Raw genomic sequence first — 53526 nt, 5'->3', positions numbered from 1 at the left:
ATCTGGGCTCATTTGGGGAGGTTCACAAGATTTATTGTCAAATGAGAGGGAAAAAAGCAAACGCAGAACAGGTGTTGCTCAGTTTGCTGGGCAGAGGAAAGTGAAAATGTGTGTTGAAATCCAAGAATAGACAGGTGAGGAAGAAGAATTAGGAGGAGGAGGAGAAAAGAAAGAAGGAAGAAAACAGCTGAGGGAAAGACAGAAGGCAGGAGGACATCCTGGGAGCCCCAGCCTTACCACAGAGCAGAACCTGGAGACGTTCCCGGGGGTGCAGCTGTACCTCACATGATTCAGATGTGTTTCCTCCGCAAAGGGGGCCAAGTTACTCAGCGCCATTGTGATTTTGTCTGTTCCCTTAGGAAGGGGGCAAATATTTGTACTAATTTACTAGTGAGGATGCCATGAGCCGAGAGGTGACATTTAGGGCTTCACTGGGGTTGGGGTCAAGAGGGCCAGAATTATTCTTAGAACACCTGTCTTATGCTTCCAGGCCCTGAGGTCCTCCTGCCAGTTTTCCTTTGCCGGTTTAAGATTATAAAACACTCACCCTCTCTTTCACTTTTCTTCCCTTCTAGGAACTTCAAGATAACTCGCGCCTCTGTGTATGGGGAGGTTTCCCCTTCATCTCTTCTTGGCAAGCTCGTCACCCTCATCCATCACCCTCACTGAGGTCTGTGGTCACCGAGGTTAGAAGTTAATTTAAAACCAGGCAGGGGCGCCTGGGTGGCTCAGTGGGTTAAGCCTCTGCCTTTGGCTCAAGTCATGATCTCAGGGTTCTGGGATCGAGCCCCACATCGGGCTCTCTCCTCAGCAGGGAGCCTGCTTCCCCCTCTCTGTCTCTGCCTGCCTCTCTGCCAACTTGTGGTCTCTCTCTCTCTGTTAAATAAATAAAATCTTTAAAAACAAAACAAAACAAAAACAGGCAGCATTTCTTCCCTTCTCCGAGTTCAAGCCCCTTTGCAACCATAGGGCACTTACTACAACTGTTGTTCCCAAATGAGAGCGGCTGGTGTGAATCAAACATTCCCTCCCTCCCGTTCTTCCTTTCCCTTTGTGATAAAGTGGAAAAGGCTGAACTTGAAAAGGGAAACAAGGGGCACCTGGGTGGCTCAGTCTGTTAAGCGTGCGACTCTGATTATGGCTTCAGATCATGATCTCACTCAGGGTCATGGGATGGAGAGTGGATCCATGCTGGGCGTGAAGCTGGCTTAAGATTCTCTCTCTTCCTCTCCCTCTGCCTGCCCCCCCAACTCCTCCCCTACCCCTCCACACCCACTTACTCTCTTTCTCTTAGGGATAAAAAAAAATAAAGGGAAACAAAACTCAGGCTGGTTTATTCCTAGTTTTAATCAAATTGTAGCATGGACCCCAGGGAGGAAGGAAGAGTTGGTGTCAGGCAACAACGGTTCGAACAAGTTGTCCTAAATATGGGAATGCTCATCTGGAATTACTTAAAGAAGTCCAGCTTAACTAGTGGCGTTGGCCGTGGTCAACAGCAGCGCCAGCTAAAGGACTTCGTTAGCGCGAGGGCCCCGGAGCTGCCCGCAGCCCATTAGAATCAAGCTTTTCTTTAAGGACAAGCTGGAGACAGCACATGGGTCCGTAACCACATCCTGAAGGCACGTCTCATTATCAGGTCCTGGCTTCTTGGATGTGTGGGGTCAGCATGACTCTACATGTCCCCAGAGTCTTCTGGCCGCCAAGGACTTTCCACCCGTCAGAGCAGCGGTTAGAGGAGTGCCCAGCCACGCCTTCCTATTTCTGCGCTCAGCAGTCCCCGAATATCAGCAAGGTCCTCCAATTCAGGTCTCTGACTAAGCTTTGACCCATTTCCCCATAGGCACTGCTGTTTGCTTCTCCCTGCTTGATCCTAATTTTGAGAAATATTTTTTATTAAATATTTGGTTATAAAGATAACTTTTTTACATATTGTGGATTTGGTTTATAATTTGTTTTGGGACTTCTGCATCTGTGTTTATGGGTGTGATTTACATGTAATTTTTCCTCTTACTATCCTTGTCGGAGTTATGCCGGTCTCACAAGACAATGCTTTCCACCATAATAGTTCCTTACGTCTATCCTTTTGGGCTAATCGAGATTCCCCAGAGATTTCCAATCCCCTGGGCACTACATTTGTTTGTTTGTTGTTTTGTTTTTGTTTTTAAGTTTTATTTATTTATTTATGAGAGAGAGAGGGAGAGCAGGGAGCAGGGGATGGGGGAGGAGCGGACCGAGAGGGACAAGCAGACTCTACACTGAGCACGGGCCTGATGTGGGGCTCCATCTCAGGACCCCGAGATCATGACCTGAGTTGAAACCATCTCTTGATGGACGACACTTAACTGACTGAGCCCCCTGGGCACCCCTGCCCGGCACTGGAGTTCTAGGAGCACAAGATGGCAGAGAACATTCAGAATGCAAAGACTCAACCCTCTTATGGTACTTTCATCCCCAGCTGTGTTGCTGACGTCCAGACCATAAACTGTTTTTCTCTCGAGAATAAATCTTGAATTGGCTGAAAGAGCAGGGGAGGGACAGTTACCCAGCTGCCCAAGGTAAGGAGGGGATCTAACAGACAGTCAACCCTCCAGTCACCCTCCTTTTGCTCCCAGTTCCCTTAGTGGCTATCTGGAGATGCCATATTTGGGGATGGGGTGGGTGGATATTATGCAGTGTAGATTGGTTTGCGGAAAACTGGCTGTCTCCGCCATGGGCTGAGGAGTCAATGGTTTCAGCTCTGCTAGATTTCTCAATGTCTTTGTCTGCTTTCCAGCTTATTGTTTCTCTTCTGTTGCTCTGGAGGTTGTGGAATTAGGTCTTCTAAATGAATCATTTAACAAAGTTTATCTTCCAGTTTTCTAATATCTGCAGTATCTATAATAGGGCTCTCCTTTTAATTTCTTGTGTATGTGTTTTCATTAGTCTTGTCAAGATCTGCTAATTTACTTTTTTTTTTTTAAAGAACCAACTTAATGGCTTTGTTGAACTTTAGTTTCTGCACATATTTTATTTCCTTCTACCTTTTTTAAAGTTTATTTTACAGTTCTAATTTCTTGACATGGATGCTAAGCTCAATTCTCAGGCTTTCTTCCCTTCTAATAAAATTTTAAGGCTATAAAATTTATGTACTGTTTTAGCTCTACCTGCCATTTTGAATATGCAGTATTTTTTTTAAATCATTGTTTGGGTTAAATTTCCTTTATGATTTCTTCTTGGACCTATGACTTAATTTCTAAACAAATAGGAGCCTTTTAGTTAGCTCTTAATTTTAGTTTCTAACTATTAAGAACTATTGGAAATTTGTTGAGGTTTACTCCCCAGTACATGGCCAGTTTTTGAAAAAGTTCCATGTGTGCGCAAGACTGTGCAGTTATTAGAGCAATGTCTTATAGATGTCCACTATACCAAACTTACTAAATGCTTAAATCTTTTATATATTCACTTGAGGTTTTGGTTACTTGATCTATCAACAATCAAGAAGTGTGTTAAAATCTTCCATTATGATATTGGATTATTTTTCCATATAGTTATGTTTTTGTTTTATATAATTTGAGGTTATTAGGTACATACTAATTTAGAATTTAGAATCTTTATATTTTTTCGGGGAACCAAGTAAACATATAATTAATGCAGTGATTCTATCTCTAGTAATGATTTTTTTTTAAAGATTTTATTTTATTTATTTCATAGAGACACAGCAAGAGAGGGAACACAAGCAGGGGGAGTGGGAGAGGGAGAAGTAGACTTCCCATTGAGCAGGGAGCCCGATGTGGGACTCAATCCCAGGACCCCGGGATCATGACCTGAGCTGAAGGCAGCAGCTCAACCGACTGAGCCACCCAGGTGTCCCATGCTTTTTGTTTTAAAGCCTATTTCCAGGGTTGACATGTTATACAACTCCAGGGAGACTGTGAACAACAGATCCTGGCATGAGTCTGTTTGTTATTCAGAGTAGTCCTAATTTTGCTAATTATCAGTATAGCCACACCAGATTTATTTTTCTTAGTATCTGCCTGATGTATCTTTCCTAACCTTTTCATATCCCAGGTTGCCAATGTCTCTTGTAATTAGCTTATGGCTGAGTTTCTTTTCAAACTCCAGTTTGAGGGGCTCCTGGGTGATTCAGTCTGTGAGGTGTCTGCCTTCGTTCGGCTCAGGTCATGATCCTGAGGTCCTGGGATCGAGCCCCGCCCGGGTCGGACTCCCTACTCAACAGAGTCTGCTTCTCCCTCTCTCTCTCTGCCGCTCCCCCTGTTCATGCTCTCTCTCAAGTAAAAAAGTCTTTAAACACCCCCCAAAACCCTCCAGTTTGACAATTTGCCTTTTTTTCAGGAACATTTATATATTGTACTTACTGACACATTTAGATTTATCTCTTATTTTGGATACTCTATTTGTTTTGCATTTTTTTTTTCTCTCACCATCTTGTCTTTTCATGGACAAAAATACCCTGCTTATTTTTTAGTAGTTCATCTAGAAAATTTTGGATGTATCATTAACATACCAAAGTCTAAAGTCAATCGATATACTTCTCTTCTTCCTGAATGACAAAGGATATGTTTAGTCCAACCACCTCCCTAATTATCATCTCTTTTCAGGTATTTTAGTCTCATCTTTCTTTGAACCCTGTTAGACTTACCTACAGGCACTTTCTGTTTAGATGATGCACGTACTTATCACATTTCCTATCTTCCATACTGGATCACCTCCCTTCTGTTTGACTGAAAGTGTACTTTATTTCACCCCTGAAAGACAATTTCATTGAGTATAAAATTCTAGGCTCACGGTTAACTTCTCCTAGCACCTTGAAGATATGTTTCACTGTCTTCTTGCTTACAGAGTTGCCAATGAGAAGACAGTCGTCAATCTAATGGTCTTTTCTTTGGAGGGAATGATCTGTGTTCCTGGATGCTTTAAAGATCTATTCTAGCGTTTTGCCATGATGTGCCTAGAAATGGGTTTATTTAACTTGCTTGAAACAGAAAGGGTTTACGACAATAGTGACACTTCAATTAAAGCTTGATCTTTTATCTAATGTTATCTTGGAAAGTGCTATAACAGACAGTATCCCCTGCTAGGACTGAGAAGATTCTAGGAAAGCCAGAAAGGTAGGGGGCTCAGGCGCTGATGGAAATGTTGATTAGGAGGCTATATTTATTTGCTTTCAGTGAAAGGGAGACCCAGTTTCAGTAAAACACATACTCTCCAGCCAATTCCAAGGCTGAACCCAGCAAAGCTTCCTTTCTTACTCTTCTAAGATCTGGATGGAAAAAACAGTAAGGTGGCAGGGACACAAGCTCTCCTAGATGCGGTGCCTGGACATCCTCTGCGGGGAAGCCAGTGAGGGTCAGAACTGGCAGGGAAGGACCATGGAGACCACACAGAAAGTGAAGCAGGGAAGCCCTGAGCGATCTTACGGTATATCTCCATTTTGAGGAATAGGAGTCACCTGGTTGCTTTCCTTTGTTGCTAAATAAACTCCTAGCTAGATCAAATAAGCCATTTACTCTCATTTAGCAAAGTGTTTTATTCAAAAGCTTCTCAGCACCATCTAGTTGTCAGAAAGAATGGCATCGCCTTTTCCTGCCCACCCGACTCCAGATTCCAGAGGCTGCCGTTAAACCGTTGGGCTAGAGCGCCCCCTAAGGGTTATAATTCAGATCATGATAAGGTTTTGGTTGTTCTCACACTCCTCTTTCTCTAAGCCTCCACTCAAGGAGAGCTGTGCTTCCCCACAGTTCCGAACAGGAAGGAATCATGTCAGACTCGATCAACCTCCCATTCCTGGGCTATCAGAGGCACATAAAACTACCTTGACAAAAACGGGATTCAGTGACTGCCATCTAGGAAGGGCAGTGATGCTGTCAGGCAGCATGCAGTTTGAAAGCTCGAATCTCAAGATAACCCTCCCCCGACTCTACCCTAGAAACAAGGAGCATCAGGTCCATTTTCTCTCCACATTCAATTGCTCATCGTCTCCTGTCTTCTGAAAAGACACTAAGCCAGACCTTTTGACAGAGTTAGGACAAACAATGACAGCTAATTTAAAATGCTGAGAGATCCTGAGCTGTTGGGGATGAGGAGAGTACAGAGTGTGACCTGATCCTTCCTTTTAAGAATATTTTGTCTCATCATAAAGCACACTTCTCCGAAGAGGTTCCTGGAGGAGAAATCCAAGAGTCTGACTGTGTCCTGTGGGAACCCATGTAACTTTGGCTTCAGTCCTTGGATCTGTCCTTTGCAGCTACTTCAGGTCCCGGAGGAGGAGGAAAGAGCTAGAGGCAGCGTCAGTAGGCCAAAGCCCCCATGGGGTCCCAGGCCGGCAGGACGATGGGTTCCTGCTCTAGCACGGCTAGCACCTCTTCAGGAACATGCTTCTTGTCCACCACTACTTCATAGACATACTCAGAGAACCACTCATCTGTCATGCACAGGTAACCTGGAGGAAAAAACAGAAGGCTCATGAACCAGAGGGCAAGGGGCAAAGGGCAGAAGCCCCACTAGCACTCTAAAGAAGCTTTTTACAAAACTTATACCTGCACACGTCTTTCAGCTTTCCCGTCTAGAACCTCACTTACTCTAAGTCTTACTAACCATTCTGTGATGCAGACGGGACAGGCATGGCTATAATTTCATCTATCAGAAAACTGGGGCTCAGAGTAACTAGGTGACAGGCCTGGTCGCACAGGGGAGGCTCCGACCTGGGCCTCGGACCTAAGACTGTTCGCAGATCCTGTGCTGTTTCATTGCCCGGGCTGTCTGGGCTGAGGAGGAGCATGTGACCCTAGAAGACAGGAGGAAAGTCTTCTTGTTCATAGAGCCAACACCAAGGGGACTGATCTCTAGGATCAGAAAGGCAAGCACCCTAGTTTCATCCTTACCCTGCCCACCTCCTCAGCATCACAGGCTCTTCTCCTACCTTCCTCTCCCCTGTAAATTCCTGCAAGCAGCTAAGCTGCTAGGGGAAACCTGATGGGGCCCGTGTCTTCATTCCCAGGTAGCTGCTTATTTGCTGGTGATCCTGTGTAAGTCAAATGATAACACAGTCTTTGCTTTCCTAGTGGAAAATCTGTGGTGAAGATCAGGCAGAAATGGAAGACTGAGACAGCTTCTTGATCTCTTTTCCTCAGCGAGGCCCTACAGTTTACAGACCTCTCCACTGGGTAGGACTGTATGAATGCCCTAGGCTGAGAGCTCAGCCGAGAGAAAACATGCTGTCAGCCATCATCCACCCATCTTAGAAGCCTGCCTCTTCCCATTAGGAAGATTAACCTGTATTTCAGGCTCCACTAGGACAAAAAAAATTCCCCTTCAGGAACATACTTCCAACAACCTAAAGAGGGGAAAAAATGCTTCACTTGGCCACTGATAATATAAAGAGTAAAATTAAAGTGAGCAACTAAAGTGCGTATTTAAAATAAGAATTGGTCAAGGAGAGAGCCCAGAGCACAGAAATGTGAACTTACACAGGGCTCCTGTGCACACCTACACATCCAAGGACTCAGAGGAATTAGCAGTCTTCATCACCATCATCATCCTCACTCCCATCTTAACCATAACCGGCACCTGTTCTATACTAGACACTTGAGCCATTTTTCCCTCAAAGTGTTTGTGCAAATCGGTTTCTGTGCTGTATCATTTCTCACTATATGGGACCAAGAAAAAGGAAGAAGTTGTAGGTGTTTCTCCCATGGCAGTCCTCTAGGGGAGCAGTTCTCCAATGTCCAGGCCCCACTATATTCTTAAAATGAATGAGGATGCCAGAAAGTTGTTCATGTGGGAACACCTACTGGTCTTCACCATATTAGAAATGAAAACAAAGTTAAAAATACTAATTCAGGGGCGCCTGGGTGGCTCAGTGGGTTAAAGCCTCTGCCTTCGGCTCAGGTCATGATCCCAGGGTCCTGGGATCGAGCCCCGCATGGGGCTCTCTGCTCAGCAGGGAGCCTGCTTCCCCCTCTCTCTCTGCCTGCCTCTCTGCCTACTTGTGATCTCTCTCTGTCAAATAAATAAATAAAATCTTTAAAAAAAATACTAATTCATAAGAATTAAAAAAAAACATGAATAGAAATAATACATTTTTAGGAAAAAAAACATTAAATTCTCCAAGACACAATAAACCTTAGTTAGAAAAATGGCTTTGTTTTACACTTTAATGTCTGGCTTCACAGAAGACAAATGAATTCTTGTATCTGCTCTGTCTGCAATCTGTTGCAATCTGTTGTTCTGGCTGAAGGAGAGGAAGGAAAACCTGGCCTCCTACAGATATGTTGTTGAAGGGAAGACCTTGCAAACCCCCTAAGAGGGTCCCAGGGAGCTGCGGGGGTCCTGAGAGCACACTTTGACAACCGCTGCCCTAAAGGCCATACTGATTTAAGTCATTAAAATGCAACATGATGGCAAGTCTAATTGCGTAAGCTACATGGTGTCACAGAAGACATTATTTAACATGAAAACACAACTGTTTTGGTGAGGTCTCCTGTGCCCGGTTCTCCTCTTCACCTCTGACAGAAGCCAAGGACAGCTCCCCCTGATGTGGCACAGGATGTCTATCGTCACAAGGGAACACAGTGCAGAAGTGCTCAAGGGCTCCCTCCAAGTCGGCTGAGGGAATGCATCTCTGTCCACTGGTGCCCGCCTCCTGATCCAGCACTCCTCTTCTCAACCAGAGGTACAAGCAAGGGGACCATAGACCCAGTGGATGCTGTAGCCAGGGCTGCTTCCCGTTCCTGCCTGGATTCAGTACCCCCAAGCCCCTGGCTTTGCTTGTGTCCTTTGAGGACTTGGCCCGCACTATCACCTACACGAGTGCCACTGAATTCTCTCAACGGACAGAAAGTCCTATCAACAGACACCAACTATCCACTCGGGCAGCGGAAGGGCCAACCAGTACCATCTCTTGCTGCATCCCAAGTCACTGCTTCCTGAGAAATTCATTATCTGCCTTCCCCAAGAGGGGCTTTCAGTGGGCAGGAAACCAGACTACTAAACACCACACAATTTGAGACATTAGTCATCCTTCCCCTTCCCAGGCTAAATAAATCCCTAGAGTGGCTCTGGACAGTGAGGCAGGTGAAGGACAGAGGCAGATTCGTGTAATAAAGTTCTGTGTCCTTACGACAATACTATCATCACACAATCAAATGAGTCTTCAAAGAATGCACAGAGAAAATGGACAATAAGTACATGTACACTATCTTGTTCCAAAAGCAGATCAGATTAAGTCCTCACAAATTAAAACTCCTATCAACTGCGATCCGCCCTCTCAGTGTCCCTACCCGGAGGACCTGCCTTGATTCGCCTCTCTCTTCAGGATATGAGTTCTTTGGAGGCCCACAAAAACCTCACAGTCTAGGTGGTGGCCAGGTAATTGCACCCTGAGCAGATAATGAACTTGGGGCTGCTGTAACTGTTGTATCTTTCGTGTCTCGGGAGCTGGAGATTAGGATCAGTATGTCTGAGACTCGAGTGAGTGCCATGTGCGGGAGCAGCAAGTACCCATTCAGGCAGGTTTATGTTTTATTTTTTCAGGCAGGTTAAAAATGGCCATTGTGATTTGAAGAAAGTTGCAGCTTCCAGTACTTAAGCACTCTGGCCACCAGAAACAGGGGTTCCCCAGGAGAAGAAAAATCTACAACAAGGAGCCCAAGGTTATATTTAAGGAAACAGAAAGTCAGTTTTAGGAACTATGGAGAAATCACATTTTGCTTAAGCTGTAAATTGTTTATAGGCAATGAGAAAGAAACAAAATACGTGAACAGTCCTCAAAAAAAACTGCCAGTGTTTCTGTATTTGTTAAGGGAAAGGGCAGTGTTGGTCTGTAAAGGGAAAAACAGTGTCTGTTGATACAACTCTAGACTGATTAGGCCAAATTTACTCAGAAACAGAATAGTATTGAACAGGTTAGTTTAAGGGGAAAAAGATCTTTACCTGAATATAACAGTTTTCTGAAATTCTACCAGAGATCTAACATTTCCCAACCTTTCAGACTTGATTAAGTTGGTAAATATATTATCGTTTATGAGTTAGATGTTTTCTGTTTTTTGTTCTCTGCCTTCTATGAGGTATTTTACCTAACAAATGATCTGTGGTTAATGTGGGGAGTTTGGTGGGGGGCTATCTTTTGAAAAAGGTGCGACAAAATCAAGTTTCTGTTGGGCTCTGATGGGTGTGCCTGGCAGCATGGATCTAAGGAGGCTGGATTCTCAGGGCCTCATGACGTCACTGCCGATCTCTCACCTGATGGTGATAACTCAAGGCTGAAGAAAGCCTCCAAGAAAGGAAAGCAAACACCTCACGGGCATTTGTCTCATATTTCCAACCTCCTAATAAACACTTAGAAACTACTTCACAGGACATTAGCCAGTCATTCAAAATGAAGTTGCAAAGACCATGCAGCAACATGGAAAACATTTAAGCGATAAAAGTGAAGAGCATACAGACAATATATCTTAAATAATCACAACTATGTTACGAATCCAGATATGTAAGTGAAAAAAACCTTACAAGAAATAACAAAACGATAACTTTATTCAATGGGGTAGGTGATTTTCTCCTCAAAACTTCAGAATTATTTTTTTTTAAAGATTTTATTTATTTATTTGACCGAGAGAGAGAGAGAGAGCGCGCGCATAAGCAGAGAGAGCAGCAGAGGCAGAGAGAGAGCAGGGAGCCCGATGTGGGACTCCATCCCAGCACCCTGGGTTCATGACCTGAGCCAAAGACAGACTGAGCCACCCAGGCGCCCAAAACTTCAGAATTCTTATACTGGTTTCTGGCTCCTAATTCTAAAGACTACTCAAATAATAAACACTTATTAAAACAGATTTTGGAAACATGGGAAGAGGAAGATGAAAAGGTAGAAAATGAGGAGGAGGAGGAAGAGGTGGATGAGGAACAGGAAAGAAATATAAATTTTTTAAAAAAGATTTTATTTATTTATCAGATAGAGATCACAAGCAGGCAGAGAGGCAGGCAGAGAGAGGGCAGGGGGTGGGGGGAAGCAGGCTCCCTGCTGAGCAGAGAGCCCGATGCGATGCGGGGCTCGATCCCAGGACCCTGGAATCCTGACCTGAGCCGAAGGCAGAGGCTTTAACCCACTGAGCCATCCAGGCGCCCCAAGAAATACAAATTTAAGACCTGCCGGCAATCCCACCATCTAGAGATACTCTCTATTCAGATTTTACATCCAGCCTTTAATAAAGTTCCTGTGTACAGACTATACATTTAATAAAAACGAGACATCACACATGCTCTTTTATTACAAAGTACCACACAGGCTGCGTTTTCCACTTCGTCTCTTTCCATATTAATTTAAACAATACAATATTCTATATCATAATTTTTAAGTGCGGAATTTGGAAAAGCAAGCCAAAATGAATTTAATCAGTCCCCTACTGATGAAGTCTGGCTTGTTTTTTCATTCTTACAAACACTGCTATGAATATCTTTGCAACTAAATCTTTGTATGTATCCTTAATTATCTATTTAATTTTTTTAAGATTTCATTTTTATTTATTTGACAGAGAAAGAGTGCATACGCACAAGCAGGGGGAGCAGCAGGCAGAGGGAGAGGAAAAAGCAGACTCCCCACTGAGCAGGGAGCCCACCAACTCAGGGCTCGATCCCAAGACCCTGGAATCATGACCTGAGCCACAGGCAGATGCTTCACTGACTGAACCACCCAGGTACTGCAATACCTTACATTTCTAGAGAATATATAGCAAATGTGGAAAATGACACAATCGCTATGAAATGAAAATTGGCAGTGTCTATAAAAATTTCAAATGCCTTTACCCCTTTCCCTAATGCCACTTCTGAGACTTTGTCCCACAGACTTACAATACTTGCAGGAACATAGTAAGTATTTATGCACAATAACTAATACTCATTTGGCACTTACCATGTTAGGCACTGCTCGAGACATCACGCATATATTAACTCACTGCAACATTGTTTGTAATAGCAGAAGACTGGAAATACCCCAAGTTCCATTAGTAAGGAAACTGGTTGAATAAACTATGGTACATCCAGACAATGGAACATAATGACGCTGTCCCGATACGGAAACATACTGATTTGAAATGCCTCCAAGACATGCTGTTCAGTGAAGTGAGAGTAAGAGGCAGAGCAGGCTAACACGGTGTGTCACCTTTGACGCACTACACCACACCGATAACCGGAAAGAGAAACTAACAGGAACGGCAACCTGAAAGAGGGCAGTGGAGAGTGACGGAGAGGGAAACAAGATGCTTTTTAGATGCTTTTTTGTAATTTGATTCTGGAACACTGTGATTTTACGATTTATTACAAGAATTATACTGCAGAAAGCAAAGCAAAAGCACACACATAAATCTATAGGGTGCTTCATTTCACAATGCAGTCTCATATCCACTGTCCTCATTATGATTTTAATCCTGCAACACTGCAAGGCAGGAAGGGTTGGTGTGAATTGTCTAAAGTCATGTAGCCTGTATTCAAACCCAGGTCTTCAAATTCAGCCTTTTCCATGGGGCCCAGCCCCCTCCTCTAGGGCGCTCGGAGACTTGGCACTTACGGCCGAGGCAGCAGGTCACAGCACGTCATCTAGTTCGGACACCTGTTTGGTGCCAACTCCACCTGCTCACACATCCCATGTCACGTGTCCGGGTGCTGCTTATAAGATATTGTGTATCTTTAAATCAAAGAGATGTCATGTGTGCCAGGTGCACATATTTAGAAGTCAGAGAACAGGATGGGCTGGGAGTTTAAAAAAAAAAAAAAAGAGAGAGAGAGAGAGAAAGGGAACCAAATGCACCATTTATGAGACAGACATGGGACAATGATCTGAGAAGAGGCTTTCTTTTTCCTCCAGAGTAAACACAAAAGTCTGGCTGTATGGTGGGGCACATTCATGTTCCCGAACCTTTTGCTAGTAAGAGAAGAGATACTCTTATAGCTTAATACCACCAGAGGCTTTTTTTCAGAAACAAAAGCTAGAGAACTTAGAGTGAAAAATATGGTAGGGAAACAAAGTTGTTTTGGTTATGGGTTGGTTGTATTTTTTTAAACCATCAAGTCACGACCAAGTTCAATGAGCAGAAGCATATACTTCTGAGGAAGCATCCTCTGCTGGAGTCCAGAAGAAGCCTGTTTGCCTCTGGGCTGAGGAGAGAAGGCAATGAACCAACCAGTCAGATTTCTCCTTTCCCTGGACCAGTAAGCACGATCCAGAGGAGCCTGAGAACACACACAATCCTGCCTGATCTCTAACAATGGACAGGGGAGGAAAGACTTAGATGTCACCCAAGGGTCTATTTTCCCACTGAAACTCAGTGACTTCTCTCTGACCCCAGAATGGTCACAACTCCTCTTTCAGGCAAAACTTGCTCTTTGATCTCCTCAAAAGCTCACACTATGTCTTGGCCTCCTTCCTCAGACCCACCTGAAGCATGCTCCACATGCACAGGCACTACGCTCTTTTCAGCTACTCTTTTTCTGGCTGGCCTCCCACTTCCTTTCCAAAACAGTCAGGACCTTTCCTAAACACTCCATTCCCTCTTGAAGACTCATGAAGGAGCCTTCACAGTTCCAATCGCTCATCTACCTTGCAATTTATCCCCTACATTATTTTGCACTTATTCTGGTGTTTATGTTTTACTTATTTGTCCTTATAATTAATTACAAACACTATATATGGAGCAAGATTTACAATCTCAAGTGTCCCAGCTTCAATCTTCCTGTCTCCTCACCGCACCTAGCACTGGAAGGGGTTGGTACTGGTGCTGATGTGGTAGAACAGGACAGCTGGGCTTCCATTCCCTTTCTAAAACCTGCCCCAAAGCCTTTTCCCTTGACTCATTTTCTGACTGCTCCACTCACACTATGTACCACCAAGTTCTCCCTGACAAAAGCTTCAGTGCCTTCCTACTGTCTCCCCACTGTGGGGGCCCTCTCCAGGTCTTCCTCTTTCTCTGTCATCTGCCTTCTTGGAGAAATCATCTCTTCTTTTCCCTTTCTGGGTCTACTTACCCTATATCTTACAGTCTGAGGAGCACACCACGAATGCCACTTCTGTCCTATCACAGCCCTCTTCAAGTCCCCTTCCTGTGTCCCTGGTGAATACATATGAATCCCTTGGAGGGTCCGACACTCATTCTACCATGGTCTGTGCACGGTTCCCTGCATCCCATCAATAAATGCGAGGTGATGCTATTGCTAATGGTTTTTCCTCAGCACTAGGTTTAGTCGCTTCTGCTGCTCTCTCTCATGAAACTAAGGCCGCATGACGAGCCATCCATCCGGTAAACGGGTCATGTAGCGCAATGGTCACACTATGGACCTGAATTCTTCGAGATCTGAAACTGGAGCTGTGGGCAGGTTAAACAGCCCTACTCTAGAAGACAACATTGGAGGGGGACTTCTTGTTCTGCCTTCGTTTGTCCACAGGTAACATTAACAACGGTCATGACGACAGCTCATGTTTTTGAGCACTCCTTGCATGCCTGGCACGGTTCTCACAACAACCATACGAGGGAGGTACAATTATTACCCGTTTTATAGATCGGAAACGTATGGCTTTTGCAGGTTAAATACCATGACCAAGGTCGTAGAACGAATAGATGGGACTGCCAGGGTCCAGGCAGTCAGGCTCCAGAGCCTGTGCTTCCCCCTTATCCCTCTCAAACCAATGCAAGAACATGTTGGAGACAATCAGGTGAAAACAGCAGGTCCTCTCCACAGGAGAAAGCAAACACACGCACAAAACTCTATGGGAACGTGAGGAGATTTGTCCCTGAGACTGAGGTCTGGTTACGGTCAAAAGAAGCTACTGTGCCATAGTCTGTCCCCCCTCACACATGGTAGCCCTTTCCTAGCCACACGCTTTGATAAGGGAGCAGCAGTCAACCTGAGAGCGCATGCTTGCTCTGTCCCGCTCCCATGCACTGCTGTTTAGCCCCAGTCATGCAGGATCTTTGGTTAATAAAGATGGAGGACGAGAAGTCCCTCTGAAGGACCTCGGATACTCGGGAGTTGATAACAGCAGCACTTTTCCCAAGCTGGTAGAGACATGAAAACTCCGAGGTGACATCATATATTTGTATCTTGCCCCTTTCCAGAAAGTCGGAGACCTCTGCTTTTAGCTCATACAATTTTCTCTTATTTCAGTACATTCAGCTCAATATTGCCTGTAATTTACATTAATTGTGCTTGATATACAAAACAGAATCTCAAACAGATCTGCAAATACTATGTTATCTTTTAGAGGTATAACATACATTTTGAGGGATGCGGTCTCTGTCAGAGAGCCTGGATAGCTCATTTGGTTAAGTATCCCACTCTTGGTCTTGGCTCAGGTCATGATCTCATGCGTCCTGGGATCGAGCCCCGCAATGGGCTTGGGGAGTGTGCCTGAAGTTTCAGTTTTTTCACATTCAACATGGGTATAATCACGCATGCTCATATCCTGAGTTACTCTACTCGATGCCATGAGGAAAAATAAATGCAAATGTATCAGCAAATTTTGAATTCTTATAAAGATGCTATGAATTATATATACTGAGCACCCCTGACAGAAATATGGAATACTCATTGAACTCTTCAGAGTTCTGTAGCAGCATATAGTCTGAAAAATGCTTTCACGCATTATTTCATTTGACGGCTATATACAAACTGTAGGACCTCATAAGGAAACAGAAATTATCCATGTTACAAAGAAATAGAAACTATACAGAGTTAAATTATGGTCCAGGATCTATAATCAAGAAAGTAGTAACTATCTCTCCTGGTTCCACAATATAACATTAGATGAAGGATATGATGACTTTTTTGCCTAGATATCTGAAATCATATGGGATAGTTTGGCTGGTAAGGCTAATTTTCAGGAAGCAGTAGAACTCCAGATATAATCTGAATCAGCCATATAAATTTCTTTCCAGATTAATCTCCAATATGCCAATGTCTCTCTGACGGAAATCAAGATACTCTCTCTTTTTTTTTTTTTTTAAGATTTTATTTATTTATTTGAGAGAGAAAGATCAAAAGTAGGCAGAGAGGCAGGCAGAGAGAGAGAGAGAGGAGGAAGCAGACTCCCCGCTGAGCGGAGAGCCGGATGCAGGGCTCGATCCCAGGACCCTGGGATCATGACCTGAGCCGAAGGCAGAGGCTTTAACCCACTGAGGCACCCAGGTGCCCCTCAAGATACTTTCTTTTAAGGAGGAAGTCTGGAAATTTCACTAAAATTAAATCAGGAACAGAGAGGCCATTTGTAAGAAAAGATGAAGAATGTGGGTTAAAAACAATTTTAAATGTTCATGTATCTGAAAGGCACAAAAGCAATATAAAAAATGAAAAACTAATCTTCGTTCAAAATAAAAACTAGGAGACAAAATTTTTCAAAGAAATGTTTTCTGGGGCGCCTGGCTGGCTCAGTTGGTACAGCAAACAACTCTTGATCTTAGGGTATAAGTTCAAGCCCCATGTTGGGTGTAGAGATCATTAAAAAAAAAAATCTTAAAATTTTTTTTTCTTTCAGTGACCACTGCAGATTTTGAAAATACTATTCTCCCTCCCCTCATTTTAAGGTTATATTATTTAGGTATATTAAGAAACTAGGCTTAATGAACATGAAGAACTTTGTTACGATAATTCCATGTTCACAGTTCTGCTGTATCAGACTTTAAAATGAGAATACATCTCAGATTAAGTGAACCAATCATGAAGAAGTCAAGTTCCATAATAAGACTGGTTCATTAGGAAGAATATCCAAGAATTCAATTTACTGACTCTCAGAAACACTTTGTTATATGCATGCCAGAATTTGATAGCTACTGAAGTTGCGTTGATGGGTACATGGGAGTTCCTTACTACTATTCTGTTTACTTTATACACGCTTGAAATTATCCATGATAAAAAGTTAAGGGGGAAAAAAAGGCCAACATATTATAAAGCAGCATAGACACAAGAACTCTGGGAAATAATAGGTGCTTAGAGTTTTTTACTTGCCCCACTCACAATGTGCTATATTTGAACATAAACCTTCACCAGGTACCCCATCCCTCCCTCCTCCTTCAGATTCCCAGCCATAAATGGTACTCCACGAACCCCTTCTGCTGGCATGGAACATTTATGATGTCTCCAGATTCTTTATAGTTTTTTATGTTCCCTCCACCACTAGTTTCTGATTACCAAAGATCATGAATCAATCCATTATTTCCATGAGTGGAATGGATGCTACTAGAACAGAGAAGCTGAGAGAAAGCAGAGTTTCATGGCTAAGAAAACAGGCTCTCATGTCAAACTGTCTGAATTATAATTCTGGCTCAATCACCTATTAGATGACTTGCAGGTTATCTTGGTTTAAAGAATATACTCTTTTCAGGTGAATTTCTGACTAAGAGAGAAGCACTAAAGGTTATTTCCTCTACTTTAAATTCTTAGATGTTTTTATAAACAATTTTACTCTAATAAGCCTAGCAACTTTTCAAAATGAAAGACAATGTAACAAGTCCCAAGGTCTGTTCCCCCATCCGATGTGAAATCCACTTTTTTTTTTTTTAAAGATTTTTATTTATTTATTTATTTTTAAGTAATCTGTACATCTCATGTGGGGGCTTGAACTCACAACCCTGAAATCAAGAGTCAGAGCTCTACTGACTCAGCCAGTCAGGCATCCCTCCATTTCTGATATGATCCATACATGTACAAAATGCACAGCCAAGTATTTTAAGAAGCAAGTGAAAAAAGAAAGCCATGTTGCTAATACAGCATGTTAGATATGTATCCAATTTTCAGTCCAGCTGACTAAGAACACTGGAATTCAACAAGAGGAAGTAACCCAATGGGCCCAAGTAAGACAAGAATTGATTTCTCCTTTTATGTCTCTTGGGGTCAGAAGGTACTTTTGTCCATTTGGGTAAACAGGTTATTCGATTTACTTAGTCATCTCTGTGTAAGAAAGGCCATGACCATGACCAATGGGGAAGACCAAAGCCAGGACTGGGCAGAGGGCAAGGGCAGCATGCCTAAGTATCTCTGCTGTGTTCGTATCTAGCTTGCATCATCAACACTGCTTTTTCAGAAACCATCCATCTTAACAGGCAGAAATCTCAAAGAGAATAGTAACAGACTGTTAACAATGTTTTCTATAGAAACAAAATCTCAGCACTGCTGTTTAAGATTGTTTCCTCTCGGGAGAGCAGGTTCTGCCTCACACATGCTGGCCAGTGCCCACCAGGCTGACAGACAAGAGGGACTTGCTGGGGTGAATATATAGCATCAGCATAATTACATACTACACATACTCTCCTAAGGTCAGGCCAGGTGTGCTAATTAAGTTAGATCATATTTTCTTTTCTTTCTTCCTGTTAAGTAAAAAGGAACATTGCTAAGGGGTGCCTACATGGTTCAGTCAGTTAAGTAAGCATCCAACTCTTGATTTTGGCTCGAGGTCATGATCTCAGGGTTGTCAGATCCAGCCCCAAGCCCAATGTCGGGCTCTGTGCTAGAGGCGGAACATGCTTAAGTTTCTCTCTCCCTCTCCCTTTGCCCCTCCCCCATACATTACTAAGAAATACACGAAAATAATTTATTTTGGTTTTGAATGAACTATTCCCTACCCCCACTCAGCTCCTATCTTTTAGTTCTCTACTGAAATGTTTTGCTAAGTTATTCAAGAACAACAAAAAAGTTAGTTTAACCTTAACTAGATAGCTAAAGATTTCACCAAGAAGGATTATAGGGAGATCACAGGAATCAAGACCTCAGCTCTCAGCATAACGGAATTAGTAAATCAGCAAAATCACTAAGTAGTAGTGAAGAGGTACAGCTGAATGGGAAAAAAAATAACAAAGTGGCCCAGAATCCTCTTTAAGAGTAGGTATTTAGGGGTGCGCCTTGGTGGCACAGTTGGTTAAACTTCCGACTCTTGGTTTCAGCTGGGGTAGTGACCTTGGGGATTGAGTCCCAGGTCAGCTCTGCGCTTGGTGCGGAGTTTGCTCAGGATTTTCTCTCCCTCTCCCTCTGGCCTCCCTCCCCACTCTCTTGAGCTCACTCATTCTCTCTCTCAAATAAATAAATCTAAAAAAAAAAAAAAAGAATAAATATTTAGGTTCAAAGTAATAAAGACAATAACTCACATTACTCAAAACAGAGCATTTGCCAGACTCAACTGTGTTTATTCTCTCTTAAATGGATATCACCACATAGTATAAACCCTGAGAGTTGTTTTTCTTTCTTTTTTTAATGCAAGTGCCTGACTTAAGCTTTGATTGCTAAGGCCTCACTACAAAAGATGCCTATCTTAAATAAACACACTGCCTGTACTAGACTAGATAAAGAGCCAGGCCACCTCTCCCACTGAGGCTCCATTGTTTTAAGAGATCTTAGTTGATTCGATAACTGACCATTTAGGCCACTTGCACCTTCTCTTCCCAAGCTTTAAGCTTCTGCTCTTTTGTTTTAAATTCACCAATAAACACTGAGACTGCGAGACCCTAGTCTTCCACCCTCAACCCCCTTTAAAGCAGAACCCGCCCCATGTGCACACTGTCTACCTGCAACCTCGAGGTGTGGCCCCAGGTGAGCTCTGTAATTTCCAGGTTCTGTAAGCAATAAATCTTTATTTTTTTTCAAAATTTCCGGAATAAAAAATAGAAAAAAAAAATCCAGAATAAAAACCACAAGAACTGGTCAAGCCACAATACTGCTTGTGGACAGGCCAACAAAAACAACAAAAAAACATACTACTCACCTACAAACCAAGTGACAGTTACAGATGGAAAAATATCACAGAAGCAAGCCAACAGATCCAGGCTCATCTAAACCGTAACTGTAGTCCTTTTCCTCAATACTAACCTTTACCATAGCAAACCCAGTTACAGGGACCAAATTAGACCAAAAATGAAACAGATGCTACAGAGGTTCATCTGAAACAATCTCTTATGTTTTAAAATGTTACAAATATAAAATCCTTCCAATTCAAGACAAGTTATTCTTTTGCATTCATTTCTTAACTACTACCAATTTGCAGCATTAACTAAATCATGAGTTATCTTAATCTTTCTGCAAGGTTTGTTAAGGTCTCTAATTCACCTAATCCCAGCGTGTATTTGTCTTAAAATAAAATTCATCATATAAGGACTCACCAGTTTAAAAATATACTGCCCTGTTATTCATAATAGTTAATTTAACAAGCAGCCCATAACCACAGAACAATCGCAGAACTCACGGAAGGGGCCCACCCAACTGAGGATGAACAGAAATGCACTAAGAGCGCTTGTATTTGTTTATACAGAGACACTGAGCTGCCAAGTTTCATGGCAGATCCCAGGCATGGTGAGTGAAAATCCATCAAGGATCACATCATGGCGAGATGGAAAAGATTTAGAACAATGAATTAAATGGCTTCCAGGTTTTAGGCTGTGCTGCTGAATCACGGCATACTCAAGTCAAGTTCAAAACTCAGGTTAATAGACTCTTTGAAGACGTAGTCTTCAAATATAAATGACATCATTTATATTTGCTCACCTCCAAACGTGCACACCTGCTCCCTACCTCTTACCCTTGGAAATCCTAGGTCTCTGGCAAACACGGTTGGGAAATCACTAAAGACGGAACAGGCAAAGAGTTGCTAAGATCTCTATTTTCTTTTTCTTATTTAGTAAGGAATTTCTGGCTGATTCTTGGTTGGGGGGATGTGTGCTGAAGTTGGATTCCAAATGTTTGGGTATCTCTCACTGGATTCCCTACCTGCACCTCGTCAGTCTTCTAGCTAGTCTAGCAAGCTGTGGTTACTATATTTTTCCTAGCCAGAATCCATTGGCTAAATGTTCAGAATGCGGACTCTGGTAAAGAGCTGTTACAAAATACCACCCACACACAGGCACATACATGCTCTCTCACCTAATACTTTGTGGTAGTTGCCACTTTGGGTTTGAAACCCTAAAAATTAAGAAATAAAAAAGCCTTAGGGGCACCTGGATGGTTCAATCGGTGAAACATCTGCCTTTGGCTCAGGTCATGATCCCAGAATCCTGGTATCCAGGCCTATATCAGGTTCCCCGTTCAGCCGGGAGCCTGCTTCTCCCTCTGCCCCTCCCCCTGCTCCTTCACTCTCTCTCTCTCAAATAAATAAAATCTTAAATCACAGCTTAAAAAGCTTTTATCTACTATGAAAAGCTGTCTTTAAAAAGTATGGTCTCAAATTTTGCAAGAATATAGGCGCGAGGGTGGCTCAGTGGGTTAAACATCTGCCTTCAGGTCGGGTCACAATCCCAGGGTCCTGAGATGGGAGTTCCATGCTGGGTTCCCTACTCGGGGAAGCCTGGTTCCCCCTCTGTCCCCCACCCCGGTCCTGTGCATGCACGCATGTGCTCCCTCTCTCCATCTCAAATAAAATCTTTAAAAAAAAATTATAAGAATATACCCTAAACTGTTCATCGGTGGTGATCTCTGGGTGATAGGATTACTTTATATTTTTATTTTCTTCATTTTGCTTATATATATATATAACTCGTAGAATGCTATAACTCACAGAATACCTGTTAGCTTTTAGCTCAATTACTATAATTTCCTTATGACTTCTGCCTGGGTTTTGATTTGCCAGAACACAACAGTTCTAAATGGTAACCAGAGCATTCCTCTGCACTTTGGACTTCACAACTTCTAAGGAGACTCCAATAAATGGCTAAAGTTTCTTGCCAATCCCATTCTCCCACTGAGAAGGTTCTGACTTTCTAGAGTTGGTGAGGTAGATGAAAACACACTCGTTGGCCAACACTCGTTGGCCAAGTGCAGAGAGGTCTATGGGGTCAGCACGGTGTAGAATGAAGGCCCACACACACTGGTCTCAGAATCAACTGTGGGTTCAGGCAAAACACGCTGGTCACAGGGATCATGGAGGGAAACTAGATCCTCAGATTTTCTGTAGGACAATCTAGCTAATGAACTAATTACTGAAAAATGCTCCACACTAGGGCAGCTTTTTACTTGTATCTCTTAGGAGGCAGAGAGTAGAACAGACGCCAGTCACCCTGAGTTAGCATTACCAGACTAAGCTCACCTTTGTGGCCATGATCTTCACCCCATGAATTCTCCACTCTCCACTTCACAAATGTGCCATCCTGATCATCCTGCAAAAGAATGGATAACAGTGTATGGTCTGAAACAGATCCCTCCTGCCAACATGTCATGGAATTTTAGCTCTTCTGCAGCCACTCAGAAAAAACAGCCTTCTCTAGACAGCCATGATGGACACGATCAGGACCATATACATACTCTATATAACCAAAGGGATACTCTAGTAGAAGTGAGCTTTAACTTTCTTGGGAATAAAAGTGCAATATACCTAACAAAATGAAAAATACTGTTCTCTCCTTTTACATTATATTCTAAACCAAAAATAAGCATACTAAATTGCTACTTGGCTGACAATATGAAATATTAAGTTACTAAGAGCGGTGAACACCATCTGAAGCCAGGGACCCTTGCTTTTAGCAGTCAGCATTCTCTGTAAAGGCTTCCCACTATATTCACTTTAGAAATGACTCTAAGACCCGGTCAGAGTTTTAAAAAGGAAACAAACACATTCTCATCATACTGCCTAATTTTCTATTTAGTGGAACCAAGTAATGATACGCTCCAACGTGCGCTTTTACTGATTCGGTTACACAAATACTGAATTTAATAAATAGAGATGGAAGGGCAAAGCCAAGGTAAAAAGAGTATTTTCCTGTAACAAAATTCAGACAGTTCTTGTTCTCCCTCCTTTATCTTCATTAATAAAATATACTCAATTATAGTCTCTTTAAAGGGACAATGACACTTAATGATAACCTTCATTTATAACCTTTACTATAGGACCAGAGCAGAACAAGAGGAAGGCTCCATCTGGGAAGACTTTTTTCTTTTACGTTTACCCAGGGCATTCACTGATGTCAAAACAACTCAAATCTTTGAGAAGACAGCTGGCTCCTAATGATTTCATCTGTCAACTCCCTCTTGCATATAAGTGCATGAGTCTCATCTACATGGGATCTGACTCTTCCCTTGGCAGTTTTCTTAGATCTCAGTAATTTTCAGTCTCAGAAATAGCCAACAATCAAGTCAACAAGTTTCAAACACCCTTATCTGTACTACCTCTTAACTTGGCCCCAGGTACCTTCAAAACCCCGTAATTAAACTATACATTTTGGAGCTAGCCTATCAGATGTCTGTTTTGGGTTTCTGCTCCCCTCCATTATAGTATATTTTTACTTTCCTTTTAAATATCGCCGTTAGAATCTATGCCACCTACGGTCAATTTCTATAATGAGTCTGCAAATGTTTCCTCTCCTTGGCCAATGAATTCCTGCATGACCTAGACAGCTCTTCTCTGTGTCATCTACAAATAAGAAATAATACCTGGACCTCCACCATAGGGATTCCAAGAAATCAGCAACTAAGAAAGGATATCCCAGAATAGAGCTACTAGCATTTATCTTTGCATAATCATTCAAATGCAGTGCAAATTAGTATGGTGGTCCAAAACCCAAACTGAGGGAAGAGAGAGATTTCAATACAGAATTCCAGTTATGATAATATAAATTCTGCTTTATACTAGTAGCATATAAAGTAGCTCCATTTCCCTGAGGAAAAAAAGGCATGTTAATAAGCCATACCAAAGAACAGAAGTTCCAGAGAAAATGATTTTTATTTCTGAAAATTAGGAATATAACAGAGATGGAAAAGGATTTAAAAAAAAACTGAACCTCTCTTAGAAATTACAGGTTTTCATTTATTTTTGTTTTTTTAATAATTTACTAAATAATTTAAAAGTTTAACTTTAAGGAGCTTTTGTTACAAATCCAATACAGCAGGTCCAAACATACAATATAAATAAATATAAAAATATAAAATTTAAACCACTTAGTATTTTATTCTAAGTATTTTAGTATTTTATTTACTTTAGTATTTTGGTTTTTTTTAAATAGTATTTTATGAAAAGTTCCTTCTAACACTTAGCTTCTAATGGCAAGGTAGTTATTCTATAACTTTCTTTCCAGCAATTAGGCTAGAAAAAGAACATTTTTTTGTGTGGTGGTAAAGAACTAAAGTAGTTGTAAGTCTTTTCTTCTTATGATCCCTGAGCACAGGAGTGAAATATATACTCTACAGCCTAGAAACGGGGAAGCCTATTTGTGAAAGGTAAAATTTTAGTTATTGTTTCCAACACCAGGTTCTAGAAATAGTGATGCTACTACTCAGAGTATTTCATAGGAAATTCTAAACACTTTACGTCCAATTTCCTGAAAAGCTCTGTATAAATCCAGCCATGGGTAAGAAGTCCACTGATTATTGTTATTGACATTTTACTGCAGAAGAATCTGAATGGTGAATGAAAAAAAGGTAAACCTGAAAACATAAGACATCAAGATACGAATGCTTTCAGGGCATATTCTAATTCCGTACACATAGAAGTTATCTTCTCCCCCACGTTCTCTCGCTGACCTCTCTTCACATCAAGAACTTCCAAAGTCACAGAAAAGCTGTTACTTCCCTACTCCCTTTTGACCCAAATTCTGTTCCTCACCCAAAGTTCCCATTTTTATTATCTCCGAGCATGCAGCCAAACCCCAAGTGATGCGAATGCCAATGTCTTGCTTGGAAGCTAACTTTTAACAGAAATCACACAAATGAAGCTCTTTTAGATAACAGTCTACAGGAGAATGTAGGTTCACCTGTGCAAACAGTGCAGTAAGCATGCTGAGGGTCATACCTTCTCTGAGACAGCAGTGAAGGTCATGGCATGGGTCATAAGTGACTCACCAAAAGTCAATCTCTCAGCTTTATTCATGTTCTTCAAGGAGACACCGAACACTAACTCATGATCATAGCTGTAAAAAGAATGGTAGTACAGAATAAAGACAGTACAATCAAGGGGGAAAACTGGCTTCTGGTTGTAAAAGGGACATAAAAGAAACTTAAGGAGAGCCATAGTTCCAAATAAATATGGGCTGTAGCTCTTCCGAGAATATGGTACACATGCAGAATTTGGTCTCTTGTTGGGATTCCATTTTCTATGTGCTACAAGAGTACTGAGGAAAATAAGAAGTATTAAACAAACTCGCCATCTCAAAGGCGAACAAGATGAGTTCGTATTGGTTATTTTGGCAAGAACACCTTAAAAAATTATTTTGAAGTAACCTCTTTAAAAAATGGTCTCTTTTGGGGCACCTAGGTGCTTCAGCTGGTTAAGCATCGACTCTTGATTTTGGCTCAGGTCATGATATCAGGATTGTGAGATGGAGCCCCGTGAGATGGAGCCCTGCCTCGCGCTGGCGCTCAGTGTGGAGCCTGCACAAGATTCTCAATCTCCCTCTGCCCCTCCCTATCCCTCTCTCTCAAGGAAAAAAAAGTCTCTTCCGAACTGAACCACCCAGTTCAGAACCACCCAGTTTCTGAACTCATTTAGACCACTACTGATGGTGATATTTAAATAAATAATGTCAGAAATATTGGAGAATATTGTCAAAGTTAAAAAAATATCATGAATTTTCTGTTTTAGAAAATTTCTCTGTTCTTAACTACTTACTTACTCAACTTCTTATAGCTAATAATAAGAAACTGTAAAGGGGTTTATTTTAATAGTCAAGGAATTTTGTATGATTTGGTTAGCAAATGAACCTCACTGCCATAAACAATCAGGAGACATGCTTTAAAGCATGCATGCAAATTATTCCTAGTAGTCATAAAGACAAAATACATAAGGCATCAAAGTAAGGGTAGTAGTTAAGAAAGATGAAATAGTAAACCAGAAGTGTAGAAAACCTTTCACTACATCTCAAATGTACTGAGCAGATGTACACAATTATCAATTCTTTTTAAAAAGCACTTTTCTCATATAGGATGGCTTTTTAGGAACACTCAACAATTTCAACTTAAATATGAAGTATGATCTTGACCTCCCAGGTTAGAACATATATGTTATATAGAGTTTATGCAATGAGCCCTCAAACTCTACAAGATGGAAAGAGAGAGACCCACCCTCAGGCCATCCTTAATCTTTGGGCAAACCTCAACTGAGTCATTTCAAATCAGGAGTGCACTCCCACAACAGCCCACAGATATTTTCTATTTTACATTTCTTGTACTCACACATTCATGTCACTGAGGCCTAGCTTGCCACTGAAGTGTTTTCCAACATCACAGCCAAACCACACAGCCTAGAAATAGAGGAAGGAAGAAGAAAGAAAGTCAACATAAATCCCGTCTTCCTATTACACCAAACAAGTGAAGAAGAGGTTTTTAACCCCAATGGGGAAGACACAGAAACGATACCAACCTCTCCATCTTTGATGGAGGCAGCAACCATCTTTTTCAAGAAGTCAATGGGTTGGTTGTTATATAGCGTTTTTCTCCCGCCAACCATATTGCTTAAGTAGTCCACTGTGTAAACTCTGTTGTACTTGTGCTGCGGCCGAGGGTCATTCACTAAACAAATCTATTGAGATTAGTAACATGTTGATTAGAACATAAAACCAGGAAGGTCAAACAAGGTTCACCTCTCCTCTAAATTCATATATGGGCATCAAACTCATCACCTCTGTCTGCAAGAAAAAAACATTACAAGTACCTTGCTAAATAACAAAGAAACAAAAGGTGGCAAAGTCATGTGAAGAGAGATTCTTGCATAATCTAGTTCGTGCAAGGAACACCCTTTGGGAGCTGCATCTACTGGTTTTTTCCCACTGGCAAGAACTGCCCCAAAACCAATTCTCACGAATTGTATGCACTGAGTAAGTCAAGATGGACATCCCATCACTGTAAGACTCCTGTTCTCAAGTTACAAGACAGGCTCAACTCCTGGCAACACAGCAACCACACTGAGACTCCATTCCTAAAACAAAGCCACTTGCTTCTAAGAGGGTCAAAATGCCAAGGAAGTAAGAGGCTCCTGTCATCTTGCTAGATTGGTGGAGAAGACCTAAAGAGAGTAGGAAAAACTAGGAGGGGAGAGTGCTCCTTTCCATGTGAAAGTTCCCAGTGAGGCCCATGGTACAGAGATGCTCTGAACTCACAGTGAGAAACTCATCTCCTTTTATTGTTTTGCACCTGAGATCAATTCTGGGCCCCAATCAGGGGAGTGTGTGGGAATTACACTGACTGCTGGTTAGAAGTCTCTGAAGAGTAGCACTAGGGAAAGGTGAGAGATCCTCAGATGACCAACTCCATCATTAGGTACATAAAATACCTCCGAGGAAAGGAGAAAAAAGTTTGTTTACTGTCCAGGTTGATGACCATCCATGTTAACTCAAGAATGTTAACTCATCAAGTTAACTCTTAGACCCTTCCCTGTAGTCAACACTTTTTTTTTTTTTTTAGATTTTTTATTTATTTATTTGACAGACAGAGATCACAAGTAGGCAGAGAGGCAGGCAGAGAGAGAGAGAGGAGGAAGCAGGCTCCCCGCCGAGCAGAGAGCCCGATGCGGGGCTCGATCCCAGGACCCCGGGGATCATGACCCAAGCCGAAGGCAGAGGCTTTAACCCACTGAGCCACCCAGGCCCCCCAGTCAACACATATTTGAAAGTAAAGAGCCAGTGGCTCCCAGTGCCAGTCTCCAACCTTATTTTCCATATTGAAGAGCGGCTTGACATGTTCCCTGTAAAACTCAAATGGTGTTATGGGGCCAATCTTCTGATAATTTTTATCCTTGTCTCGATACTCCCAGGTGAATGTCTCTGGTGGATTACCCAAACAAATGCACACTACTCGGAATATCTGGAAGAAAGAAGGAGAGCAAATGAGCAATGGCTAGGGAAAAGTGTTGTTTTTTACCTCTTCGTTTTCCTCAAGCTTGGGAAACACTAGAAATCAGCTGCTAATTCAGGCCAGAAGTTTCATAGAACATCTAACATTGCTCCAAAAATTTGAAGGTTGATGTCCAGGATTTTTTTTTTAATTTTATATTATTTTATTTCTTTTCAGTGTTCCAAAGTTCATTGTTTACACACCACACCCAGTGTTCCATGCAATATGTGATGTCCAGGATATGATCAGCTGACTTGTGAGTTCATAAACACTCTGAACAATACAATTATGAAATGTTAATATTTAGTACTTAGTATTTGCCTTGCAAATTAAACTTCTTTAGCCAAGAAACCACTCACCACTGATACTCAACAAGACTGGGGTTGCTGCTCTGCTGATTATATTTCAAGTGACAAAGAAAGGGACATATTATAAATGGATTACCTTCCCTTTAGGCATCTAGGTTTTCCTTTGATTGTGACAGGGATCTCCACTCATAGAAAAGACATTAACTTTTCAGGTGAAGCTTGGGTAACAATGCCTATTAGAAGTATTTTTAGAACAAGAATAATTCCTAGTGGAAGGCATCATTTTTGGGTTGTGGTAGTTTCTAATGATGTCACACCTTCAAGTTAGCATCATTATAATCCAAGGATATATTCTGTATTATTTTCATCTTATAAAAAGACAAAAATAGAAGCATAGAGAAATACCTTCTTTAAGGTCACAGCATGGAAAATCTCCCTCTGCTATATTAAATTTGCTATGTCTTTTATTTTTTAATTTTTAATTTTTTATTAACATATAATGTATTATTAGCCCCAGGGGTACAGATCTGTGAATCACCAGGATTACACACTTCACAGCACTCACCATAGCACATACCCTCCCCATAATCCAACCACCTCCCCCACCACCCCGCAACCCTCACTTTGTTTTGTGAGATTAAGAGTCTCTTATGGTTTGTCTCCCTCCCAATCCCATCTTCTTTCATTTTTTCCCTCCCTACCTCCCAAATCCCCCACGTTGCCTCTCAAATTCCTCATAACAGAGAGATCATATGATAACTGTCTTTCTCTGATTGACTTATTTCGCTCAGCATAATACCCTCTAGTTCTTCCACATCGACCCAAATGACAAGATTTCATTTCTTTTGATGGCTTAAATTTGCTATGTCTTTTAAAATTACAACATGATGAACCTCTTCTGTCTCTACCCTGCAGTACCCACTCTGATCCAATTTCATCACTTATTACCTGCATTATTTGTATTACACATTTGTATAGTCCATTACATTCAAGAGAAATGGACCTTATATTTACTTAGTGTGCCTCTTTCATGCTAGATACTACCTATCTGTTAGGTTCTCTTAATTCCTCATAACACTCACTTGAGGTATAATTTCCCCTCCCTTTTCCCCTCCCTGCCAGAGACTGAGACAGAGAAATTCAGTAAACTACTTAAGGTCCCGTAGCCAGTAAGTGCCGAACCATGATCTGAACTAAGGTCATAGGTTGTTTAAAAAAAAAGTATCGCTCTATGGGTAAAGGGTTTAAGAAAAGGGAATATTTACTGAATATTACTGTGTTGTACTATAATCTTTGAATACCACATCTCTGAATCTTCTCAGCAAAAGGAGATGTTATTCTTATTTTACAGATAAGGAAACCAACATTCAGGGAAATAAGTAACTTGACTGAAGTAAAAAAATTAATACATGACAGAATTATGATTTGAACTCAGATCTGATTTCAGTGCTGTTTCCATACCACCATGAATCAAGCATTTATCACTGTTAACTTTCTAGGTTTCATATAACTTATCTCCTCCAAAAGACCATAAACTTCTGAAGGCTAAGGACCAGGTCTTGGCTATTTTGTCTCTCCTACAGCACGTAGCGCTGTATCTGATCTAGATATGACAGCTGATCTGAATACTGTCCCATTCTCCACATTATTAGAGGATGAATCATTTTAGAAGTACCAGTTTCTTCAAGTCGCCTCCCCAGTTAAGATTCCATAACGTTTCCCTAATACCCCCCACAACAAATTTAAAACTCCAGAATCTGATAATTCTCACTTTTTTACTATGACATAACATATATTGAGTATGTAAAGTGCATTAATCTGAAATACAACGCTCTATTCAACTTTTTACATACATACCCATGTAACTACCAATCAATAACCCACACCTCCCCCAAGGTAACTACTATTTTGCCTTATATAAGCATTGATTAATTTTGCCTTTCTCTAACTTCATATAAATGGACTTATACAGCATATTCTCTTTTGCTGTGTTAGTATTCCACTGTGTAAACAGATTAGTTTATCTACTCTCCTGAGATGAGACGCAGGAGTTGTCTGCAGTTTGGGGTTATTATGAATAAAACTGCTATGGACATTTTTATCCAAACAGTTTTTAAAGGGGTTAAAGGAATTTACATACTCGCCAATATGAGAGGGAAAAAGGGTAAGAGAATTTCAGTTGTACTGCATTCCTCCTAATACCTGACATTCTATTTTTAATTTTAGTCATTTTGGTGGTTATGTAATTATATCTCACTGTGGTTTTAATTGCCTTTCCCAGTTTTTAACCCACTGAGACTCCCAGGCACCCCCCTTTCCCAGTTTTTAAAGGCTCCCTGTAACTTCACCAAACCTTACTTCCCATCATAGATCCCACACTCCAGTCAGGCTTGTCTGTGTCTCTCTTTACTGTCCACTGAAGGCATTCAGCTCACTATCCCTTTCATAATTTTGTTGTTTCCTCTGCTCCTGGATCCCAATCCTACTCCCATTTTACAGCTCAGGGCAGGATACCCCTCCCCCAGAAAGTTTTCACCAATTAATTATTCCAGCTCACACGAACTGTTCTGTTCTCTGAACACTTCTGGCATAAAAATTTAACAACAGAGTCCTTAGAGCCGTTTACGTTTCTCTAAGGTCTCCCCCTGCTACTAGATTTAACCAGTAGGGACAGTAACTAGGTCTTAGATGTAGCCCAATAAGCCCCAGAAGAACCATATTAAAAACAGCTTTCTTAAATCAAAAGTTCTCCAGTGATTGGTGTGAAATTTGAATTTAGGGGCTTTGAACTGGACTTCTGCTCTCTTTAAAAACATTCTGATCATTAAGGCTTTACTCACAGGTACAGGCAATGTTTTCCTATACTCCAACATGCAGAGCTTGGTGGTGGTGAAGTCAAACACACCAGCTCCAGTCCATTTCTGACAAACAGACCATGGATTCACACCTACCACAAGCTGATTATACAAGTAATTCTTCACCTATCAATTCCACTTATCATTAAGAGAAGTTAAGAGAAGAACAATGGCTCCCAAAGTAACATTGTTATTTTCTCATTTCATAGACTAGAAACTTATACTTTGGAAAATTCTCTGTTAGGATGAAGTAATCTCCAAACTTGGTCCTTCTACATTTTAAGGTATACTAAACATGGATAAGATTAGGGTGGCCAAACCTACCTATGTTGCAGTCATTCTTGGAAGCAGTGGAGCTATTTTATTTTTAAAATAATGTCCTACTCGGGGCATCTGGGTGGCTCAGTGGGTTAAAGCCTCTGCCTTTGGCTCAGGTCAGGATCCCAGGGTCCTGGGATTGAGCCCCGCATCAGGCTCTCTGCTCAGTGGGGAGCCTGCTTCCCCACCTCTCTCTCTGCCTGCCTTTCTGCCTACTTATGATCTCTGTCTATCAAATAAATAAGTAAAATCTTTTAAAAAAATAAAATAATGTCCTACTAATTCTATGGGCTCTTTCCATCCTGTGGTCTCAACCAAGGAAGATGACATATCTCAGAGAATGACCTGTGCCAGATCCCAAAGGTACCCTAAAAGCAGGCAAAAGGGAATGCTCAGAGGACAAAACAAAGCTACAGCCTCTAAGAAACACCACTCTTCCCCCCTCCTCTCCTTGGACCACCTACTCTGGAGAACTCTATTGTCCTTAAACTGACAGAACCCACATTCTTCCTCCACTTTACGGTCCTTTCCCTTCAGAAATATCTGCTCGTGCTTTTGTTCTAGAGAAATCACCAGATAATCTATGCCTCTCCCATCTCCATCTACTACTTTCACCCCGAAAGACCACTTAACAAGCTTAGTTTTGAGTACTTCTGAGCTTACTTGAGTGGTTGATTTCAGAAGCCAGGACTTTCTCCAGATTGATCTGGAGGGAAATTTATTAGAGAACCCCAGCCCTGTCTGACTTCCTCACTCATCAGGGAACACACACACATGAGATCTCTCAGTTTGCATTTGTATTTCATCATCAAAACCTGAAATTGCTATGTATTTACTTCTCTTCATCATCCCCACTGCATTCCCGGCCTCCAAAAGCCTTGGGATAGACTGAAACCTGGTACGACGGTTCAAACTTATGTTCTGACCAAAGCTAGAAAGTGACAGCAATTAAAATAACAGAAATTAACAGAGTAACAGGCCTGCCTATGACATGAGGCCAATAATTAAGGATAAAGAGCTTAATTCATGGCTTATAATAGAAGACAAAGCATGATTCTGCTATCTCAACAGAAGCAGATTAACCAACAGAAGAGATTATGCTTGCCTTTCATTTTGTTATGTTCTGTTTGCCAAGAGAGAATGTTCTTTTACTGGTATTTACTATAAGAGCCTGAACAGCTGGTGCTTAAACCACCCCTCTCCTAATGCTCTATCATTCTCAGGTTGGTTTCTAAGACCAAAGGGGCAGAGCATCTTATTAGCAGCTGTCACTGAGCTACTCTAACCATGGATTAATGAACTGTTTGGGATTCACATGGACTAGAGAATCCTTCATATTTGCTCAGCACCAAGGCCACAAATGGCAACCTTAGGAATCTGTCTTCATGAGGAGGACACCATCCCTGGTAACTATGCTCAAGACAATAACAGTGAAAGTGTACATTTAGAACATGCTTAGATGAGGAAGGTTTCATAAACCTAAATGATGAACATTTTTTAAAGTTTTTATTTTAATTCCAGTTAACATACAGTGTTCTATTGGTCTCAGGTGTACAATATAGTGATTCAACACTTCCATACATTATCCTGTGGTCATAATGACAAGTGCACTCCTAAATCCCCATCACCTATTTCACCCATCCCCCTCCCCTCTGGTAGTCATCACTTTGTTAAATGATGTGTACTACCAACTAGTATTTGTCACATGTATATGACCATACATTGGTGGCCAATAAAAGGGAAAGGCTAGGGCCAGGCCTAATGAAGATTAAGACAACTAGGTCAATTTCTGTTTACTTTAAGCACATTTTAAATATAAATATAAATGTTTTATACTATAATTTACATAGTACCTTACTGTCCATTTGGCTCTATCTAAAGAAACAATGTTAAATCATTTCTTCCTTCTCCCTAAAAATGCATTAGTGGAAATTCATTTTTACTATCTAAATAGATTCTTTGGTGAATCCATTTGCAAGACAAATGATTATGCCCTAATGCATATGTTTTATAAGTCTGAATTCTTATTAAAGATGCCTAGAAGGCATGAATGAGGATAAGAGTACCATCTTTCTCTTGAATTTTAGTAAAACTATAATTTGAGACATGTTGCTTTGTTTTATGTTGTTTGTTTACCATAATTATAAATTATCCGAAGTCATTCACATTTAGGTCAGTGTGTAACCCTCTGGAAAAAATATTTGGTTCCAACCCAACTAACAATAGTTAAATAAGCTCTAACATAAAAAAAAAAAAAAGTATAATCTCCAGAGGCCCTGATACTATATCTTCTTGATAAGAGGCCCGGCTGTTCTAAAATAACATTCTCTGTTCTCAAAGGTACAAAACTGACAAGAGAGCTTTAGACAAACAGGTCTGCTCTCTGGTGGTTAACCTGGGAGTGTCACCTGCTTCTCACAAGATGCACTTGGCATTCAGGACAAAAGAAAAATACCAGGCATTGAACACAAGTCACTGCACACAACTGAATAAAGTAAGACTATAACCATATTCCTCAGAATATAAGTACATATTGAAAACCGCAATTAGTCCATTTAGGGAAATATATTTTTGACTTCAACTGAAATTACCCAGTGTCCATCCCAGAACTTCTGTTTTTCCCTTCTTTATTTTTTTCCATAGCACTAACCTTCTGGCACATGATATTTTTTATATATTTTATTCATCTCTCTCTATTAGAAAAGTAAACTATATGACGGCAGGAATTCCTGTCTGTTCTGTTCATTGCTAAATCCCCAATGCCTAGCTAGACACTACTAGGTAAATGTGTTAAGAAATATTTACTGGGTGAGATGACTTGTAATTGTGATTTTGGATTAAACTTAGTGTCGGAACCAACCCGATAAAAAAAGGTGGTAAGAGAGAGCCAAGGGAATGGATTCAGGGAATACGGGCTTTCCAAAATGATAGAAAGCTGAAGGCAGAGAGATCTATGTGTCAGTACTACCAGAGAACTTATTTTGTTTTTCTCTCACTTCTCAGCCAATTAATGAGGTAACCCTTATGATTCTCACTACAGTTTAAAAAAACAATGAAAACGACAACAAAAACCCAGGAGAATCCAATGTTTGCAATTATTTCCTTAAGTACAGATTGGTAGAGAATGTGGTCTTAAAACTGTGACATGAGTCAAATATAAGAGGGCAGTAGTGTGCCAAAAATTGATGTTGGAGAAGGATTCACAGAGATCCTTCCCTTGCACACTTTGGGGGAGTAAAGGGAAACTTCACTGCCATAGGCTGCAACTATATCTGCCTCCTGTGACCAGCTGGCTTCTATGGGTCCATCTCCTTGGCTAATGAAAATTACTGGGAGTTGGGGCACCCAGGTGGCTCAGTGGTTTAAAGCCTCTGCCTTCAGCTCAGGTCATGGATGATCCCAGGGTCCTGGGATCAAGCCCCACATCGGCCTCTCTGCTCAGCGGGGAGCCTGCTACCACCCCCGCCCCCGCCTGCCTCTCTGCCTACTTGTGATCTCTCTCTCTCTCTGTTAAATAAATAAATTTTATATATATATATATATATACACACACACACATATATATATATATAGAAGTCACTGGGAGTTTAACCTCACAATGAGGATATGTGGAACAACCTGTAATGTATCAGAAAAGCTTCACTTGGGGTCAGAAAGGCCCAAGTCCTCTTTGTAGTTCATATCCATTTATACTTATTGCCTATATTATTACCCATTATATGGCCTATAAGTAGGCAGAATGTAAATTATAAAGAAAGGTTGTGCCTCACAAGTCTAATTTTGTGAAAAAAGGTCCATTATGATTGGTCTCTAAAAATATTGTACCCAATCACAAAGATCTGTTCATTTGCAATGATTAGCTGAAGTCTACCATGGTGAATAATAAAATCAATAAAGGGAATTGAAAAAGAAAAAAAGACACAAAAGGCATGAGGCATGGAACATGAAACATGGAACATGAAACATGGAACATATAGATCTCAATTTAAAGACAAATGATGTGGGACTAAGTCAATTCCCATACCTCTGGCTCAATGGGAGACAGACATCAAGTGGGAGGAGGAAGGGAGGATACAAAGTTGAGAGTCAGTCATGAATCCTTACAAGGGTGAGAGCTTAAAGCTGGCTACAGGCAGACCCGGAACAGGGTAAGCTGTAATAGTGAGAAGGGTTAGAATGGAAAGGCGGTTCAAAGATCACAACCTAAGGGCGCCTGGGTGGCTCAGTGTGTTGAGCCTCTGCCTTCGGCTCAGATCATGGTCTCAGAGTCCTGGGATCAAGCCCCGCATCAGGCTCTCTATTCAGTGGGAAGCCTGCTTCCCTCTCTCTCTCCGTCTACCTCTCTGCCTACTTATGATCTCTCTCTCTGTGTCAAATAAATAAAATATTTAAAAAGGAAAAAAAAAAAGAAGATAACAACCTAACTACTTGTAAAGGAGCAAAACTGGCAGAGCTAAAAGATTTCAGTGCTTCGAACCACTACATAAGTGAGAGAATCTTGGTATCTTCATTTGTATTAACAACACTGGGTTGTTGAGAGGGTGTACAATAAAGTCTAAAGCATTGAAGAAATATTAGTTGCTTTTACTGTTATAAAAATGCAAAGCTACAGTGCCCCTAAGAAATCATGTGCTTGAGGCACCCGAGTGGCTCAATTGGTTAAGCATCTGCCTTTGGCTCAGGTCAGGATCTCAGGGTCCTAGGATCAAGCCCCTCACAACGGGCTTCCTACTCAGCTCTCTCAAGTAAATAAATAAAATCTTAAAAAGAAAAATCATCTGCTCCAACTTACTGACCAAGGAATCAGGCTCAAAGGTAAAATGACCTACAATCTCAGAGTAGGAAGGCCCCAAGGACACAAAGGTGGTAGCAGGAAAGAGCTGAACTTTGAAGAAAGTTCAGTGTGGTGGGTAAATAAGCTAGTTACAAGCAGGAAGGAGTAGGGACCTTGGCTCCTGCTGATACGCAGTGGAGAGAAGAGAAGACAGCTCTCTACTGCCTTCTAGTGGGGAACAGAAGAAAGGCACGGATCTGTTAAAAAAAAATCGAGGGGCCTTGGGTGGCGCAGTAGGTTACGTGCCCAACTCTTGGTTTCAGCTCAGATTGTGATCTCAGGATCACAGGATCAAGCCCTGCATCGGACTCCACCTGCTTGAGACTCTCTTTCCCTCTCCCTCTGCTCCTCTCGGCCCCTTTCCCTTTCTCTAAAATAAATTAATTAATTTAAGAACAAATTATGAAACACCCACCTGTGCCTGCAAAAGCAGGTAGAGGAAATACTTTCTGAAGGCATTAAATATATTTTCAGGCAGGGAAAGACACTAAAAAGTAGACTTAAAAGCTATGTGCCCCTCTGTGATGTTAAATGAGCTCATATAGAGAGGTGATAACTAATAGTCAAATGATGATTTTGAGTAGTTCTAGAGCCGCGTTTGAATCAAAGAAATTGAAATGCAGACTTTCCAGCTCCACCCAGACCTAAATCAATATGCATTTTAACAAGCTCTCTAGGGAACTGGTGAGCACACTGAAGTTTGAAAGCACTACTTTCAAACCACATCTATTCTTTCCCTCCTCCAAAACCTTATTATTTATTATTTTTCTCATTTGCAATTTCTAGCCCTTTCCACACACTGCCCTAACTGCCTACAGACCTTCTCTCGTCTCTGCAAGCCCTCCCCCTCAAGGTACCAGGCCATCAACTGACGTCCCCCCATCCTCAGCAAGTCCTGAGAGCTTCACTTTGGAAATATATTCCAAAATGTATGGCCTTCTCTCCATCCTCACCCTCACCAGCCTGGTCCCAATCATTATAACCTCTCCTTTATAGGACCAGAAAAGCCTCTTAACTAGTCTCCCTACTTTTTCTCTTTATTTTACTATCCATTCTCAAAACACTCAGAGGGATTTTTTTTTTTTTTAACTGCCATGGTTACAAATGCAAACTCATTACCCCGGCTTGTAGGCCGCAGGTTCTCGTTTCCTCTACATGACCCATTCCAACCATTCCCACCTTCTTTCCAAGCTCAAGCCACACTGCCTTCCTTTGTTCCTCAAAAATACCAAGCTTTCTCCCATTTTATGGCTTTTGCACTTACTGTCCCCTCTGTCTGGTATGCTCTGTATCCACATCTCTGCATAGCTGGTCTCCCTGTTACTCATGTCTCAGCTCAAATTTGACCTCAGAAAGGCCTTTCTGACCACCTCATCAATCACCATATTATTTGTTTTTCAAAGTACATATCGCATCAGATAGTTTCCTGTTCATTTACTTGTCTGTCTCCCTCCACTAGTATGTAAAGTCCATGAGAGCAGGGACCATGTCTATCTTGGTCATCACTATACCACTAGCACTTAGAAATGCTTAGTATTTAGTAGGTACTCCATTAATGCTTATGGATTTAGCGAGTATCAACATTTTTCCTCACTCCCCTTCACCCCAAAATTTTGCCTATCCCCTCAACCCCCTCTTTCGGGTGAACATCAGTTTGTTGTCTGTATGTATAAATCTGATTCTCTTGTTTGTATTTATTCATTTCCTTAACATTATTTTTAATGATGAATTCTTGGTAGGTAAGCTGCCAAGTCATAGAGATTTTTCCTCTCAGAGCTCAGTTTCTCCCCTCTTTTCCATTTCTACTGTCACTACCCTTGTTCAGGTCTAATCAGTCCCACCTGAACTGCCACAGCTTCATAACTGGTCTCCTAACTCTCCTCCTTCCAGCTTCACCTAATTAAATTAATCTCCTAAAGGGCAGCTTTACTTCACATCACTCCCTCCAATCTTTCTACCTGCTCATTTCCTACTTAAACTCTTACCCTAATATTCAAAACTCGTGCCTCCTTCGGCAGTACATATACTAATATTCAAAACTCTCATGATGTTATGACTAATTCTAACTTTCCACATTATTCTAGCTTCAAACTTCAGTGTGTCTCAGGATCACTAATTTAATGCGGATTTCAGGGCCCATCCCCAGAGATTCAGATTCAGTATATCTGCAGTGGGACCCAGAAATCTGCACTTTTTGACAAGCTTCTGATGATTCTAATGCAGACAGACTTCACAGCACTTTCTGAGAAATACCATTCTTGCTCCTCCCCAAGACTCTAGGTAAAAGAGCCTACTCACTGCTCACCAAATCTCCCGTAAGCATTATCTGGAATGCTTTTCACTCCAAACTTACTTCATTCAAAGTGTATCTCAAATGCAACTTTCTCTAGGAAGCCTTCCTTGATCCCCCAAGTAATATGTACCAATTCCATCTTTGGAGTTAGACACGCTTGCATATCTCTTAAGACATTTACTTTACTTCACTTTGTATTGCTTATTTTATTCCCCTACTAAATGTTGGTTACTTAACATGTATTATCTGCAACTCCTCCCATATAACAGGCACTGAGAAATATGCGACTGAGTGCTGTGGGGGTCCAGAATGCTTCACACAGCATGCCTCGTGAGTGCTACCATCAAAACAGAACCTTGGCCTGGTTAGATCCAAGTCTGGCTGAGCAAGCCATTCTGAACATTCTTTCAAGTCAAGAGCTGGGAGGAAAAAAGTTTTTCATCCACTTCAAGAAGAAAAACACATCTTCATGGGCTTTTGTTTTTCTTTTTAGAATATCCACTAAACTATGATAGAAGAAATGCAGGTTTATTTTCGAAACAACTCTGATTCTCAATGAGCTAAATAGAAAATGTGACTCAGATCCAACGAAGACATTTAAAATGATAGTTTAAAGGTAAGAATAAATGTCTTCATTATGTTTGGTTTTCATGACAGATAATGATGCAAAATGTATTTAGGGTTGTAAGCAAACATGATACACAACTTATCTCCATTTAAACTAAGGATTTTATATTGTTTGGAGATGTGAAATTTTCACTTCTGAAGGAATTCAGTCAACTAACTTTCAGCTCCAGAATACTTAAGAGACTGCCTGAATTTAAATACTTAAGTTCATATTACTTCAGAATTTTAACTATTAACGAGAGTCTTTGATTTAAGTACTCACTGATTTTCCTGATTATATCTCTTTAGTAAAAAGGGAAAGGAAACATAATAGGTGAACATTCTCTCTTTCCTTTAAGAACCTTTAAGAACTAACCTGAAGTTACTCCCTTATTCAGTGTCAGAGATGTCCTCCAAGGCTATCAAAAGAATAATTCCCTTTTCTCTTCCAGAATCCAAAAGAGAAGACCATACTAGAAAATGTTATTTCTTCATAGTAGTGGATCTTAACCAGAATCATCTGAGAAGCTTTTAAAAGTACAGATGCCTTGGGTCACCTGGGTGGCTCAGTGGGCTAAAGCCTCTGCCTTCGGCTCAGGTCATGGTCCCGGCGTCTTGGGATCGAGCCTCGCATCGGGCTTTCTGCTCAGCGGGGAGCCTGTTTCTCCCTCTCTCTCTGCCTGCCTCTCTGCCTACTTGTGATCTCTCTCTCTGTCAAATAAATAAATAGAATCTTAAAAAAAAAAAAAAAAAAGTACAGATGCCTTAATTAGATGCCAAAACAAAATTAGCCAGGAAAACAATAAGAGAAGAATGAGACGGGACTAGCCTCACAAATATTACAACACTCTAAGCAGCTCCAGCAACTAAATACAGTTATTGGCAAATGAATAAACAAACTAACAGAACAGAATTGAAAGCCCAGAGGCTTTAAAAGGATAAAAACGGCATCAAATTAAGGGCTAGAGAGAGGATGGAAAGGAAAAAAATGTGGGTAAATTGGGTAGCCTTCAGGGAAAAAAGTTAGATCCATGCCTCATACCCTATGCCAGGATAAATTCTAAACAGATTACAGATTCCAATACAAAAATCAAAGCCCTACAAGTATTAGAAGAAAAATGGAAGAATTCTTTCACAATTAGAGAAAAGTCTTTCTACTTAAGAACTAGAAAAAATTTCAAATTTTACTATATCTAAGTAAAAAATTTTGCATAGCAAGTAAAAAGCATATCACAGATAAAAGACTAAGGGAAAAAAATGCAATTTATATCAAAAAGGGCCAAGGTAAGGAGTACCTAGAAATTATAAGAGAAGAAAAACAAGTTAAAGATATGAATATACAGTTCACAGAAATGATGCTCAGCCCCACTCAAAGTAAGAAAATATTATAATGAGATACTTTACCTATCAAATCCGTTTATCAGACTGGTAAGTATCCAGTTGTTTGATAAGTATATTGCCTTGGTAAAACTAACGGGAAATAGGTTCTATCAGATATTGCTGATGTGAGTATAAACTGGTATAATCCCCAAAGAAGATAATTTGCATTACATACTGAAATTACAAATGAATATTTTCCTGACTCAAAAATTCTACTTCTTTGGGGCACCTTGTTGACTCAGTCGGTAAAATATGCAACTCTTGATCTCAGGGTCATGAGTTCAAGCCCACACTGGGTGTAGTAAAGTTTACTTTAAAAAAAATTCTGCTTCGGGGCACCCAGGTGGCTCAGTTAAGTGTCTAACTCTTGATTTCAGCTCAGGTCTAGATCACAGGGTTGTGAGCTCAAGCCCTGCATTGGGCACCATGCTGGGCATGGAGCCTACCTAAAAAAAAAAAAAAAAATTCTACTTCTAGAAATATACCTACAATTAGAAAAGCATATATGCAAAATAATGTATGTACAAGATTATTTATTATATTTTTAATAAAAGCTTGGAAATAATCAGAATGTCCATTACTAAGGACCAAATAAATCATTTATACAACAGAATTCTATGCAAATATTTTTTAAATGCAGAAACTCTTTAGGTATCAATATGGAAAGATTACCAAGACATATTGTTAAGTTAAAAAACAAAACACTGTGCAGAACAATATGAGTAATAGACTAATGCCTCTGCAAAAAAAGGAGGAAAATAATATAAACTCATATTGGATTGTAAAAAAAAAAAAAGGTTTCTGGAAGGATAACTAACAACTAATATAGAAACAAACTAAAAAAACTGGTTGGGGGATACAGGAAAACTAGAAGGATGGAGAACAGGATGGAAAGAAGACTTTTCACTGTATACCTTCTTATATTTTTGATTATTTAGAAAATGTTTTTTATGCAAAGATGTCTTTACAATAAAAAATAAAAATACAGATAATTAGGCTCCAGTCTCAGGGAAACTGATCTTGCATGCCTGGAGCAAGCCTAGGCCCATACTCCAGTTTTAAGAGCTGAGAGCCACTGCTATAGAATTTCTTCAGCAAATCATAATGGCTTCCTATCTCTTTTCATGGCACTGGTAAATATTGTTTCCAGTCTTTATGTTTTGTTTTTAACGGAGTTTTGAGAGACTACATTAATAATCCCAAGGAGATCTGGAGGCTAAAAAAAAAAAAAAAAAGTAGATGCACCAAGAAAACACTGCAGTAAAGGGGACTACATGTTTCCAAAATGGATCTGTCTGGTCTGGCATCACAACAAGCAACCTGCACTTCTCTAAATAATGCCTTTAGTACAAACACATTTCATTCAAAGCCATCTGAGCTTCATGGCTGTTGATTTAGTCATTATTTTGATGTGCCTACAAGGCTAGGCAAATCATAGGTACTAATTTGTGGCTTTAAAACCAGAGCTAGACTCTTCATTACCAAAGAGTCATAATCAATAAAGAGGGGTTTAGGGGTCTGTAAAAATCTAAAGACCGACCACACATACTTCTGGAGTCAACAGTTTAGGCAGAATCACTAGGTAAATAATCTTATAAAACATCCACCATACTCAGGACTCAGTAAGGTGGTGTTTTACTATTTTTCCAAGATAGGAGTAGGGAAGGAAAAATATATGAAATATATCTGCCCTAATTTTTGTCAGCCAATCCCAGGGTCAGGACACGGATCTTAGATACACTATTTGAAAGATCATTAAAGCAAAAAACAAAAGCCAACAGGATGCTTACAATTTGTAAGAAATATTATCTAGGCTCTTTTCCAGAACTGTTTATAGAAGTTTTATGCTTACTACACCCTACCATTTTACTATAATCATAAATGAAGGCAAATCATGCAGGAAATATGGCCTCAACAAGAGAGATCATTCCAAGCTTGAAGGAAGAGAATTAACACATACTGGACAACTGCTATGTGCCAGGGACCATGGCTTGCATTCTTCTATCTAATTCCTTATTTGATCCCCACAAAAATCCAATGAGGAATATATTTTAAATCCCAAACTGAATCTCAGATAGGTTAAACATATTACCGCATATCAAAGAGCTGTAAGTGATAAAGCCAAAACTGAAATCCTTGCCTAACTCCAAAGACTACTTTTTCCTATTACTCTCACATACCTCTCTTAAATAGGAATCCTTAGAAAAAAGGGGTAAATAGGAGGTAACTTAAATGCACTTAGCAAAATGAAACCCCTGCATCCAACTCACTCAATGAATATTTAAGTAACAGGGTCGCCTGAGTAGCTCAGTCAGTAAAGTGTCCTACTCTTGGTTTTAGCTCAGGTCATGTCAGGGTTGTGAGACTGAGCACCATGTTGGGCTCCGCTCAGCGCTGAGTCTGCTTGAGATTTGAAAGAAAGAGAAGGAGAGAAAGAAAGAAAGAAAGAGACAAAGAAAAGAAGAGAAGAAGGAAAGGAAAGGAAGAGAAGACAGGAAAGGAAAGGAAGAAAGGGAAAGGAAAGGAAAGGAAAGGAAAGGAAAGGAAAGGAAAGGAAAGGAAAGGAAAGGAAGGAAAGGAAAAACAGCTACTGTGTGAAGCACTAGGCTAGACACATTTACTTGAACAGACCTGAGAGCTTAAGGAACCTGTTCTGGGTCACACACCTGTTAAATAATGAGAAGACTAGAACTCAGACAGTCTGATTCCAAGGACCACGTTCTCAACTACACTTTAACTGGCTCTCTGAAATTCAAAGGAAAACACAAGTGAAGCATTAGGTTTGTCCATGGCAGTGAAAAACCTAGGCCACTTTAACTCTATACAAATAGTTTTGAAAGGAAACTGTTAGTTGACTGGTTCCTAATCATGGAACCCACTAGTAATGGGCCCACTGGATGAAAAAGGGAAATGCTTTTTCTTTTCTCAAAGTAATTTATACTTTGATACATATCCATCTGTATTATGTATAGTCTTAATAAAGATTAACTGCGTTGATAATAAATATTACCACCTAATATTTGCTTAATGCTTTTCATGTTTTCCAAAATGTTTTTACATACATTATTTTAAATGACATAACCATCAGTAGCTTCCGATCTTTATTCCTACTAAATAAAGCCAAAAGTCCTGGCCAGTACCGAAGATCCCTTACAGCCCTGCCTTTCCAGCTTTATTTGCTACCAATCACACACAAGATACTATGTTTCAGCTACACTGTTCTTTGAGGATTCTACCTTTGTTCATGCCACTGTACATGCAATTCCCTTTGTCTAGAATGGTCTTCCCAATCAGCCATCTGATAAATTCCTATTGTTTTTTAAGAGCTGGTTCAAATATCTTCCCCCATGAAACCTTCATCTTGTTGAATTAGTTACTCCCTCCTCTAAGAGGGAGTCCTAGAGGACTAAAAAATCCTTTTTTACACACCTGTGACACAGGATATACCATAGCTAAACATGTGTTTCTTTTTCCAAGAGACTGAACACTTTGTAGAGACTATGTCTTTCTCTTTTTTGTATCCCTAGTGCCAAAGTCCTAGCAGATATTAATATTTATGAAATGAATAAAAGAATGAATTGTATAGAACATTAAACTGAGAATTAGAAGAAGTTAAGTGCAAGTCCCATATTAAAATACAAAGTTTACACCTCAGTTTTTTAGTTGTAAAGTAATTAATTTTCAACTCAATTCTACATTTACTGCTATGACTGTGCTTCCTAATCAGTTTAACAGATGGAAATATTCTGAGAGCTCTTTAGAATGGTCACAAAAAATCCAAATAATTGTTATTACCTCCTCCATCATGACATCTTGTGTGGCTGAGATTTCTCCTCTGGTCGCTCCACTGTGTACCAGGTTCCGTAGTCGTATACAGAATTCTCTCATCTATGACAGAAACTTATTCAGTACTCCAAACAGTTAACCCAACTTCAATATAAATGAGCCTAGTAGACCAGTACTAGTTGTTTTGAAGTGTAACTAAACCAAGACCCAAGGCAAAGTTCATAAAAACATGTATGTATCTCCCCAACCAGTCCACTTAAAGTGGCCAAAACTTTCCATACAGGGAAAAAACATGGCTTATTCCCAAAGAATTCTAGAGGGATCTGTTCCTGCTCTGCAACTAACGATACCCTCTGTGCCAATATGGGCCTGGGTATGGGGAAAATGTCTGATTCCATAATGCCTATCACCCCTAGGAAAAGCAGGAGACTTAAGATTATTATGCCACTAAGTCACTCTTGTAGATTTTTATTTAGAATTTTACTGCTTGTTCACTTCTCCTTCCTTACCAAATCATTATAACAATAGCTATGCCAACCTTATAGTTTTCATTTTTGTTGTTTTCAATTTTGAAAGTACCTGAGATAAAGATAAGTCTTAAATCTAACCACAGTGCTCTAAAAAGGATCTTGCTCTCCTCTAAAATGAAATCCAAAGATATACTAGTAAGGATCTTTTAAACTGTGAATAAGAATTCTGAGTTTCCTGGGTGGAAAATAACCTACTTCTAATATTGGGGAAACACATCTATAGTTTATATTAAAATCCAATCTTTCTCCCAGGGGTGACAAATCCAATCTCGCCTTGTAGATCAAGAGAGGCGATTCTGGAAACTCCCAGTTCTCAAAAAAGAGGTCTGGCTGGTGGAGTAGCATCCAACCTTTCTTGGGGGGGGTGCCTGGCTGGCTTAGTCAATAGAGGATGCAACTCTTGATCTCGGGTTTGTGAGCTCAGGCTCCACGTTGGGTGCAGAGTTTACTCAAAAAATTAAAAATTTAAAAAAAAAAAATATATATATATATATATATCTCCCACCTTGGGAAAATGGGTTATGTAGCGAAAAAGAATGATTCACTAAGATAAATGAAGCAATAAAAAGCAGTTCAGTGACTACATCAAATCTTTAGTGGGTGGATAAACTATACTGATGTGGTTTGGGGACGCCTCAGAACTCTGCATACTTTTTAAGAAAGTCTCACAAATAATTCTCTCTGGTTTTACTAGAACATAAAATTCTCCCAGCCACTAGAACCCAATGGGTTTATGGCCCATATTAAGCATGGGACTTTCTTTCCTCAGTACCCATAAGAAAACATTTAAATTGGGGCGCCTGGGTGGCTCAGTCAGTAGGGCAGCTGCCTTCGGCTCGGGTCGTGATCCCAGGGTCCTGGGATCAAGCCCTGGATCGGGCTCCCTGCTCAGTGGACAGCCTACCTCTCCCTCTCCCTCCGCCTGCCGCTCTGCCTACTTGTGCTCTCTCTCTCTCTCTCTCTGTCAAAAAAATATATAAATAAATCTTAAAAAAAAAAAAAGAAAACATTTAAATCAATAGAAATAAAAGTCGAAGTTTTTTAAAAAGAAAAAAAAACCTCTCTAAGCTCAATTATTTTTGAAGTTAATATGTAGCTACATGGCCTGCGAAAGACACTGAGTAGCTACCTCGTACATAAACTGTACACGGAAATGCCCAGAAATCCCTCTTGAAAATCAGTTAAGAGTTTTAAGGTAAGTACACTAAATTCAATCCCACCCTGCTCCATATGCTGCACCTTGTGATTCAGAATATCATTCATCCTTCTGGTTGCCTCTGTTGTATAAGATTCAGGGAAGCATTTCTTAGGGACGACACCGTATTTTTCTAAAAGAAAACACATTTTTGGTGTTCAATAAGGTAAAAGCATACTCCAGCACTAGAAACTGTGGCAAAAATAGCTATCGCTTTAAAGAACAGGCCATAGTTTGCTGGTCTAAATCAGAAAACTTAACGATCTTATGCTTCATATTAATAAACAGGTCATTGAATCTGAATATTTATCAATAGATCTAAGAAAGGATTCTGCTCCTTTTATCCATAATACTATGTAAAGAGCTCAGCATGATGAGGTTTTCCCAAAAGACACCACTTTTTTGAATGAGGATATTATTAAACAGCTGCAGTTGTTATTAAACAGCTGTGTCTTGATTACATTGATGGACAAAAGATAAACTTTTTCATAGCAAGTTGGTTCTACTTAATACAACCGTTTCTTCCCCAACCAACTCTTCACAGTACCTATCTCCTTACCTTTCATTTAAGAAAGGTACTTAAAAGGTGAGAGTATGAGATAAAAATTCTCAGAGCTAACTGTACATCCTTCTGGGGGACTGATTTTATCCTGCATATAACCACCAAAGAGACAGCCCATGCCCAACTACAGGGCCTTGCTTGATCATGCTGAGTTTCAGTTCCATTAGAGAAAGGCTCTTACCAACAATATTGACAAGCATATCCCACTGTCCACCATCATTCGCAGGATTCATAAGCAAATACTGCACCAGCCTACCATCCTCAGGCTCCTTCTTCTGGGCTGTTTCCACAAAAGCATTTAAGAAGAAATAACAACGTTCAACCTAGATAAGAGAAGTTAAATAAAATTAAAGGAAAAGAAAGCTAAAACTTTTATTGGCACTAGCAATACAACAGGAGTTTGGGCCTACCATAGCCCCACCACAGTAGGTATTTTTAAACTAAAGTTGGTAATTAAGTATCAGTATCTGGCTTTATAAGAATATTTAAAGTTTCTTCTTATATTTCTATAGCTACATTCCAATAGTTTATCCAAACCATGCACTGCTTTATTTTGAAACAAAATCTGATATTTAGAGTCTTAATCAGTAAATATCTAATGAACACTTATATGATGTACATTTTAAAAATTAAAAATTAAGTAAAATTATTTACTGTTTTTCATATAAGTACTACCCAGAGATGGGAAATTAGGTCCTAGAAAGACCAAATAACCTAAATAAAGATGGTAAAAGGAGAAATTACTAAAAACAAAATATTTTAAATAAGTTAAGAAACAAAGAAGCAGTAGGTGAGTCAGTAAGTAGACTTATTATTTCCTTGCAAAAAAGTAGCCACCTACCAAACAAAAGCAGTTCTGCCTTTGAAGAGTCAACCTTTGATACTTTGGAAATCAGAATAAGTGGTGTCCCATCTATAATGGAAGGCAAACTACAACTGGAAAAGCAAGAAATGAAGAGACAGTCCCTATCAAGGTTGATACTAAAACAAGAATCTTGCAAGATCAGTCCCCTACCTTGTCCCAGAAAAAGAGATAAGATTGACTAAACTCAAATTCTTCAATATTTAATTTTTTCATGAATGGAAGTCTCATAACATTCAGACAAGAAAAGATCCAGCATCGCCCTGAAACAAGAAAGCAAACCAAGAAATTAGACTGAGTGTTCACATAGATTACAACATTGTCCTATCCCTGTTTCCCAAAACTGAATGCATGAGAAGATCTTGAACAATTTAAAACTAAATCAGAAAGAACAGGAAGATTAAAACAACACCAAAACAAGAAAGGTAGGAATTAGTATTTGAAATATATATGCAAAGACTTAATATCCTTAACATATGAAAAATTCTCCTTACATATCATTTAAAGAATCCAATACAAATCACCTAAGAAAATCACATTAGAAAAAGAAATATGGCTAGAAAGACATGAGCAGAGATCATGAATACATACTGGCCAAAAAAGATACAAATGGCAAAGAAACATTTTCAAAATGTTAGGTGGGGATACATTATTTTTTAACTGATTACGCCCAGTATTGGGATGGATTTGGGAAACAGCATTATTATACAGTCTGGATAGAGATCTAAACAGGTATGAAATAACCTGAGGGCAACTGGCAATATATGACAAAAGCTTTAAAAAGACCCCACCCTTTAATCTGGAACATACAGTATATGCTTCAATATAAGATGACCCTAACATAAGTCAATCCCCAGTCTCCCAAGAGAATTAAAAAGAAAAAGTTGTTGGGATGCCTAGCTGGCTCAATCAGTAGAGCATGCGACCCTTGACCTCAGGGCTGTGAGTTCCAGCCCTGCATTGGGTGCAGAGATTATTTAAAAAATAAAATCTTCGGGGGCACATGGGTGGCTTAATTGATTAAGCATCCAACTCTTGCTTTTGGCTCAGGCCATGATCTCACTGTGAGACAGAGCTCCATGTTGGGCTCTGCACTGGGTGTGGAGCCAGCTTGGAGTTCTTCCCTCTACCTCCGCCCCCCTTCCCTGCCCCTGACCCCTGCACACAGGTTCACACTCTCTCTCTCAAAAATAAACAAATAAAATAAAATCTTTAGGAAAAAAAAAGAAAAAATTGTTTAGCTAACTGGATCATACAGACATTAAAAAATAGAGATGAAATAGTAAATGTCCACCTACAACATTTAGTAATTTAAATATATACAGATATTTAAAGTCATGTTAACATTAATAAATTGATGTAGCATTGTTTTTTTCACTTTCACATGTCATTTTCACACTGATTCACTCTTCACTTTTATCTTGGTATCGTGCTTTTGCCATCATTAGACCCACTCTTACAATTAGAACACATCATCTTTCTTCCATCTATTATGTTTGAGTCACAGCAATGTTTTGAATTAATGCATGATGCTGTTCCTGAAAACTGTTTTCCAGTGCCAATTATACAATCATCTTCTTAACTTGTCTGGTAAGCAGATAATCATGAACTCTACAATGTTACCATTACCTATACTGATTTAAGTGATCTTTGGCCTATTTATAATGATAGCCAACATTTCCATGTGAGGTCCTGTCTTAGGAATATACTATGTTCAAATGTTTCACCTTTTTAAAAAACTGATTCAATCCAATGATCTCTATAAGCATCCAAAACTACAGATTGAGGTCATTTCAGAGTAAAGTGCTTACCAAATTGTATTTTACTTCAAAATAAATTAGCCAAGAGTGCTCATTACGAGGATCTCTATAGAGTAGGGTAACTCTCTCTTTCCTAAAGGAAAATTCAGAGGGAAAAATCTTGACTTCTTTTTTGGGCATAACTTCTTTACTGTTATGAAATTATGTTCGTGCTATATTGGTAAGTGAGAAACGTAGACAGGTCACCTAACAATATGTAAGGTATCCACCTATATTAAACACACACACACACACACACACACACACACAGAATAAAGACCTGACAGAAAAAAATATATACTTGTTGGTATTTTGCAAATATTCTACACTGAAGAACAATAATTTTGTGGGACCCCTGGGTGGCTCAGTTGGTTAGGTGGCCAGCTCTTGATTTCAACTCAGGTCATGATCTCAGGGTGCTGGGATAGAGCCCACGACAGGCTCCACACTCAGAGGGGAGTCTGGCTGAGGATTCTTTCTCCCTTTCCTTCTGCCCTCCCCATGTGCCCCCCTCAAAATAAATAAATCTTTTTAAAAAAAAATAACAATTTTGTAACAAGAAAAAACAATTAAAAATAAGTAACTATAGTGGTTTTTGAAAGTCACTAATGACTTAGCTCATCTTTACCTTGGGTTTGTCTGGATGCCACCTCTCTTATATTATTATTATAAGTATATTATACTTATATATTATTTATATATATTATATATTATTTCTCAGTAAAGAAAAAATCTGGAAGAACTGTTAATGTGAAAACTGCATGAAAATAAACTACATAGCTCATGTGGTATTGGTATCTGTTGTAAATAACAGTGTTACTACAGAATATATAAGACCTGATCTATTCCAGAGGTCACTGAAATCCGGACTGTGTAGGGCCACTGTGACATTACTAACTGGATCATTTGTAGCCTAACAGTCCACACCATCCTACTATGGCAAAACAGTAATTATGGCAAGGTCATGACTTTTTTTTTCCTTAACATTTAAAAACCAATTTTACTGAGGTATAATTTACATACAACAAATATATCCATATGAAGTGTACACTTTGAGTTCTGACTGGCTCTCAGCAAGGACTGATCTGCTTTCTGTCAAAACAGACTAGGAGTAGGGCGCTTCGGTGGCTCAGTCGGTTAAGTGTCTGACTTCAGCTCAGGTCATGATCCCAGCATTCTGGGATCAAGCCCCACATCGCTCATTCTGCCCAGTGAGGAGTCTGCTTCTCCCTCTCCCACTTCCCCCACTTGCGCTCTCTCTCTCTCAAATAAATAAACAAAATTAAAAAAAAAAAATAGACTGGGAGGGGCACCTGGGTGGCTCAGTTGGTTAAGCCTCTGCCTTCCGCCGAGGTCATGATCTCAGGGTCCTAGGATTGAGCCCCACATCGGGCTCTCTGCTCAGCGGGGAGCCTGTTTCCCTCTCTCTGACTGCCTCTGCCTACTTGTGATCTCTGTCTGTCAAATAAATAAATAAAATCTTAAAAAAAAATAGACTGGGAATAATTTTTAAATGGATACACTTTACAAAGTTCTTTTAGTACGATTTTGTTATAAGAATGTCCTCCTTATTTAGATTCCTGGATAACCAATGTTTCACCGTAGCTGTTTTTCTGACAGCAGTGCTAGACAACAGAACAAGAGCTCTTGAGGAGTGAGGCATGAGAATTGATTATTTTTCTGTATTACAAACTGTTCTATTGGCAGGAAGTGAGCCCATTAGCACATCTGCTCAAACTGCAACCAAAAAGCCTACTTAAAAATAACATCGTGTCTTTTCCATTTCATATGGCCTTCAGGGCAAGAACATTTTGGGGAGTTTCTGGATCATGAACATTTTTGCATGGCTCCCTTTGTACCAAAACAAGGTATCTCCAAGACACCAGGCTAAAGTCACCTAACTTCAGGACACCAGACAGTGAATTACATTCAAACAGATGACCATGGACTTGTCATTTCAGTGCTTAAAACATACACTATCAAGGCACAGAGGACCAAAATAAGTCACAAGGTAACGTCCTTGGATCTGCCTTTTCCTGGCCTGTTCTCTGGAAATCTACTTCAAGTTCTTTCAACACAAACTTCTACTCAAGACCACTCTTAAGACATCAAAATGGGGGCGCTGTCAGGAAGGTCCAGTAAAGTGTGCAAGGAGCTGTGAGACCTCACCTGAGCTCTTCTGGTTAGTGACTGGCTTGCCTTCCTGAGTCACAGCGTGCTGGAACACATGCTGGGCACCCTGTACCGTGGCCCTCTTCAAGCAGATGTCCAGCAGGTCGTGGGTGGTCCCGACATTCTGGGCAAGTACGAACTGAGGGTCGGAATTCAGTTTCTGAATCAGAGCAGCTACCTTCTCCGAATTCAGCCCTGTTGGAAGACCAAATGGTATTTCTAACACCAAAAGGAGGCTTTAGAGGGCCGATCCCGGACTCCCACTGCTTGGCTCCAACTTCGGGGGATCGACCATCCGGAGATGACCCTTGCGGCGGCGAAGCCCTTTACTGGCGACCTCTCCCAAGTGCTGTCTCCCTCCAAGACCGCTCCAGCCCGCCCTGAAAGCTCCATTCCCGCCTTCGCCCCCGGTCCCAGGCCCGGTTCTCTCCCCACCGCCGGGCCTCCAGGGCCCATCTTGAGCACCCCCCAGAGAGGACCCCGCTAGGGCCTCAGCGGGGAAGAGCGACGCCTCACCCGCGTTGTTCATGGTGGCCACGCCGCCTGGCTGGGGACTGGTAGCTTCGGGGTTCTCAGGGGGAGCACCGGGGTTACACCACGGCTCGCTGCCTCAGCGGCCGGACCTGCCACTCGCACTCGGAGCGCCGGAAAGGGGGAACCGGCTCGGTGGCGGCTGAGGGCTGAGGCCCAGAGAAACGGGGTCCGCGGAGGGACAAAACTCCCCCTCGCGTTGCTGAGTCAGCGCCGTCTGGGATGGCCCCGCCCAGGGGAGGGGCGACCGGGCGGGCTCTTGACGCGGTCTGTCCCGCCCGCGCCCCTGCCCCGGCTCGGCGCGGCCGGGAGTGGGTCCCACGCGACCCCGGCTCCCTGGCCCACCCTGCTCCCGGTTCCTAGCTGCCGGGGTGGCTGCGAGATTCCGTGCTGGGCCCAGAGCCCGAATACTCTGGCCTTGGGGACTGAACCCAGTAAGCCTTTCCAGAAACCTTTAGGGCGCTCGAGGTAGCGGGGTGGAGGGGAGGGGCTGCATAATTAAGCGCAGGCTTAGGATCGGTTGACTGTCTTGCGCACACACACACACACACACACACACGGATGTTCCACACACACATACACACACACACACACACACACGGATGTTCCCAAAGTCTCTTCCTGTCTGCATCCTTTGCTGACCATTCACTGCATTTTCGATGGCAACTTGTTGCTTGGATTCTAGTCAGAACCAAGTTCTTGTATTTGAGGGAAAATTGGAAGCAAGCTCTTTCCCACCCACTCTGGAGCTACTACCACGGTTCCACAAATACACATCTGCTCGTTTCAAGAAAACTACCCATTCTGGGCTTTAGGGAGTCAGTGAATGTTTCCTGCTTAGCCCAGCATGTGCTAGGGGCTTAACTAAGGGGAATGACAGAGGTCCCTCCTATGCATTAACCGTGGATCGCCAAACCCTCTCCAAAACCTGCCAGTGAGCGTCCCTATCCTCTCCGCCGGCTTTCGGGACAACTCAGATGTTTTAGAAGGCTTTGACATTTCAAAGCCTTGTTATATTGTTTTTCGTGCTCTGAAATTCTCAGTCTTTAATGAGATGTTGGAATGGGACCCACAGATGATAAAGCAAATAGAAATGTATCTGCCTTATTGAAAATCCTTTCTGCTACTCAGAAGTGTGAGAGTCTATGGTGGAATCCGAAACCTAGGTCTTAGATTGAGAATCATGACTGGGTCTAAGGAACCCTATTATCTCAAAAGATCCACACTCAGATACTAGTTGTTTGAGAAGTACAATCTCTATGTCCCTACAGAGACATAGCTTAAGTTTGTCTCCAACAGAACCCATCCTATTCTGAGATGCTTCTGATGTCCGAAGAAAAGGAACAGGCTGAAGCTATGCTGAAAAAAAGCCATTGGTCCTTTCACAAAATGATGTCCAAGCACCCTGCCCAATTCGACTTACAAAATTTTACTCAATGTCTTCCAAGGTACCAGGCACAGAGCAAGCTGCTGATGATACCAAGATCCACAAAGCTTAGGCTAGCCCTTAAGAAATTCACAATGTGGTGGGGAGGATACAACATAACTTTTAGACAATCTGTACTAGCATACCGGTAGTACCGTAGTACCAGTGAGGAGAGAGCCGTGAATTAGGGACAGAAGTGCCTGAAAAAGAGATGATGAGTGAGCATGATCTTAGAGTGGATGGGATTTTATAAGGCAAAACAAACCAACCAACCAAACAAACAAACCAAAAACAGAGGAAG

The 53526-nt window shown here is 40.8% G+C and overlaps 1 protein-coding gene across 1 annotated transcript; it reads right to left on the bottom strand.

The window, feature by feature from the left end:
• Nucleotides 1–5507: 5507 nt before the first annotated feature.
• BLMH (bleomycin hydrolase) lies at nucleotides 5508–51970 on the bottom strand. The gene is made up of 12 exons (XM_032848473.1): nucleotides 51785–51970; nucleotides 51266–51463; nucleotides 47451–47560; nucleotides 46617–46758; nucleotides 45918–46006; nucleotides 44158–44250; nucleotides 27583–27738; nucleotides 26300–26458; nucleotides 26113–26180; nucleotides 24734–24851; nucleotides 22040–22109; nucleotides 5508–6439 (listed from the first exon to the last, which is right to left on the bottom strand). Exons 1-12 carry the CDS (start codon nucleotides 51795–51797, stop codon nucleotides 6288–6290), a joined length of 1368 nt encoding a protein of 455 aa, XP_032704364.1. The 5' UTR covers nucleotides 51798–51970; the 3' UTR covers nucleotides 5508–6287.
• Between the last annotated feature and the right edge of the window lie 1556 nt (nucleotides 51971–53526).

Source organism: Lontra canadensis, unplaced genomic scaffold, assembly GCF_010015895.1.
Source record: "Lontra canadensis isolate GAN:19392208 unplaced genomic scaffold, GSC_riverotter_1.0 scaffold204, whole genome shotgun sequence".
NCBI lineage: Eukaryota > Metazoa > Chordata > Mammalia > Carnivora > Mustelidae > Lontra > Lontra canadensis.
Note: the sequence above shows the minus strand (reverse complement) of the source record. Positions and strands in the feature narration are given on the sequence as shown.

Coding starts and splice junctions, on each gene's coding strand:
- BLMH (XM_032848473.1), bottom strand. Junction 26,181..26,299: donor CCTCCATCAAAGATGGAGAG/GTTGGTATCGTT, acceptor CTCTATTTCTAG/GCTGTGTGGTTTGGCTGTGA. Junction 22,110..24,733: donor TCACTGCTGTCTCAGAGAAG/GTATGACCCTCA, acceptor ATTCTTTTGCAG/GATGATCAGGATGGCACATT.